Below are 72089 nucleotides of genomic sequence, written 5' to 3' on the forward strand. Positions count from 1 at the left end.
TAAGCCTTAAAACACTATGTAAATGCCAATTATTATTTTAATATAATATATTATAATCACTATATTATATTATATTGCTATTATACTTATATCACATTATAGTACATATTATATTACATTACAATACATATTATACTACATTATATTATGTCACCAGATCTCCAGTCTGATAATGACTTTATTACCTTAGCCGTATCTTGTACTCCTATTGAGCTCAAGCAATGTTTATAGAGAAACATAGGTGTGCTGTTAAATATTTAACCACTGGCTTATGGGGTTGGGGAAGTATGTACCAATACTTTTAAGTTTAAGTTTTATCTGCATTGTTAACATTTTATCCATTATATTCTTTTAGTCTGGACAATGAACAAAATAATGAAAATCTAATTTTGTAGTATTTGCTGGGTCAATACAATGAAATTTTCTTCATAATGAAATAGGTGAATAAGATGGCTAAAAGGGTTTGTAGAGTTGTTGGTATATACTCAGAGGAACTCACTCTATAGGCCTGAGTAGGCCCGAGAGTCACCTCTTAGGCCAAAATGTTCTCTGACTCTTCTATAAAATCTGTAACTTACATTTTATTTATAGTTAAGTAAAGAGAAATAATGGAGGACCCAGGAAAATGAGTCCCTAAATCTTAAAATCTAGATTCTCCACCCAACTTCTCCACATTCCTCACAGAAACCTCTTCAAGTCTTCAAGCTTCTTAAACCCTACTTTCTCTAACTAAAATTCCCCTTCTATATAATCTACCATTACCTACTGGCCCTCAAAATAAATTGTAGACACAGTAAAAGTTCATCAGAGTAGGTTGGTTGAACTCTCCATGAGCTCACCCTCTTAGGCAGAAGCCAAGATGGCTGCAGGCCTCTTCTCCAATGACAGAGTTTATTAGGGTTCTGGTTTGTACACACACATTCAGTCAGGAATTCTCTCTGGAATCAAGAGCTTGCAGAATCTCTGGGAGATGGCAACTGAAGACAGAGATAGACAGGATCTCAGGAATCTCTCAATAGCTGAAACACAGGAACCTCCGGGTTTCAGGAAAAGGTAAGTCACCTCCTTCAGGCATAGATCAAACTGCCAATAGGAAATGAACTCTCCGCTCTCCTGACTGGATAGGAACCATGGACACTCAACTGTCTCAAGTACTCAGTTTTGTCCCTTCCCCATATTTTGGAACTGCTCTTTCAGTTCTGTGTGTGTGACCAGACCCTCCTTTGCAAAACTTTTGCTTTGCTATTTCCTGTTTGCAAAGTCTTCCTTTCAATATTTTTTTTTCTCTCTCTCAATAGAAAACATCTCAGGAAAGTACCTGTTCCATTATCAAGCATTATTGCTAATCGATTTGGCAATGGTAGATTTTTCCTGGATAGGTACCTCCCTCTCTCTTCATCCCTCCCCCACTATCCAAGGAAGCTACAAATGGTTTAATGATAAGACTATAGTCCAGGCTGGAGGCAGCTACAGTTTATCTCATGGCATTCTCAAAGTATAGAATTTATTTTTTCCTTCTTGAAGAGATTTCACTTTGTACATTATTATAGTCCATCCTTCTTCTGAGCATTTTCCCCCATGGAATATGAATACAATATATTAAATGCTTTGCATCAATTTCTGCACTCAAATCTCCTTTCTAATTTTCTCATACTTTTCTCTTCAATATAAAACGTGTTCTGATTTCCTTGAGCTGTTTTGTGCTGTGCTTGTTTTGGATATTTTTTATTTTATAATAATAAGGAAGGGGAGAGGGCCTCATTTATGTCTCTGCTATGGTAATATCTTGGTTAGAGTGCCCTTTGTCACAAGGTATCCTCTTTTGAAGGTTGATCTTTAGATCGGTTTCCTAGTACCTAAATTACAACAAAATATATTCACTATAAAGTCTAAGACTTAGAGTGGACTAAGATACTAGTATTATAGTTGGACTAGGAGTTAGGGATAGGACATATATAGAGATGGCATGCTATTTTTCAGGATGGCTGGAGTTCTATCTTTATTGTGAGTAGGAGGACAGCCATGGTTCCTATCTTGAACAGGGGTACACGGCTTAGAATTATATCTCTCTTTTACATATCAGATATTTAAAGTCTAAGGGTGGGATTATTTTTTTCCAAAGAGGTAGAGAAGGGGCTCTGGATGACATTACTTTTCTTGGCTACTTTAGGAAGTATAGAGGACCAGCTCTATATGGCAGGGGTCCTGAGTGGCGTTTTACGGCGTCGGATTGCTAAGACAGGAAAAAGAAACTGAGAACAGCCGAACTAGAGGTTGGCCCATGCTGATCCCACGCTATGGGATTTTTGACTTTATTTTATACTGGTTTCAAACAAAGAACACAAAGAAAGAATCACAGCTGTGAAGGAGGTTATAAATCATACACAATTCATCAAAGCCTAAAAAATAGAGATATGGGTGCAAAAACAAGGGCCAAGTTCCAACAACCAATTAGTAGGGGATAATTCCGGAAGCAGAAATAAATTTCATGGAGATGTTTACTAATTGCGTTCTGCCTTGATTTACAGATCTGCACCTGGTCAGATAGTCTGGACTAAATTGTCCGGCTCCAGTCTTTATCTAAGTAATATATTTTTTAGGTTTCAGGCTTCTTAATTATCAAGGAGAGAAATTGTCAAGGAGAGGAATTGTTAACTCAGTAGCTGCTGGTCTGGTTAAGGACTCAAAGCTTTCCAATAAGAATGTTGAGAGAATGTGGGGATCTAAAAATGAGTCAAAAGAGGAGCCTCAGATTTTTACCTTAGATGGTCCATTCTATCTGCATCTGACATGCAGTGCAGAAAAATCATACACGCAGTTTTACTTGCCGATGATTTTGTAATGGGATCCAGATAAAACATCTATTACAGACTCTGTTTCTCTAAATGACTCCTAATAGCCTCTTGGAGGGGTCAAGTTGTTTTTGGATTAATCTACCTGCTGGTACCAGAGCTTTTCAGGGCTCAGGTGACCAGGACCAAACACAAAGACTGCCTCAGCCTGGATTGGTCACGTAGGGAATCCAGATAACAGGCCCTAAATTTGACCCTATTTCTCCAATTGGCTCTTTACATATAACGGCTTTCAACAAGGAAGGGAGTAGTTTTGCTCTATTTGGGAAGTTGCCTAACAGAGTGTAAAAGCTTAATCTCAACTGCTTTAGCTTCCTTTCCCTAGCATGTACTTATTATAAAATCTATAAGCATGGATACTAAGCAAATATAGTTAATCTAATCAAGCTAGTAAGATAGTACTAGTAAAGAAAGGGAAATCATACAGATTTGTTGGGTTGATAGAATACTCAAGAATTAGGGAACTCTGTGATCTGGGAGTAAGATGATTTTTTTAGCTTAATTAGGCAGAAAAACAACCTCACCCAATGAGTCTACTCTATTCTTTGTGACTATATGAGCTAAGAATCCAGAGACATGTGGAAGTGCTGGCTTTTCCCCATGTTCCTAAGACTCTAAAAGTTCTCTCACTTGCCATTCAAGGTCTGTCTTGCTTTGTCCTTTCCTCCTCACCCCACTCTCAGCCAATCAGGAGTCATGCCTCCTTGCTTGTACATAGCATCACCAACTGTGTCCTTCAGGGGCAATCAAATCCACCAGAGCATATGGTTATATAGCACATTATTTATTTGATGCATTATGATTTTGACAGATTCAAAAACATTAGTCCTGAATTAATAGTACAAAAAGTTAGAATATATGAAAGATAAGTATTGTTCTTTTCATTCAGTCTGTGTGGGAAACCAATAAGAGAAACAGTCTCAGATAAAAATCTGAGACTCTTCTTTTGACTCCTTTTCTGATCCACACCTTTCCTTAATGAAAAGTTTTAAGCTCCTAGCAATCCAGCAGTTAAGAGGTTAACATTCTCTCCTTTGGTTAAAAATACAACTGTTTTTGTTTCAAAAGTAGTTCAGACACTCAAGGTCATAAATTCCTCCAGGAGGGGCATTTCACCCTGGAGAAAATATTCTCTGTTACAGCTTTCTGATAAGGACCCAGCTGAAGTTCGACCTTAGCCTTATTCTATTTGGAAGCTATTGAGAATCTTTGTGTTTTGATATGACATAATTTGTGTTTCTGCACAAATGTGAAATTTTTTGTGAAGTGTGAAGTGTGAGAAGTGAGTCTTGAAGTATGTATATTAAACTCCATGCTGCAGGAGACAAAGCAGCAACAGCATCACGAGCTGACAGAAAGACACGTCCACTTCCTTCTTATCAACTAAACCATCATTATCATCATTATCGTAATTATCATCATTATCAAATTATCTGGAGATGATAAAAAGATCTTGAGAAGTCTGGAAGGGATCTTCTCACTAAAATCAATACAGGTGTTCTCAGATTTCAGTATTCGTCATGAAAAGGGTATTCAGGATGTTGACTCCACCTGCCAAAATAATTCCCCCCAAAGAAAATACTTTTAGAATGGAAATTGTACTAATGTAGTATCCTATGGTAACTATTATCTATTACTCTTTTCTCTTATACAGACTACTCTCTCTTTGCCACCTACTTACTTTCCTCATGATCCATTCATCTTTTCACTTACTTACCCATGGCCACCCATGAGCTCATGTGCCACCTTAGCCTTGAATTCTAACTATAGGATCTTGGTCAATGCTGAAAATAAAGGCATTGATATACAATACTGGTAGTTGGAAATAGCCACATAAATGAACAAATCTGTCTGCCTATTTTCCTTCTCCCAAATCCTCCAAAGTTCTCAGGTACTAAGGTTTTACCTATCTAGCATTTTATCTTCCAGTCAGGCCCAGAATTTTTCTAATCTATTAGATTCCATCAGTCTTGTGTTAGACATCTGCAATTCTCTGAGCAAACTTTTCTTTTCCTATGATCTCCTATACTTTCATTCCTATTCATTATGTTCCCTATTCCTTCCTCTTATTTACTTTTATGAATTCCCTCGAGATTTAGGTATTTCCAGAGTGCATATCCCCCAGCCTAGATCATCACATCCTTTGCTTTCTCTCTTTCCATAGATTCAAAGAAAATTTCTGGGGAAAGAGTATTGGGGTGTTAGCTATTGTATTAAATTTATTTATTTAATAACAAATAGGTGCTATTTTATAATTTTAAAAAATTAATCTTGTCTTGCTTCCTTATTGTTTACACAATGGCTATTTCATTTCTTAATTTCTTTAGGTAAAGTAGGAGGTGAAACCATTTGTTGAAAGTTGTACAGGTGTGGAATTGAAACTTCAGAGAATGGAAAAGATCTGCATCCACTTCTTTAGGCAACTTCATAGTGCATCATCAATGGATGAATAAATCCTAACGGCAATAAGGGCTTAGTTGAACTTGAACAAGATAAATTTATCTTAGGCCCAGTGAGTATAATTTTGTTATTATCACCACCAACACTAGGCAGCCTAGGTATGGAAACAGAGAAAGTAGATAATAGGGATCATGTAGTTTTGGGGACTGGTAAAGTAGCAATGTTGGAAAGCTGAACCAGAAAAAAGAATGTTAGAACATAAACATTTCATTGCAGAAATGTCCAGCCATTGAGTTCAGTCCATATAGAATGGAAAAATCAGAATGGAGGGGTGATGAATGAGGAAAGAAGGAAAGAATGTAATTCCTCCTGTAGTCAAAGGACTGACAAAAGAATTGACTCTTTTTAACTTTCTTAAGGTTATAATAGATTGATTAATTGGGTTATTCAAATGCTTTCCTATAAAAGGAGAAGGTAATATAGATAATCACAAGATCATAGATTTGGAACTGGAAAGAACTTCAGAAGCTATCTAGTCTAACCACATTTTTACAGTTGAGGAAACTGAAGCCAAGAAAAGTCAGATGTGAACTTAAGGCACACAAGAAGCAAGGTAAAGAGGTGAACTTAAGTCGTGTGGCTCTAGAGTTAATAGGCTTTCCACTGTACCATACTACTTCCATCATGAGGCAATAAGGACTCTAAGGATTCATGATAATTTACAAGTTCTTAATTATGACCACATGCCTCTAATCTCCATATTTGATCTATTCAAAAATACTTCTGGAAAATGGTGTTTTCTGAATCTGAAAGCTATGTAATATAATGGCCAAACATTTTCAAAGAAGAGATGAGAAAACTATCCTCATTGCAGAAGTAGGGACTACAGGTGTAGAAAATAGCACATACTGGTAACTAATATATTGATTAGTTTTGCTGACTTGCTCCCTTTCTTTTCCTTCATTTGCTTGTTTGTTGTTACTGTTGTTTTTAGTGTGTTACAAATGATAGAGTTTTGTAGGTAGAGCAGAATAGAAGTACAAATTTGAAAATAAAGTTGATATAAAAACAAGTGATATAAATGGAAAATTTTAAAAAGAAAATATTTTCTATCTGCTTTAGATGCACAGTATAGTTAGAGTATGGAATTTAGCTGAAGAATTAGAGCTATTTTTCAATTGAATAAGCAATTTAACCACTTTGGTCTCAGACCAAAAAAAAGGGGAGAAAAAACCCAAAACAACAAAACAGAAATCATGAAAATTAAAAGGTGACCAATAAAATTGAAAGGAAAATCCTTACTGAATTAATGAATAAAACTAGTAATTGTTTTTTTGGGCAATAAAATAGAAAAAATCAATAAGTGAGTTTGATTTAAAAGATGAAACAGGATAACCCTAATCACTAGTATCAAAAATCTAAAAAGAATTAGCAATTGAAAAAGAAAAATGTTATTAGAAACTATTTTGCCCAACTATATGACAATTTAAAGGACAACATAAATGAAATACATTAATACTTACAAAACTATAAAATATCTAGATTAACAATACAGAAATTTAGAGAACTTTGTCTTGGAGAAAGAAATTGAATAAGACATAAATGAACTCCCACAGGGGAAAGGGGTACCCAGGACTAAATAGATTCAAGCGTATTCTATCAAATATTCAAAGAAGAATAAATCCAATATTATATAAATCACTTTCAGAATTATCAGAAGAATAGATCCTACAAAATTCCTTCCATGATATAAATATTGTGTTAATATCAACAATAGGAAGAGTAAAAAAAAAAAAAAAGAAAAAATTGACCAATATCCCTAATGAAAATTGAATCAAAAGTTGAATATAAAATCATAGTAAAAATGCTATAACAACATGTCACCATGATTAAATAGTATGATCAGATAGGATTTATACCAGTAATTCAGAATTATTTTAACATTAGTAAAATTATCATCTTAAGCATATTATTATCAAAACAATAAAAACCACATGGTCATATATTTATGTGTATATGTATATATACATATGTAAGTGGGAAAAACTTCTGATATATTACCACATCCATTCCTATTAAGACATAAGAAAATAAGAATAAGTGTACTTTTCTTTAATATGATACATAATACATATCTAAAATGAAGAATCAGCATTATATATAATGAAGGTAAACTAGAGTCCTTTTCAATAAAATCAGAGGTGAAACAAGGATATCTATTCTTACCACTTCTATTTGATATGATAGTAGATATATGCCTATAGCAAATAGACAAGAAAAAAGATATTGATGGGATAAGCAAAAGTAAAGAAAAAAACAAAATGTTAACTTTTTTTAAGATAATATATATACACATATATATATATATATACATATATATATGATGGTATAAAGAAGATGAGTCAACTAAAAATTGAAATAATAACTTCAATATAGTTTTAAGATATAAAATAAATCCACATAAAGCATCAGAATTTTTCTAGGATGCTAAAAAATCCAGCAATAAAAGACAGAGAAATTCCAATTAAAGTTATTACAAAATATAGAAAGGAAGTACACTTTTCAAGTCATATGTAAGAACTACTCACTATTTGGTAAAAATTTCTGGGACAATTGGAAAGCAATTTGGCAGAAACTAGTTATATCTTATATCTTTCACAAAAATAAAATTAAAATGGATACATGACTTAGAAATAAAGGGAAATTTCATAAAAAGATTAGAAGAATAGGAAACATTTTACCTATCAGATTTGTGGATAGAAAAAGAATTTATTAATAAATAAGAGATCATCATGGATAATTTTGCTTACATTAAGTTTAAAAAGTTTTGGACATAATAAAATGAATGTAGTTAAGGTTAGAAAGAAAACAAAATTGGGAAGAAATTTTATAAATTGTTTCATGGATAGAGGTTTCATATCTAAAACATAGAAAACATCACATTTTTTAAGCTGAGCCATTCCACAGTTGACAAAAGCCAAAAGGTATTAACAGAGTTTTTGGATAAAGAAATCAAAGTCATATATCAGCATATGAAGAGATATTCTAAATCATTATTGATTAAAGAAATACAAATCAAAACAATCCTGAGATATCATCTTATATCTATCAGATTGGCTAAAATAATAAAGGGGCAAAATAACAAATTTTGTGGAATTTAGTGGAAAAATTTAGTGGAAATTTAGTAGAAAATGGGGATACTAACTAATATATTGCTGGTAGAACTGTGAATTGATTCAACTATTTTGGACAGTGATGTGGAATTATACCCAGAGAGTTATACCCTTAGATCCAACAATATTGTTGTTGGATCTATTTCCCAAAAAGATCAGGGAAAAAGGTAAAGAACGTATATGTTCCAAAATATTTATAGGAGCTCTTTTACTGGTGGCACAGAACTGGAAATTGAGGGAAATATCCATCAGTTGCAGAATTACTGAACAAATTATGGTATGTGATCATGATGGAATACTGCTATGCTATAAGAAATGATGAGCAAATTAATTTTTTCAAAAGCTGGAAAAACCTACATGAAATTATTAAGAATCAAATGAGTAGAACCAAGAGAATATTATATGGAGCAATGGAATATTAATATTTGAAGAATAACTTGTGAATGTCCATCTTCAGAGAAAGAACTGATAAATAGAAATACAAAAGACATAATTTATTTATACTTTTTTTTGGTTGGATGATGCCTTCTGTGGTGTGGGGAGGAGAAAATTAATGTAATCAACAAACAAACAAATAAATGAATATTTTAAAGAGACCTCTATAATTACTGCTTATAAAAATAAAGCTACACACACACATATATACATATATATATATATTTGTAGAAAAAGGGCTCATGGGCAGGTTGTCAATATAAAAAGTAATAACACCTAAGTTTATTTATTCAATGTCACAATCATCAACCACCAAAGATTATTTTATAGAGCAAGAACAATAATAATGAAATTCATAAGGCAGTACAAAAAGGCAAGAATCTCAAGGGAAATTATGAAAAAAAGTGAGAATAAAGGGAGACTAGTAGGACCAGATCTAAATCTCTGCTACAAAGCAGCAATTCTCAAAATAATTTGGAATTGATTAAAAAAAGAGAGCTTGATCACTAGATCAGATTATATATTCAATATTCAAAAAAAAATACCTAAAAGCCTAGTGTTTGGTAAACACAAAGACTTCAGCTACTGAGATAGATAAAAACCAATGGGAAAATTGGACAGCAGTATGGGAGAAATTAAATTTAGAACAATACCTCATACTGTATACTACAATATGTCACCTAGATATAAGTCAGATTATAAACAAATGAGAGAAAGGGGGAAAATGCTTATCAAATGTGAATTCTAAGGAGATTATAATTATTTAGCTTCTAATCATTCTTGTTGATTAATGTGTTATGTTGTAACTGCTGATTTAATAGTGATAGTTCTAATTATTAGTTGATTGAAAAACTGTGAGTTACCATAAATCATAAGAATCAAATTATAATAGTGGATAATTATGTATATGTGTGTGTGTGCAGTCTTATAATTTTCATCTCCAACCCTTCTCTAACCCTGAGAGGTATGACAGGCTGTGATTTACAGCCTCTTTACAACATTCCCTTGACTCAAGGTATTCTGTCCCTAGCATCCTAGTACTTTTCTTTAGCATTCAGCAATATGCCACAGGGCAGAATAGACATGCCATAAAGTAGAAGATGCACTAAGAATATCATTATGTAGTTTTAATATGGCTTCATGTCTCCTTATATAGTATTATTAACTTTGTCAATGACTCTCCTGGCACCTTGGGAGGAGGTGAGGGCCTAAATCTCTGTCTCTCTGTCTCTCTCTCTCAGCAAACATGTAAAAGATGCCCTGTCTCTTCAACAAAAGAAAGCTTTACTTTTGCTATACTTTGCATTATCACATGTATTCCTTGCCTACAGTAGAAATATTTGTCAGTTGTAATGCTTAGGGTTTCAGTGTTTAATGTGTCTGTAGGCCCTGTCTCTTGTAATCTGCCTTTTTCATAATAAATTCAATTTGCTTGGAAGATGTGCTCCCGGACTTTTTACAGAACCAAGGAAAAATTCATGACTAAACAAAATACAGAGGAGCACAAATGCTAAAATTAAAAATTTTGGTTCTGTAAAATTAAAAAAATTTTGCATAAATAAATAGAATATGGCTAAGATTAAAAGGGAATCAGTTTACTGGAGGGGGTGAAACTTCTAGTAACTTCTTCTGATAAAGTTCTTATTCCCAGCACATATAAGATTGATTTAAATTTATAAAATTAAGAGCCATTCATGAAATGATGAATTGTCTAAGGTGATAGGCAAACTACACCCCTAGGGCCAGATGCGGCCCCTTGAAATGTTTTAACCCACCTGGAGACATTATTCCTAATCTGACGAATACAATGAGTAGGATACAATACAATGAAACTTTGAAAGAGTTACCTTAGAAAGAGACTGACAGATGATCATTTCCTTTCCTTTGGCCCCTTCTTTAAAAAATTTGCCCATCACTGGAGGATATGAGCAAGTAGTTCTCAAGGGAAGAAATATAAAGCTATCTATAGCCATGTAAAAATATTCCAAATAACTAATAATTAATAAAGGAACTCTGAGGTTGTACTTCATAGCTATCAGATTAGCAAAGATTACCAGAAAAAAAAATCACAAATTTTGGAAAGCCTCCATGAGAAAAGACACATTGTTGAGCTATTGCTATATCTATTGTGGAACCTAGAAAGAGTCAGAATTAAAAATCCAGACCCCTGTATGACATTATAGAGAAACAGGCTTGTCTGTAGGAATTCCTAACTTACAGACCTTTGGTTTCCAGACTTCTCCCCCTTATCTGAAGGACAGCCTACCTTGAAGACATCTTCCTATCCTGCTACCTACAGACACCCCCATATCCTGCCCCCTGCTGCCTACCACTCTATAAAAACCCAGCTCAGGCACAGCTCATGGTCACATATCAGCCTTTCAATGTGAGACCCTTAGTTTAAATTAAAACAATAAAGTCCCTTTGCATTTTGCATTGTTGGTTCAGAATCATTTTTCGGGATAATTCTCCGGGCACTTCACTATGAATGAGATCAGTCATTCTGGAAAGCAATTTGGAATTATGCATAAATAGTTATTAAACAATGCATACCCTTTGATCCAACTGTACTAGTCTTAGGCCTATACCCTCAAAGAGAACAAAGAAAAAGGAAAAATTCTTATATTTACAAAAATATTTCTAGCAGTTTTTTGTGATGGCAAAGAACTAGCAACATAGTGATTACCTATCAGTTAAGGAATGACTGAACACATTTTGGTAAAGAAATGTTATGGAATAATACTATTGTGTTGGAAGAAATAAAAAAAAAAGATGATTTCAAAGAGACATGGAAAGGCTTGAATGAAATTATATCCAATGAAGTGAGTATAACTAGAACAATTTATACTATAACATATATAAATGAATAATTTTCAAAAGGCTGAAGAACTCTAATCAAATAATCAATAAAAATTAGAGAATCGATATAGAATAATGTCCACTTTATGACAGAGTTAATGAAACAATTAAGAATGTTTTTCTTGAGTAGAATAGACATTTTCTTTATTTCCTTCCTGTCTTCTTTTCTTCTTTTTTTTCTCTTTTTTCCCTTTCTCTTCCTCTCTTTTCATCCCTCCAACCCTTCCTTCGTGTTTATAGTAGTGAGAAGGAAGAAGAAAGAAAAGAGTGCTTGATAACTAAAAAAAAAAGTTTAAAAATCCCATATTCTGCAAGAACCTTTTTCTAATCTCTCTTTTAAATTTTTTCCTAATTTCACTAAATGTGAATGCCTTCCTTCTATTAACTATTTCCAATTTATCCTCTATTTATATTGCTGTATATAATTATTTTCATGTTGTCTCCTTCAGACTGTGAGCTAGAACTTAGTTTTGTTGTTTAGTTGTTTTAGTCTGGGTTTTTGTGACTTTATTAGATTTTATTAGATTTTTCTTGGCAATAATATTGGAATGGTTTGTCATTTCCTTCTCTAGCTCATTTTACAGATGAGAAACTGAAACAAATAGGGGTAAGTGTATTGCTGAGGGTCACAAAGCTAGTAAGTCTTTGAGACCAGGTATAAACTTTTGAAAATGGGTCTTCCTGAGTCCAAGGCCAGTGGTCTACCTACTGCACTGCCCAGCTAAGTACCTGGAACTTACCTAATAAATGCTTGTTGACTTTATTTAGACTCATATTTATTGATATTAAAATAAAGGTTATTCTTAAAAGAGACTGTAGAGATTATATATTTCATTTTACAGATGAGGAAAGGTAAAATACCTAATTTATGGCAGAGCCAAGATTAGAGTTCACATCTTCTGAATCTTAAGCCACTGCTCTTTCTCCTACATCACTGCTGCCTACCCAAGTAGTTCTCTCACGTAGGTGATATTTGTATGGTTTATGATAGAGCACTTAGTTTTGAGGGATGAGTCTCCTAATTCCAATGGCACTGATAGAAAAACCCTAAGAACTTACATTAATAAATTCACAAAACGAATGTTTTTATTTAAGCCTTCAATGCTCTTCATTTCTTCATCAGTGAGGGAGAAGTCAAAGATCTGATATAAGGGAAATAGAAAAGAGTAAGATAATTCCAGGAGTATCATAATACACGTGGAAGCTTTTAAGTAAAATGACAATTGACAGTACAAAACAATGATTGGCTAATCCCATAAATTCCTACATATTCTAAGGTTCCCTGAAGAGTAAAGTATAACCAGCAAGGTTACTTTCCAGGAAATGAATGTTTTGAGGTTGTCTCCTTGCCTTTTCTGTGCTCCCCCTTCAGCCTTTTTGGGAAGAGGAAGAGTATGAGAATTCAAATTATTGTACATTGTAACAATCAGCTCTCCCCTCCCTTCACCAATGACAAACTGTTAAATTTATTTGCATCATTAACATTTTCTCCATCACCTTCTTATGTCTAGACAATTAAGAAACGTCCAAATTGAGTTCTGATTTATAGCATTTGCTTATGTCCCACTGAAAATTTAACAATTAGCTCTTGAAAACCAAAATGAGATGGCTTTAGCACTCCCCTGGAATCTACCTACATCTCAGTTAAGCATTTGATTGACTCAGTCTTCAAAACTGGTGAAAACACAGAATGGGTCACCATCATCATGGTATGTGTTCTGTAGCTTTGATATTTAAAGGCAAAAAGTTTCCTAATATTTTCAAGAGGGAAGAACAGACAAATCTACAAATGATCCTTCTATTTCCCTTTCAATTAAAAAATCTAGTTGTTCTTTGACTAAGGTCTTCTATTTGGATCAGAGGCTTTTAATATTTTTTGAATTTCATATGATGAAAACAAGCTAAGGAAATAAAATTTCAAATGTGAATGCCCTCAATTAAACAATCCAAGAATTTAACTTACAAATAATAGCAACTAAAATAGTTATTTATTAATTTAAATTATTTAAATTCTGGTCATAGACATTATCCAGTGTTTGGTCTTTGCCGAGCTTTGAACACAACAAGGATGATTTAATAACTCATAGTTTAGTGATTCATTATTCCTATTATGAAGTCATAGCACAGTCATTTAATCTGGCTAATTTTTTCATTAAAAAAAGCTTACCTTCTGTCCTAGAAATGCTACTAAGTATTGATTCCAAAGCAAAAGAGGGGTAACGGCTAGGCAGTGGGGTTAAGTGACTTGCCCAGGATCACACTGCTAGAAGTAGCTGAGGTCAGATTTAAACTCAGGTCCTCTGGACTCTGGGTCTGGCTCTCTATCTGCTGAGCCACCTTGTTGCTGCTAATTCATTCATTTTGGTTTTTACTGTACAAAAAGAAGCTGACATTATAGGACTGGTTATCAGCTGCTTACTTCAAAATAAATATAGATGGTTGAAATCTGAATCACCTCCAAACAATATCTATCTTTGCTTTCAATAAAATCTTTTTAAAAGTAGAGACATTAACAATGTGAAAAGTTGACCAGTAAAAGCTTTGATATTCTTCCCCATTCTCATTAAAAAAAAAGTCCTCACTTTCTAGCTTAGTATCATTTTTAAGACAGAAAAGTAGCAAAGGCCAGGCAATTGGAATTAACACACCTATGAAGTATCTGAGGCCAGATTTGAACACAGGTCCTTCTAAATCCAGGCCTGGCACTCTATCCACTGTGTTTTCTAGCAGTCTTGCATTCTCATTTAACAAGTGAAAATTATCCCATTCTCACTTGTCAAACAGTGGTAAAATATGTCATAAGAAAAAAGCAGGAAAAATAATGGAACTGGATAATTCACAAGCTAGAAATTCAATCCCTGAATAATTAGTCACTGGCTATAATTGAATCAGATTAAATCTAGAAAGAGAATGGTGATTCTAGTCACTAAGAAAACAAATGAAGAAGCTAATTCACCTCATTGCCATTGTTATTTGCAGCCTCTATATAAGACTTTGTGTCCATTATATTGACAGTTTTTTTTTTCATTCCACAAATCAATCTCTTACCTGGAAGTTTTCTTTTATTCTATCAGCATTAAAACTATTGGGAATGACAACTATCCCTCGTTGGATATTGAAACGTAAAGAGATTTGTGCTGGTGTCTTACTGTACTTTTGGCCCAAGGAGATTAGCAAAGGGTCTTGCAGCAAGGGAGGACAATGTAGATTCACCCTTAAATAGAAACAGAACATGAATGATATTTGGATCAGATCATGAAAAACGAGGGGAGAGCTTATCTACCACTTTGACCCTTTCCTAGTTGTTCATATACAAAGATACTTCACAGTAATAAAACCAGATTCTGCTGAATGCATATAGGTCCATGAGAAATGCTCACTAATTCACTAATTGCTTCTTTGTGAAAGAGGTCGAGTTCACAGAATGAGTTGGGTCTTCTCTAGCTTGTTTTCTATATTCAGAGGATGTGATATAGCTTTCATCACTAACATAAATGAGGTGAAGGCACACAGCTTTTAGAAATTTTGGATGCAGTGCTGAAATGTTTAGTTATTTGCCTTAGCTCATTAACTGTTATTTAGATTTCTGTTATTAAAATTAATGAGGTTCCCAAAGAATTTATTTGTAAAGTACTTATCATAGTGCCTGGCATTTAAAATATACTCATTCTTCCTTTTTTTTATAGTGGGCTCAATGATGAGTTTTGAGATAAGAAGACTTGTACTCATATCTTAACTCTGATACTAACTGTATGAGAGCTTTTCTGTGCCTCAGATAACTACTTAGGATGGAGCTCCTAAATCACAGATAGATTGCCATCTGTATTAGTAAAGGGATTTCCTACACACTGGAAAGTTCTTTACCCTGAGGAGATCTAAGATGTTAATATAGTCTCAAGTTGAATATATCTATTTTTTAAAATGGTTACCTCCTGTCTTAGAATCTAGACAGCTCCTTAAAATTTTTTTTTATTATATACTTGGTAACCATCATCAACTACAACAAAAAATTTTTTAATGTAAAACATATGTATAAAACCATAAATTCCACATTGTTTACAATTTGTTTAAAGATTTGTAAATTACATATGCATGCTAATATAAACATCCTCTGTTCATTTCTCTAATCAATAATGATTTAAAGCAATCTTTCATATAGTTATATATAGTTTTGATTTCTTCATCCAAAAACTATCTGTTTTTATCTTTTGATCATTTATCAATTGGGAAATGCTCATATTCTTCTATATTTAACAAATTTCTCTATGTATTTTAGATTTGAGACCTCTATTCAAGAAATTGTCTATAAAAATTTCACCCAACAATGCTTTCTTTCTAATTTTTGCCACATTAGTTTTATTTGTACAAAACCTTTTCAATTTGATACATTTAAAATCCCATTTTACATTTCATAATGATTTTTATCTCATCTTTAAATAAATTATTCTCTTATTCATAAATCTAATGATAGGAAATATGTTTTTTGTTCATTTAATTTGTTTGTAATATCTCCTTTCACGTATAGGTCAAGTATCCATTTTGATCTTATCTTGGTAAATGGTGTAAGATATTGGTTTATATCTAGTTTCTGCCAAATTACTTGCTTTCCCATTTTCCCAACAATTTTTGTGAAATTGTGAATCCTTATTAAAAAAACTTGGATCTTTAACTTTGTCAAACACAAGGTTACTAAAATCTTTTACATTGTATATTGTATGTCTATTCTGTTCCACTGATTTTCATTTCTATTTATAGGCCAGTACCAGATAGTTTCCACACTTATTGCTTTATAATATAGTTAGGAATCTGGAACTTCTAGACCTCCTTTGTTAAGATTTCCTCTCTTATTTTCTTTGATATTCTTGATCTTTTGTTTTTTCAAATGAATTTTATAATTTTTTTTAATTCAATAAATTATTTTTTTGGTAATTGAATTGGGATGGCATTGAATAGGTAGATTAGTTTAGGTAGGACTGTTAATTTATACAGGCTCTTCAACCCACAAAAAATTAATATTTCTCCAATTATTTATATTTGATAATCTGTATAAAAAGTGTTTTATAATTATGTTCATATAGTTTCTGAATTTATTTTGGAAGATATCCTCCTAGGTATTTTATTTTATCTCTGATTAGTTTAAATGGGTTATCTTTTACTATCTCTTTTTTAAAACATTTATTAATATTTATTTTTTAGAAAAGTTAACATGATTACATGATTCATGCTCTTACTTTCCCCTTCACCCCGCCCCGAGTCCCCCCCGCCCTCATGGCTGATGTGTATTTCCACTGGTTTTAACATGTGTCATTGATCAAGACCTATTTCCAAATTGTTGATAGTTGCATTGGTGTGGTCGTTTCGAGTCTACATCACCCATCATTGTCCATCTCAACCCATGTGTTCAAGCAGTTGCTTTTCTTCTGTGTTTCCACTCCTGCAGTTCTTCCTCTGAATGTGGGTAGTGTTCTTTTCCATAAATCCCTCATTTGTCCTGGGTCATTGCATTGCTGCTAGTACAGAAGTTTATTACATTCTATTTTACCACAGTGTATTGGTCTCTGTGTACAATGTTCTTCTAGCTCTACTCCTTTAACTCTGCATCTATTCCTGGAGGTCTTTCCAGTTCACATGGTATTCCTGCAGTCTATTATTCCTTTGAGCACAATAGTATTCCATCACCCACATATTCCACAATTTGTTCAGCCATTCCCCAATTGAAGGACATACCCTCCTTTTCCAGTTTTTTGCCACCACAAAAAGCACGGCTATAAATATTTTCATACAAGTCTGTTTATCTATGATCTCTTTGGGGGTACAAACCTAACAATGGTATAGCTGGATCAAAGGGCAGGCATTCTTTTATAGCCCTTTGAGCATAGTTCCAAATTGCCAACCAGAATGGTTGGATCAGTTCACAACTCAACCAGCAATGCATTAATGTCCCAATTTGGCCACATCCCCTCCAACATTCATTACTCTCCCCATCTATCATTTTAGTCAATCTGCTAGGTGTGAGGTGATACCTCAGTGTTGTTTTGATTTGCATTTCTCTAATTATTAGAGATTTAGAACACTTTCTCATGTGCTTATTGATAGTTTTGATTTCTTTATCTGAAAATTGCCTATTCATGTCTCTTGCCCATTTATCAATTGGGGAATAACTTGATTTTTTTTTATACAATTGATTTAACTCCTTGTATATTTGAGTAATTAGACCCTTGTCAGAGTTTTTTGTTATAAAGATTTTTGCCCAATTTGTTGTTTCCCTTCTGATTTTGGCTACATTGTTTTTATTTGTACAAAAGCTTTTTAGTTTAATATAATCAAAATCATTTATTTTACATTTTGTAATTTTCTCTAACTCTTACTTGGTTTTAAAGTCTTTCCTTTCCCAGAGATCTGGCAAGTATACTATTCTGTGAAATACATGAAATAGTAGAGTTTTAGTTATATTTTATAAATATATTTTATTATAATTATTATAATGAAAACATTAGGAAAACCATCCACATACTTGACCATATCAACAATCTAACAAACAAAAATCACATGATTATCTCAATAGATGCTGAAAAAGCCTTTGACAAAATACAGCATCCATTCATATTGAAAACACTGAAAAGTATAGGAATAGAAGGACCTTTCCTAAAAATAATAAACAGTATATACCTAATACCATCAACAAGCATCATATGCAATGGGGATAAATTAAAAGCCTTCCCAATAAGATCAGGAGTAAAATAAGGATGCCCATTATCACCTCTATTATTATTCAACATAGTACTAGAAACACTAGCAGTAGCAATTAGAGAAGCAAAAGAAATTGAAGGTATTAAAATAGGCAATGAGGAGACTAAGCTATCACTCTTTGCAGATGATATGATGGTCTACTTAAAAAATCCCAGAGAATCAACTAAGAAGCTTGTAGAAATAATCAACAACTTTAGCAAAGTTGCAGGATACAAAATAAATGCACATAAATCATCAGCATTTCTATATATTTCCATCACAGCGCAGCAGCAAGAGGTAGAAAGAGAAACACCTTTTAAAATCACCCTAGACAATATAAAATACTTGGGAATCTATCTACCAAAACAAACAAAAAGCAATTATACGAAAACAACTACAAAACACTTTCTGAACAAATAAAACTAGATCTAAACAATTGGAAAACCATTGATTGCTCATGGGTAGGACGAGCTAACATAATAAAAATGACCATTCTACCCAAATTAATTTACCTATTTAGTGCCATAACTATCAAACTACCAAAAAACTTCTTTACTGAATTAGGAAAAACTATAATGAATTTCATTTGGAATAACAAAAGATCAAGAATATCAAGGGAAATGATGAAAAAAAATGTGAAGGAAGGGGGCCTAGCAGTACCAGATATTAAACTATACTATAAAGCAGCAGTCATCAAAACAATATGGTACCGGCTAAGAGACAGAAGGGAGGATTAGTGTAATAGACTTGGGGTAAATGACATCAGCACGATAGTGTATGATAAACACAAAGAGCCCAACTTTTGGGACATGAATCCACTATTTGACAAAAACTGCTGGGAAATTTGGAAAACAATATGGGAGAGATTAGGTTTAGATCAATATCTCACACCTTAAACCAAGCTAAATTCAGAATGGGTGAATTACTTGAATATAAAGAGGGAAACTATAAATAAGTTAAGTGAACACAGAAGAGTATACCTGTCAGATCTCTGGAAAAGGAAAGACTTTAAAACTAAGCAAGAGTTAGAGAAAATTACAAAATGTAAATTAAATGGTTTTGATTATATTAAACTAAAAAGCTTTTGTACAAACAAAAACAATGTAGTCAAAATCAGAAGGGAAACAACAAATTGGGAAAAAATCTTTATAACAAAAAACTCTGACAAGGGTCTAATTACTCAAATATACAAGGAGTTAAATCAATTGTATAAAAAAATCAAGTCATTCCCCAATTGATAAATGGGCAAGAGACATGAATAGGCAATTTTCAGGTAAAGAAATCAAAACTATCAATAAGCACATGAGAAAGTGTTCTAAATCTCTAATAACTAGAGAAATGCAAATCAAAACAACTCTGAGGTATCACCTCACACCTAGCAGAGTGGCTAAAATGAAAGATGGGGAGAGTAATGAATGCTGGAGGGGATGTGGCCAAATTGGGACATTAATGCATTGCTGGTTGAGTTGTGAACTGATTCAACCATTCTGGCTGGCAATTTGGAACTACGCTCAAAGGGCTATAAAAAATGCATGCCCTTTGATCCAGCTATACCATTGTTAGGTTGGTACCCCAAAGAGATCATAGATAAATAGACTTGTACAAAAATATTTATAGCCGCACTTTTTGTGGTGGCAAAATACTGGGAAAGGAGGGTATGTCCTTCAATTGGGGAATGGCTGAACAAATTGCGGTATATACTGGTGATGGAATACTATTGTCCTCAAAGGAATAATAAACTAGAGGAATTCCAGGTGAACTGGAAAGACCTCCAGGAACTGATGCAGAGCAAAAGGAGCAGAGCCAGAAGGACATTGTACACAGAGACCAATACACTGTGTTAAAATCGAATGCAATGGACTTCTATACCAGCAGCAATGCAATGACACAGGACAGTTCTGAGGGATTTATGGTAAAGAACGCTACCCACATTCAGAGGAAGGACTGCAGGAGAGGAAACATATAAGAAAAACAATTGCTTGAATGCATGGGTTGGGGTGGACATGATTGGGGATGTAGACTCGAAACTACCACACCAATGCAACTATCAAAAATTTGGAAATAGGTCTTGATCAATGACACATGTTAAAACCAGTGGAAATGTGCATCGGCCATGGATGGGGGGAGTGAGGGGGGCGAAGGGGAAAGTAGAACCATGTAACCATGTTAAAAATGAATATTAATAAATGTTTTTAAAAAGAGAGACCATGTTAGTTTAGAGGAGAATGTATTTCTGGTTTGTGAGGATATTATATTCTTCTGTACATGACATATAAGCTCAGATAATCTTTGTAAAAGCTAATTGATGTTAATTAGTTATATGATGCTTGGCTATTAGTTACTGCCATAATAAATGAAAATAACACTGAAAGAAAAAGATTTTATTTATCTCCTTAACTTCTTTTTTTCCCCTTAGATTTATTCAGGTCTGAGAGAAAAAGATTTAACTCCTGTATTATTACAGCTTTATTATCTATTTTCACATGTAATCCTTTTAACCTTCCTTTAAAAACTGGGATTTTTAAAAACATTTGATGCATATATGTTTAGTATTGTTAATGCTTCATTATCTTTTGATGACTTTTAACCTAATGTAGTTTCCCTCTTTATCTCTCTTAATTAGATATATTTCAGCTTTAACCTTGTCTGAGATCATTGTTGCTAACCCCTCTTCCCTTTTCTTGGTCAGCTAAAGCATGATATATACTATTCTATCCCTCTATTTTTATTCTTTGTGTTTCTTTCATTTTTAAATGTGTTTCTTTTAAACCACATATTATTCATTTTGGTTTTTAATCCTTTATGCTCTGTTTCCCTTTTATGGGTGAATTCATCCCATTTACATTCAAAGTTGTAATAATTAGTTGTATATTTCCCTCTGTTCTATTCTTCTCCACTGCTTTTCCTTCCTTGTCTCTCCTTTTATCTTATTCTTTATCAGACATCTAGTTTTCCTCTAACCACTACCTCCCTAATCCTTATCCCTTCTCAAGTTCCACCTTTATTTTCCTTTCCTGCCCTTCAAAGACTCATTTCCTTTTCTCTTCCCCTTATGTTCCTAGTTGTTAATCTATTTACCTCCTATGAGTGCCTCCCTTATTTCTTTCTTCCTCTTATTTATTCACATAAACAACTTCTATAATTCCCTTCCTTGTCTTATCCCCCTACCCTGATTTTTTCTAAATCTATATGCCCTTATAAGATCCCCTCTTTTAATCTTTATACTTCACTCTCTTCTCTCCTTGGAAATCAAGAAAACTCAAAACAAAAAACTCAGATAAAAGTCTAATCACTCAAATATACAAGGAGCTAAATCAATTGTACAAAAAACCAAGCTATCTCCCAATCAATAAATGATCAAGGGATGTGAATAGGCAATTCTCAGATAAAGAAATAAAAACTATCAATAAACACATGAAAAAGTGTTCTAAATCTCTAATAATTAGAGAAATGCAAATCAAAACAACTCTGAGGTATTACCTCACACCTAGCAGATTGGCTAAAATGACAACAAGGGAGAGCAATGAATGTGGGAGGGGATGTGGCAAAATTGGGACATTAATGCATTGCTGGTGGAGTTGTGAACTGATCCAACCATTCTGGATGGCAATTTGGAATTATGTCCACAGGGCTTTAAAAGACTATCTGCCTTTTGATCCAGCCGTAGCACTGCTTGGATTATATCCCAAAGAGATAATATGGAAAAAGACTTGTGTAAAAATATCTATAGCCATGCTCTTTGTGATGGCAAAAAATTGGAAAATGAGAGAATGCCCTTCATTTGGGGAATGGCTGAACAAATTGTGGTATCTGTTGGTGATGGAATACTATTGTGCTCAAAGGAATAAAGAACTGGAGGAATTCCATGTGAACTAGAATGACCTCCAGGAATTGAAGCAGAGTGAAAGGAGCAGATCCAGGAGAACATTGTACACAGAGACTGATACACTGTGGTACAATCGAACATAATGGACTTCTCTACTAGCAGCAATGCAAGGATCCAGAGCAAGGCTGAGGGTCTTATAAGAAAGAAAACTAGCCATATTCAGAGGAAGAACTGTGGGAGGAGAAAGACAGAAGAAAAACAACTGCTTGAACACATGGGCTGTTGGGGATATTATTGGGGATGTAAACACTAAATGATAACTCTAGTCCAACTATCAATAATATGGAATTAAATCTTGATCAATGATACATGTAAAACCCAGTGGAATTGTGTGTCAGCTAAGGGAGGTTTAAGGGCTTGGGGGAGAGGGAAAGAATATGAAATTAACTATGAGAAAATATTCTAATAAAATTTTAAAAAAAGAAATCAAGAAAAAAATATCCTTCTCTATACATGTATTATTCACTCTTTTACCCAGACCCAGTGAGAATAAGGTACTAGCATTACTAGCTCTCATTTTTCTCCTTCCCTTCATTTTACTACTTCTTCCCTTCATGCCTTTTATATGTAATGGTTGTTCCAATTTATCCCTCCCAATCTAATTTTATTTTATTTTTAATGTATTCAATTATATTAAGTTTAATCTCGAAGCTTCTATCTATAAATGTTCCTTCAAATCACCCACTTAATAACATTATTCCTAAGGTTTAATTATACAATTTTCCCATATGAGAAGTAAACATTTTGACCTTATTAAATCCTTTATTATTGGTCATTACTGGGGGGAAGAGCACAGCATGCAGTCTCTGGGAGGGGTGGGCACATCTTTTAGTTTGGAGGGGGGAAGGGCCTGGCACTCCATCTATAAAAGTTTTGCCATCACTGCCCTACATCTTTCCCTACTCAGGCAGATCTTTGCAACTACCTCTCCTGGCACTGGACTCCTCCCCCTTGTTGCATCACTCTGCTCTGGTCTCATTTGTCTTTTGAGTTGAACCTTTGTCAATCATACTGACAACCCTAACCCTAATTTCTCATTCCATATGAGATCTGAAGAATGTTACTTACCATGATGGGTCTCTATTGGTCCCTAAAGGGCTATATGCCACAATGACAATGTCATGGTTTTGACAAAATTTCAAGAGCTTTGTTTGGATGAAATATGGATGGCACTCAACCTATATGGATTAAATATAAAGATGAATGGACGATTAAAATAAAAAATACTGAAGTAATTAATATTCTACATTGGCTGAAAAGATAAGAAGGGACTGTTGACTATACTGGTAATCTGAATGGCCCCTGAAGCAATTTTTGGTTGTCTTCTCTTTACCTCTTTCCAATATATATGATTCTTTACATTCTGAAAAGTTGCTAGGGAGGAGAAGCTATCATTACTCCTATCTTGTAATTAAGAGATACTTAGGCTTAGAGAAGCCTTGGACTTAAGAACCATTCCCCTCCTCCTTTCTCCCCCTTCCCTACCAGTGAATTCTCATAGATTCCAGTTCATAGATTCATAGATTTTTCTATTAGATCTTATTTAGGTATTGGCTTCTTCCTACCAAAAACATTTTGCTGTTGCTATAATATATAGTAGGAAGCTGTACCTGGTTGGAAACTGGTTTATACTTGAGTCCTGGTTTATTCAGGATAAGCTCAAGCTGTCTTCGATTGAAATTAGACACCCCAAGGGACTTCACTAAGCCTTTGTCTTTGCATGCTTCCAGAGCCTGTACCAAAAACATGACAGTATCATAGTTTTAAATTGGAACAAACCTTATCTTTCATGGTCCAAACCTTTCCTTTTACAAATGGGGAACTGGATGCCCAAAGACATAGCTTTAGCCAGTGATTTTTTTTTACCTGTGGCAAATGGTGGTGGAAAAAAGAGCTAGATAAAAGGTAGTATTGACTCATATAGAATATTGCTGAAAACAGAGAAAGAGACTATGGGAAGAAGATACCACGGCTATCATTGCTACCAGAGAGGTAGAATTATTAGGGGAGAAAATGTCTTTAAGATAATGTTGTTGTGAAGCACCTAGAGAACACATTGGATAGAATGCCAGGATATAATCAGGAGGACCTGTGATACTACAATTCTTCAATAATGATGATATCAACCTACACTAAAGAAGAAAATCAAGCAAGGAAAAGGGCTTTGGACAACCATGAAAAGGACTAAGACTTACCTCCCATGTACTACACAAATTTACCTCATCGAACAACCATTCACCATTTTCATCTTTAGGATAAATCTTATCTCCAGCCTGTAGGGGGAAAGAGAAATTAAGTTCTTTATTATTTACTTCATGGTGCTAGAATCAAACATTTCAAATTAATATATATATATATATATATTATATTATATATTTATTTATATATGTAACATATATATAAGTATATATATCATACATATTTATTTATATAATATATAAGATAAATAAGAATTTAGAATTGGAAACAAGATAAACGAGGCTTAGATAAACTTAACACACCAAAATCAGTGTCCTGGTAGCTTCTCTGTTTTTTCTTCAATCTAGCAAATGATCTTTAAAGACATCTTCAAAGTTTTGATCTTATTACTCTACCCCTCCTCATTCCCAAGAAATTTCAGTAGCTCCCTAAAACCTTGAGAAAAAATACAAAGTCTACTCCATGACTACCACTTACCTCCCCACTTCTGTCTTTCGAATCCAGTCTGTCTGTTGTTTTTTTTAATGTGGCCTGTGATTTCTTCACTAAAAAGATATTCCAATGAATAACTCCTTCTACCAAAGCAGATTGGCATCAGCTTTGCAATTTATAGACTCAGAGAGCTGTTTATATACACTAATTACACACACTAAGCTCTCCTAATCAGTATCCATTATAGGGAGTATTTAAACCTGGGTCATCCTAACTTTAAGCCCAGCTCTCTACAAGGTTGCCTCTCTCTAATGTATCTTTTCAGCCTCATTTAACATATTTGCCTTTCACACACTTTAACTTCTAATCAAAATGGACTGGTTGTTCTAACTTAACATGACATATACTATTTTTGTTTAATGTTCATGTTTACCATGGCTAGAATAGACTTTACTTCTTCCTTATCTCTTTAGTAGATAAGGATAGCTTTGGACAATCCAATATGATAAAGTAGGAGAAAGATATGCAGCTCAGCTACCCATTTATCTACTCCAACAATGGCCTAAAAAGGGTGCCAGATGGAGAAATCAAAAGAGAAACGACAACTGGACAACTGGTTATCTTACTAACCCAAGATCATAAATTTGAATCATTGGACTATCTGAAAGTCCTTTCTCAGGTAAAGAGAGGAGAAAGGAGGGAGAAGAGAAGACAAGAAAGGAGGAGAAGAAAGAAAGAGAAAGACTGGTGTCATATTTCATGAAATTATGAGAGGAAACTGTACAGATAAGATGGCAAAAAAAAATCTACCAATTACCTCTTTTAAAAAAAAATAAACTATTATCTTCAGTCTTGGAATCAATACTGTGTATTGGTTCCAAGGCAGAAGAGTGGTAAGGGCTGGGCAATGTGGGTTAAGTGACTTGCCCAGGGTCACACAGCTGGGAAATGTCTGAGGCCAGATTTGAACCTAGGACTTCCCATCTCTAGGCCTGGCTTTCAATCCACTGAGCTACCCAGCTGCCCCCTACCAATTACCTCTTGAAAGAAAGATTAAAGTGAAAATGACAGGGAATATCATACCCAAAATCTAGAGCTTCCAGGTCAAAGGAAAAAAAATGAAAAACAGTCAAAACAAGAAAGTAAAATACCAAAGAATCACAGTCAGTATCACAGAGGATTTAGCATTTACCACGCTAAAGGAGTAGAGGAGGGATATGCAAGACAATTTATTCCAAGTTAAAATATATAGCCTTACATTCAGACAACTTACTTGAAAACTGCGTATAACCCTATGGGGGAAATGAAATAGAGGACTTTCAAGCATCATTGTGGAAAAGAGTAGAACTGAATAGAGAAACTTTGAAATACAAATATGGGAGTAAAAAAAAGCATAAAAAGAAAGCATAATTGGAGGAATTGAAAAAGGTTTAATAAGGATGAAGTATTTGTATTCTAATGCCTAGGGAGGCTATCCAGGGGGCAGTCCGAGGACATCTGCCCTGCCCCATTTATCTCCTTTCTCTATTGCTGCTTTTTTCCCCCTAACTACTCTGGGCATCAGAGTGTTGATTCTATCCTTGTGACGACAAAGTCCTCCTAATGATTTCCTTCATACACAATGCAGAATGTTGAACACATGGTTCACTTTTCACAATGGAAGGAAGTTATTTAAAATAAAGAGCCAGAAGAATGAAGCCAAGAGTGGTAGGACCCAGTATGGTAGAGTTCTCCTCCACAGACTCCTCTAAACAGATTAAGAAAATGTACCAGGCCAAATCCTGAGGGGGAAATTCAGGAAAAGTCACATTGACTCTTTTTTTTAATTTATTTTTTTAAACCCTTAACTTCTGTGTATTAACTTATAGGTGGAAGAGTGGTAAGGGTGAGCAATGGGGGTCAAGTGACTTGCCCAGGGTCACACAGCTGGGAAGTGTCTGAGGCTGGATTTGAACCTAGGACCTCCCGTCTCTAGGCCTGGCTCTCAATCCACTGAACTACCCAGCTGCCCCCCCACCCCCACATTGACTCATTTGACCAACCTTTTATATAACAAAATTTCCTTGCATTGAAACTATGTGTTCAATATTTTTACATTTATCTATGTGGCTATTTAGGCAATCAGATGCTTTCTAGCTCATAGTGTTGTTCCTATTTTTCTCCAGTTTTGGATTTGTCTAAAGATGATCTGAGTTTTACCTGGCTAAAATTTCTCCACTTAATGCTTTTCCACTAACAATTCTCTAAACCTGTAAATGCAGCAGCTCAAAAACATGACCCATCCCTAATCTCTCAGTCTTGTCTGATAGTTTGAGAAAATGTTCATAGACATCCTGGCACTTTTCCTACAAGTCCCCCTTTTCTGACTTCTGCAATATTTGAGAGCTAGCTATGTCCTATATAAATTTCTGCCTTGAGATGATATTCACTATTTGGCTCTTTAAAAAAAACAAAAAAACTTATCACTTGGTCCCCCTTTCAAAAGTATGTTTTACGAGCTGGGTAGCTCAGTGGATTGAGAGCCAGGTCTAGAGACGGGAGGTCCTAGGTTCAAAACCAACCTCAGACACTTCCCAGCTGTGTGACCCTGGGCAAGTCACTTGACCCCCATTGCCTACCCTTACCACTCTTCCACCTATAAGTCAATACGCAGAAGTTAAGGGTTTAAAATTAAAAAAAAATGTATGTTTCACTCCTGACTACTGCATCTGTTAATTTACCTTTACTTTTACTACTTCTCCCCCCTTTTTCTGCCCCATCCTTTTCTATTTCCTTGTTGGGTAAGATAGATTTTTATGCCCATTTGAGTGTGTTTGGGTGTATTCTTTTCCTCTTTGAACTAATTCTAATGAGACTTAAATGATACTCTCCAACACCATCGCCATTTCCCCCCTCTACTTTAAAAAATTACAATATATTATTTCCCCCAATTACATGTAAAAATAATTTTTAATACTTGATTTTTTAAAATTTTGAGTCTTAAATTCTCTGTCCCTACATTCCATGCCCTTGCTGAAATGGTAAGCAATCTTGATTTTATATGTGCAATCATATAAGACATTTCCCCATATGAATCTTTTTATGGAAGAATACTTGAAGTGAAAAAATTAAGAAAGAATGAAATAAAGTATAATTTGGTCCAGATTTAGACTCCATCAAGTTCTTTCTCTGAAAGCAGATGACATTTTCCATCAAGTATTTTGGGATTGTTCTTGGATTTTTGTACTGCTAAGAATAGCTGTTATGAACAGTAACTCATCATACACTATTTCTGTTGCTGTGTACAGTGTTCTCCTGGTTCTGCTTACTTCACTTTGTGTCAGTTCTTTACAACTTATTCAGCAATTCCCCAATTAATGGGTATACCCCCACTTTCTAGTACTTTGTCCCAAGAACTGCTTTAAATATTTTTATACATATTAGTGATTTTCCTTTTTTGTTTTTTATTTCTTTGGGATAATGACCTAGTAATGAGTATGAAGTGTTTTTTAGTCCTTTAGGCATATATCAAAATTGCTCTCCAGAATAGTTGAATAAGTTCACAGTTCCCCCTACATTGCAGTAGTGTCTCCATTTCCCCATATCCCCTCCAAGTTCTGTCATTTTCCTTCTCTGTTTTATTTACTAATAATATTCCTATATAAATCTACTTATTTTCTATTAAACTCTGATGTCTGAAAGTTATAAGGCAGTCTAGGTCTAAAACTAAGCTAATTTACTTTCAAGCTGTAAGGAATCTAACTGGGTTGGGATCTTTTGTCTTTTGTTCAAAGATTAAAAAAATTTTAAATCTATAAACAAGAACATCCTCCCTAAGGCATTTGAAACTACTATTTCCCTAGCTTAGTGAGGATGTAGGGGTCTACCCATCTGAAGAGAAGCCAACCCCGCCTCTCCTCTGTGATGAAATAATGGGGGAGGGGGGAACTGATATCTCTAAGTCCTCTTCCTTTTATAAAATATCTACCAATAGGGACTTCTGGGGGTGCCCCAAATGCTGTACTTTCAGGCCAATCAGAAAAAAAGACACATTTCCCTATAAAAGAGTGTCAGGCCTCATTGAGTACATTTCCACAGAGAGGCTATGTGTGATCAATCAATCCTTTATTAATAGACTGAATGCCCCTATTAATAAATGATGTTATAGTTGGATAAATGGCCTCAGATTATTCCTTGATTAAAATTCTGGGTGCTATGATAAATGTACACACAAATGCATATATGTGAATCATCTCCATTGTTATGATCATTAAACCCTTGGGAATTGATGAGGTCTTTTAGAAAGAGTGGAGAAAAGAAAAAGGATCAGGACAGAAACTTGGAGAACATCCACATTTAGAAGGCATGATATGTGTGATGAGCCAGAAAAGTGGACTGAGGAAAAGTGGTGAGACTAATAGGAACAGTAGAAGAAGAGAGTGCTATCATGAAAACTTGAGAGGAAAGAGCATCCATGATTAACAATCTAAAATACTGCTAAAAACTCAAGAAAGAATATCATATCTTTCAACAAAGAGAAAATTAGTCACTTCGGAGAAAACAATTTCAGTTGAATGATGTGGTTGGAAGCCAAACTGCAAAGAGTTGAGAAGTGAGAAGGAAAATAAGTGAAGGCTATGTAGATCAATAGCTTTTTCTAAGTGTTTGACAGAGAAAAAGAACATGATAGCCTGAGGTGATGATAGGGTCAAGTGAAAGTTTAAAAAAAATTTTTAAGACATGGGTATAGTTGAAATCAGTCATGAAAAAAATTATTTGGGGAGATAGTGAAGATTAAAGAGAGGGGGTAATGATTGAGGGGGACATCAGTCAGAGAAGATGGGAGGTGATGGGATCAAGGGCATAAGTAGAGGGATTGACTTTTTTAAAGAGAAAAGCTGCCTCATCAGAGACTGGAGGAAGAGAGCAGACATTAGAAGATGATGTTAGGGGGCAGTTGGGTAGTTCAGTGGATTGAGAGCCAGGCCTAGAGACAGGAGGTCCTAGGTTCAAATCCAGCCTCAGACACTTCCCAGCTATGTGACCCTGGCAAGTCACTTGACCCCCATTGCCTACCCTTACCACTCTTCCACCTAGGAGCCAAAATACAGAAGTTAAGGGTTTTAAAAAAATGAAAAAAAAAAGAATAAAAAAAAGAAGATGATGTTGATAGGGTTTTGAGATGAAGGGAAGAGGAGAGCACAAATGGATTCTATTTTCCTTAGATAAGAAAATGTTCTTTTGAGAGGGTAGAGGAATAGGTTTTGGAACTTTCAGAAAAGAAATGTTGGAATAGCTTCTGTGGGAAGTGAAATAGGAAATCAATTAGTATAGAATAAGAAAGAGCGCCCAACTGAGGTTAAACATAAATTTAGAGAGTTCCCAATCATCACAGGTATATGATCCCCTTCAACTCCATTTAACAGTTCATAATTAAGAGGAAAATTATGGGAGAAATCCAGGGTTGGGTTTTTGACAAGTCTTGAATGTTGACAGGATGGGGGATGGGGGATGGTAATGAAATAAAAAAATAGAGCATAGTGTACAGTTGAATTGGTTAATATTAGAATCCAGCCTGGAAAAGGAAGAAAGTTAAATCAATAGGAATAATGACCTGAGAAAAGTACTGAGGGCTGTAGGGATTAAAGGGCCATAATAAGGATGAATAGTAGGTTTAGGAATAGGGAGGCATAAGGAGAAATGGTGTGATAACAGGTTGGGGTTTTGGTGCCTTAAAGTATTAAATATTTCGAATATTAAATATTTCAAAACCATCCCATATATTTTAGAGTTTCTAAACAGAGCTTTAGGCTGTGGGTAGATTAGGAGGTCTTTGGGTGTTTCCATTTACCTTAAAAGCCATTGGCATTTCAATGATGTAAAGATCAATATAATCTAGCTGAAGACAGTTAAGTGTCTTCTCCAGAGCTGGTTGTACCAACTCTGGTTTCAGGAAAGTAGACCACAACTGAAAGGGAATGAAAGAAAATTATGAAACAAAGTTATCTGGTATAAAAAATATTCATGTTTTGTAGAACCTGGTGAGGTTAGGAAAAGATAAAATAAAATGTTATCCATTTGGCAGACAGCAAATGGATTTAGAAGACACACATGGGTCACTGAAGAATGGTTTGACAATATTGATCCTTGCCCAATCCTGAATGTATCAATGTCTCTATTGTGCTGGTAAATTTTTTTATTTTCCACAGTGTGGCTGGTGAACAAAATAGTTTGATTCAATTCAACAATTTCCTAGTATGTGTAAGAGGTGGTACTAACTGCTGGGGTTTCAAAGATGAAAACAGTCCCCATCCTTAAGAGGCTTACATTCATTTGGAGGGTAAGTAGAATATAGTACACAGATAAAATATAAGCAAAATAATTTGGGTGGGGAAAGCACTAAAAACTAGGGGGATCAGGAAGGTTCCTGGGTAGTAAATGGTACCTGAGCTATACATTGAAAAAACTTATGGATTTTGAGGAGTGTAATTGAGGAGGAAGAATATTCTGGATATGAGAGAGTTAGAAGATGATATGTCTTGTACACGTATGTCAAGGGACAAGCCAAATCCAACTTTTATGAATATGAGTAAAAGACATATTAACTAATCTCAACTGGCCAGACTACTACATCGAAATGCCTTTTTTCTTTTCTGATTGATTCTTATGCTCTTCATAGTAGTGGAGTGTTCTAAACCAGAGGTGTCAGATTTGAAATGAGGCCAGTGAGGTTGAACTAAATTAAAATGTAAGTGGGAAATGTTTAACAAAATAAATAAAAATACAACATAGATAATATTAATTCATGGATTTCTAAGTCAGCTGAAGTTTGACACATTGTTCTAAATCTCTCCTCTTCCCTCAGATTTCTTAAACTACTTTTTCCCTACCACACCAGCAGAAGATTGAGCCTACTGCTTGTCTGAGAAAATAGAGGTCATCTATTTTTCTCCTCCCTCTTCCCTATTTGGTACCTCAAAACCTTGCTTCATTATCTTATATTTTTTCCTTTTATTCCAGTCTCTAAGGAAAGAGATTGAGGAGATTAGAACATAAAGTGGCAGTAGCAATTGAGTGAACTACATTGACTATCTTGTGACTCAATTCTAGAGTTAGCTCGGTTCTCTTTCTTTTCAATTATGGAAATAGTCCAATTTCTGTCTTGTGAAAAAACTATTCAGTTATGGGAATTGTGAGAAAACTTTATGGCATTGTGTGAACTTAGCACTGTGTGGATGGGAAACAGGACCACCTCTACTTGCTCCTTAGAGACCCATAACTAAGGACCTAAACTATACTGATCATAAGGTTTGAAGACTGATGTAAGAGGTTTTCTCACAATTATACATCTGAAGAAATCCATGTCTTATCTGAAAAATGGCCCCATATCGATCAGTGAGTTATTATTGTTTTACATGTTACATTGTATAAAGACACTTGGGAGGAATGGAGTACCTCTTTTTCTGAATTCAAGGAATTGGACCTGTTCATTCTCCCCTCCCAACTTGGAAAGCCGCTAATCTTTTCTCCACTTAGTAATCAGGATACTTAAAGTTGTATCCTAGTTAAATGTTTCCCTTTAAGTTAATTGATCTTATTTGATTAATTTTTAAATGTGTAAAAACCTGTCTTCTCCTATATTCAGAATCCAGTTTTTGGAGTGCCAGAGCTGAAGAAGCTCACTGGTATTATTTGTTGGCCAGTTAGCATGTATTGCTTAATAAATTGATATGCTATGATAATACAGATCTAATCACCTGCCAGCACTGGGATGGGGAAGGAAAGGGAGGGAGGTAAGTTCAATCATATACTTTACAAAAACTTGTTTAGAAATTTGTTATTATGTGTAATTGGTGAAATATATATCCGTTTTAGAAAATTATTTGATGTGCTAGAAAGTGCCAGTTTTTGCTTCCTTAGTCATTTTATCTGTCACCCACAACACCAAGATCATCTTCTCCATTGTGCTCTTGGTCCCATCCCTTCCTTTCTCCTACTGAATTTTGTACCCTGCATCATTCTCTCTTATCTTCAATCTTCTCTTATCCCATGACCTTTTCCAGATGTCTACAATCATACTAGACCTCCCCAATCATTAAAAACAAAACAAACAAAAAAATCCTTCACTTGACCTTGTCATAACCTTATGCCAGCCCCACAGCAGAGATTTGTGGGACCACCCTTTTGGCCATCTGGTAAAACCTTTGAGTTCAAATCTGGCCTCAGACATTTACTAGCTATTTGACCTTGGGCAAATCACATAACCACTATTTGTTTCAGTTTTCTCATCTGTAAAATGAGGATAATAATATCACTTATCTCCAGGAGTTGTTATGAGGATGAAATGAAATATTTATAAAAAGCATTTAGCACAGTATTAGCCACATAGTGGGTGCTATATAAATGCTAGTTATTATAACTACTTAAGGACTGTCTCAGAATAACTTTTTTTAAATTCACAATAAAAGAAAATGCTGAATTTCAACTAGATACTAGATATTAGATACTAAAAAACAAATATGTATTTTTTCCCTCATCCAATTTATGGACCCTTTGGAATTTATCCTCAGACTGTTTGAAGTTCTGTGGAAACGAAGGTAAGAATGATAGCTTTTTCTTCTTAATTTCTTGTAATCTGATTTTTGACACCACCATTTGACTGAAGCTTCTTCTTCTTCTAAGATTACCAGTAGCCTTTTGCTGCTAAATCCAATGTTTTTTATTAGTCCTTATTCTCATTGGCTCCCCTGCAGCTTTTATACTTTTGCCTATAACTTGGCTTTCTTAACATTCACTTTTCTCTCCCAGCTCTCTTCTTACCAGTCTCCTCCTTTGTAGTGGACATCCCCTAAGGCTGTACTCTGGGTCATCTCATCTTCCCTTTTTACACTCTCACCCTTTATCTGATCAGTTTCTTGAGTTCAGCTACCTCTAAGTAGATGACTCCCAAACCTTTGTAACAAAATCTCATGGCTCATTAGTGTCTGTTACCTATTTCTGCCAGGTTGTCCTTTTGGAATCTCAGGTTCAACATGGCCAAAACAGAACTCATTATATTTTCCCATAAATTCATGCTTACTTCAATTTTTTTTCTGTTAGCTAAAGTTTTGTGATCTCTTTTGCAATCTTTACGTAATGTCAAATTGGGACATTACTAACTGTATAAGGAAGGTCATGATCTGAGGCCATCTCTAGATGTTATGAAAGAAGACTTCAGTCCAGGGAACAAAAACTACTGTAGTCTTCTTTGCTTATACTTCACAAAATTGTGATGGCATAAAAAATTACTTAGCCATTTGTATACACTTCAGGTTAGGATGATGATTTGTTCTTACAAAAATGGCTTCTCCTTAACCCTCTTGCTCCTCATCAATGTAGATTTAGGAGAATATAGTGACAATGTGATTCATCATAAAGCATTAGTTGTCTTTACCCAAAGCAGAGGAATTTACTGTAAAGAAAAAGTAAGACTTAGGGCTATAACACATCAATTCTAAAAAAAACACTGGAAATGACAGTCTGGCATCTCAAAAATATGGTAATACAAAAATCAACTTGGTTTTGTTTGCTACAAAAGGAAGGCAAGAAATTTTTCTGAAGAATTGATTGCTTCACTGGAGCAAAGGATAGGGGGATGATCCAACAGGTGAAGACTTGATTAGAGAAGATTAGGAATATTCACAAATGCATTCATTTCAGAAGATCAAGAAATGGAACTTTGAGTTCTCTAGTCCAATCCCTTCATTTTTTAGGTGAGAAAATTGTAGTCCCTGAAAGATTAAATGGGTTACTCAGCATATCATTTTTAATATCTATTAAGCCAGAATGCAAATCCAAGTCTTTTTAAATCCAAATATAGCCAGAGCCTGTGTGTGTGTGTGTGTGTGTGTGTATGTGTGTGCGTGTGTGTGTAGGGTCACTGGGGAATAACAATAATATGAAAAAAGCTTCAGTATGTCATTAAAATGTTTTGTTTAAAGAGAAACTTTAATGATTCTTTTGGATAAGGTGAAAAATGTCCCATTCTTCTCTCCACAATTTCTACTACCCATGCTACCCTCTATTCACCCTTTTCCTTCTCTATTCCACCTACAACTTATCTAGTTCATACATTTATGATTTCAAATTACATATTTTTAAAAACCAGTGATCTGTGAAGACCTAGATTTTCCTTTGTATTCAGAGGGATTGATATTCCCCATTCTAATAATACCCTGTGAGGAAAGGGAGATTAAGAGAAAGGAAAAACTGCCCTCTCTCAATTAGGCCCAAACTCCCACATAAAAGAAAAATTGACATTGTGGGGAAATTATAACTCTTTTCCCTTCTCAATGAGACTTACATCTATAACTGAATGGGACTACTCTATCATATCTCTCTCCTCTAGAAATTTCCTTTTCTAGGTCTATGATAGCCCAAATCATGGTGTAGATTTCTTGTAATGGTTTAGCATGACACCTTACACAGATTAAGTTTTCAATGCCATATATTGTTAATAGTAACTATTTCCAAATTTTCTCAGTCCTACCTTATGCTATTACTATAAAAGGAAGACAGAGTAAATTCTCACTTTGCCACAGTAGAAGATGTCTTCTCGTTTCATTTTTCCTTCAGCAATTTTCTGTTGGATTGCCTTTCCCACTTCATGTTCATTATTGTAAATGTAGGCTCCATCAAAATGGCGGTACCCAACATCAATAGCAGTCTTCACAGACTCCAAGCATAAATCTTTAAAGCTCTGTAATAACAAGATTAAAAAAAAAGGTGAATTGGACTTGACTCTGTTTTGGTTATTCCTAAAAACATTTCTTTCTTTATATCAAATAAAATTGCTAATTGGTCATTTCATTTCCTCCTTGCTCTTTTCTGCCAATTTGTGTCCATTACTGTCTTCAAAAGCTGGTCCAAGCTACCCCATTTAGGAAGTCCTTTTTGAACTTTATTACTACCAGAGAATGTGAGAGCCTCTTCACGTGGCCAAGAAGATGCTTGGAGGTCCCAGAAAAACAAAGCCATGGAATCAATCAACTCCATAGTTGGTTCAAGTAGGGTCATACCACCAAGACTAGCTGTATGACTACAGGCTAATCCTTGAAACTGTCCACTTGTCAGTTCCCTCCTCTGTATGATAGGGATAATAATATCTATCATGTCTACTTCTCAAAGAAATTAAGTATCTGAAGAAATACATCTGAAGTGATTACAAACTTTTAAAAGTTATACAAAGAACATAGATTAGTATACCTCTCAGATCTGTTCAAAAGGAAAGAAAAAGAGAGAGATAGTGAACATTGCAAAATGTAAAATAAATGACTTTGATTATATAAAATTAAAGTTTTTGTACAAACAAAACCAATGCAACCAAAATTAGAAGGAAAGCAACAAACTGGTAGAACATTTTTATAACAAAACTCTCTGACAAAGGTTTGAATTTCCAAATATATGAGGAACTAAGTCAAATTTACAAAAAATCAAGCCATTCCCTAATCAGCAAATGGTCAAGGGACATGAATAGGCAGTTTCCACATGATGAAATCAAAACTGTCAAAAAGCATATAAAAAAGTGTTCTAAATCCTTCCTGATTAGAGAAATGCAGGCATTAAAATGACTCTGAGGTGCCACCTCATACGTAGCAGATTGGCCAATATGATAGCAAAGAAAAGTGATAAATGTTGGAGGGGATGTGGCAAAATTGGGACTCTAATACACTGCTGGTGGAGTTGTGAATTGGTCCCTTTTGGAGGGCAATTTGGAACTATGCCCAAAGAGCTCTAAAAGACTGTCTGCCCTTTGATCCAGCCATAGGATTGCTAGGTTTGTACCCCAAAGAGATAATAAGGAAAAAGACTTGTACAAAAATATTTATAGCTGCGCTCTTTGTTGTGGCAAAAAATTAGAAAACAAGGGAATGTCCTTCGATTGGGGGATGGTTGAATAAACTGTAGTATCTGTTGGTGATGGAATATTATTGTGCTTAAAGGAATAAAGAAATGGAGGGATTCCATGTGAACTGGAACAACCTCCAAGAACTGATTCAGAGTGAAAGGAGCAGAACCAGGAGAACCTTATACACAGAGACAGATACACTGTGGTACCATCAGTGTAATAGACTTTTCTACCAGCAGCAATGCAATGATCCAGGACAATCCAGAGGAACTTGTGAGAAAAAACGCTGTCCACATTCAGAGAAAGAACTGTGGAACCAAAAATGCATTAGAAAAATATATGCTCAATCAAATAGTGCGATAGGGATTGTAATGCAAGATGGCTAACAGAAACTTTTTGCTTCTGTAATTTCTAACAGTCACAAAAAGTCATTTAGAAGTCTTAAAATCTTCAGAAAGTCACTTAGAACTTAAAGCTATAAATACAGGTGAAGTTCCAACTGATGAAGCTTTTGCCTTCTGGCTTTTGCTGTGGCTGGAGGCTTTTGCTTTGGCTTAACCTGTTAGCTGTGGCCTTTCAGGTTAGCTTTGCTTTAGCCTTGGCCTGTGCTTATCTTGTCTTGGGGAAATTTAAACTTATCTCATTTCTCTGGACCTCTACCTGATCTCTCCATCTACATTCCCTTCCCTTACCCTGAATTTCCTTTGGGCCCTGGGTGGAAGGGAGGGCTTGGTAATTGAACATTGTGGGTTTTAGTTTCTATAGACAAGTAGAGTATCCTCAAATAAGTTACCCCTAGTTTTAGTGACTAGTTTAGGACTTTACTTAAAAGGCAGTCAAATCTCCCCACTGGGAGAGCAGGCTCTCTCAGTCTAAACCTCTCTGCGACCCATCCACCACCATTACCCCTCTCCCTAGCAGCAGTTAGAAAATCCTGAACCTTTTTCCCCTCTGACTAACCTGAGATTAGTAAATCCCCTTTTTACCTACTCAAAGCCTCTGGTTAATCATTGTGTCGAAAATTGAGACAAGGGCTAAAGAGGGAAGGAATCATTTACTTTTTTATTTCTTGAGAGAACTGGGGGCATCCATCTTGGCAGGAAGTACCTATCCAAGACTTCCTCCACCCATCAGTTTGACGGGCAGGGAGGGGCCCTCTTGACTCCTCCCTCAAGAGACTTTAGAAACTAACAAGAGAAACCCTCCAGCTAAAACCTAAACATTTCTTACTGGCCCTAGTTTCCTCCCTGTATTCTCTGTCTCAAGGCTCTGGGAATAAACCTGTTTGAGCTGCCCTCTCCTACATACCCCATTTCCTTTATCTCCTATATACCTTCCCTTACCTTCATTCCTCCTCCAATCACCTTTTAATCACCTAATATCCCCTTTATCCTTCCTCACACCCAAATTACCTCGTTGACCCACTCGGGTTACTTTACTTACTTTTTATAAGAGGATCTGATTAGGGTTTTGATGTTAAAGGATCTGTACTGCAAATATGAATAATATGGAAATATGTTTTGAACAATGATACATGTATAGCCCAGTGGAACTGCTTGTTGGCTTTGGGAGTGGGGAGGAGAGAGCTGGGGGTGGGGGGTGGGGGTGGGATTATGAATCATGTAACAATGGGAAAATATTCTAAATAAAAATTTAAAAATTTAAAAAAGAAAAAAGTTATATGAAGGCAAAATATTTGAATAATTATTCATATTAACATTAATTGATAATGTATAATAAAAATCCATAGTCTCAAAATGCCAGTCTTAAAACAGGAAACTCATTCACTGTCGTGACAGTCAGAAGTAGCCAACTCAGAGCTACTACTACTAGTAATGAGGAGTTATTCAGTATCAAAGATCTTTTCATCTCATTTCCTGGCCTCCTGGAAATGATTATTATAGGAAAGGGACTGCACTATTCTACTATTAGTATTAAATTGTATAGGACTTTGGACCCCTCTGAGTTTTGCTTCATAATGTTTGAGTTTCCTTCTTCAATTTGCCCTTCATATGAGGTTGTATATCTCTCTTTGGACTAGTCTTAGACATTAGCACAAGGGACACTTGCCTGATCTAGACTTTGGGTTCCTATGAAAGTGGGGATCCTCAGAAGAGTCAGAGGTCTCTTCTAAAGGCCATAGATTTTGCTAACTAGGTTTTACTTGACATTTACATTATGAGATTTGCACTCAGGAAAAATGGTAATATCCTCTCAATTATTTTCTTATTCCCTTGATCTATTTTTCCTCAGCATGCTGTTAATATGAAGGACTCTTTGACAGTATAGAAGAGATAATCCAGGGAATCCCCCTAAGCAAGGGGAAAAAAGTTCTAAGGAGATGGAAAGAAACTAAAAACAGTGTCAGGAAGCTGGGAAATGGGAAAATGGATTATAGTGAAAGCAAAAAGGAAAAGAGAAAAAAAAAGATGAACTACCAAACCAGAGGTAAACAACATTGAAAGTTGATTCCAAGTCTTATTTGACCTCTGATATTCACATTTTCTTTGGTTCATGTAGCAAACCACACTCTAGATTTTCCAAACTCTGTATCAAAGGTAAGAGACATAACTCTTGAGAAGGAAGTGTGAAGCAATAGGCAATGACTATTGGTTTATTTTCAATTATGACTCTCATGCAAATATGGCCACATTTCCCAACAAAACAAAGTTTAAAAAAAATCAACAAAAATGAGAACACCAAGGTGAACTCATTCCATTTATCAATATATCTGACAGTGATTATTTAATAGAGTATGAGCATAAAAGGTCAGATTTGAAGCATCACTTAACAATTATTAACAATAGTGCAATTTGCTAGTTATAGTTTAACAAAGGCTCATGCCCCAAATAAGTTGGGTTGTTTGCTGCTTTCTGTATTTGAATTTTAATTGGTTAAAGAAGTAAAATTTTTGTGAAAAAAGTAAAATAATCTTTGTTTAGAATTCCTCCTCCTCCTCCTTCTCCTTCTTTTTCTTCTTTTTTTCTTCTTCTTCTTCTTTTTCTTCTCTTTCTTTCTTCTTCTCTTCCTTTTTCTTATTCTTCCTTTTTCTTCTTCCTCCCTTTTTTATTTCTCCTCCTCTTTATTTTTTCAACTCCTAGGCTACCTTCCTCTTCCCCAACTTTCTTCAGTCCTATTTTCTAAGGGTTGGTCTAATTGTTTCCTCTCTTACTAATCTGGGAAAAACTACAATTCCCAGCACCTTTTTGACCAGCCATTAAATACCCTGCCAAAAATTGATAAACTCATAATGTTATTACTGTATAAATTGTTCTTTGGGTTCTGTTCACTTCAATCTACATCAGTTCAGGAAATTGACTTTTCCAGAGTTCCACAGCTAGTAAGTGATTAAGGCTAGATTTGAACTAAAATCTCCTTGACTCTAAACTTGGTTCACTACCCCTTGTGCCACCCAACTGCCTATGAAAAAATAAAATTTACACAAATGTAAACTATATGTAGATGAATTTTTTGTATATAGTAACTCTTGGAGACACCCTGCCGAAGTATGGAAAATTGTAATCTGTTGGCACAGAGAAGTCCTATATTGATGAATAATGAATTTTCTGAAGATTTGACATTTTAAGTCTATCATACATGCTAAGTATATAGATAGTACAATATCTGGCACATAGTATATAATTCCTAAGTGTTTATTGACTTATTGAAATGGCTTTCATGTACCAAATCCTCAAAGCATTTGTACTTAGAACTTAAAAAAAAACCCTTCAAATTATGGAATGCAAACATTCATAGGCCACCCAAGTATCAAATTAGAAAGGACCTTGGAGATCATTTAACCTATCCCCTCATTTGGATAAAACAGAAAACTAAACCATGGTTCAGAGAGGTTGATACATACATAAGTTCACATGGAAGGACCAGGTATTCTGGTGTTCTTTTTAAGGATAGTTCCTCTGCCTGGCCTCCCAAAAGACTCATTCCATTTCAACAATGCTTAACTCATTGCAATCCCCCAAAAGCAGTTTCTAACCATCAACAGAGGTATGGGGAGAAGTATTTGATAGCAAGGGACCATGAAATCATACTATTTAGGCTGTTCCCTCAAATAAAATGTGTTGAACATTGAGCAGTGCAATGACCTGGGATAATCCTGAAAGACTTAATGATGGGGAATACTATCCACCTCCAGAGAAAGAACTTGTTGGATTATCTTTCACATCAGGATATCTTTGGTTTTATTTTGGGATTTTGGTTATGTATGAGTGTGCTCTTACAACAATGATCAATATGGAAGTGTTTTTTGCACGGCAATAAAAAAAAACCTAACAACTTTGTTTGAATCCTTATGATAATTAAGGGAATCTTTGGGCAAGTAATTGACTCAGTGGATAGAATCAGGCCTGCAGACAGGAAGTCCTGGGTTAAAATCTGGCCTCAGATACATCGTAGTTGTGTGACCCTGGGCAAGTAATTTAATCCTGATTACCTGAGCCTTACCACTCTTCTAAACAATACTTAGTATTGCTTTTGAGACATTAGGTAGGGTGCTTTTTTTTTTTTTTAATGTCTTTGAGTTGTCTTTGGCTTCTACCTTAGGCTTCCCAGGGCCACTCTAGTAAGGGAGAGAGAGTTGGGGGCTTCCTGGATTGTGATTTCTGAGGGTCTGGTCTTGGGAGTTGTTAGGGATAGAGGAATTTGTAGCCTGTCATTGCCTCCCTCCATGATGGGAGCTGGAGATACTGCAGCACAAGTCTGCTTGTTGGTACTCTGATATTCTTCCCCTTTCTACTTTTCAACCTTCCCAACATGGGCAAGTCTGGGGCTCTTTCTCCCAGTATAAATTCTGTCTCCAAACTTGCAGATGTTTCCAATTTTCTAGTGGTCATTATGATTTGATGTAGTTTAAAGGAGGGGGAGGGGGCAGAAAAACCTTGTTTTCTCACATCCTTGAATGTACCATTCACTTTTAATTCTATTTCTACCTTTTTAAACCTATGTGGTTTTAGTAAATAGAGCACTAAGTCTGGATTCAGGAAGACTTGAATTCTAATCTAGCCTCAAACACCTACTAGATTTGTGACCCTGGGAAAGTCACTTAAATTCTGTTTGCCTGTTTCCTCATCTATAAACTAGAGTTAATAACATCTCCTTCCCAGGGTGGTTATGAAAATCAAATATGATAATATTTGTAAGAAACTCAGCACAGTGCTTGGCAACTTAGCAACAAGTGCTAGTTTTCTTTCTTCCTAAGTCTCAAAGAACTGAACAGTCACAGACAGAGTTTAGATATACCCTTTTCCAGATATGCTCATGTATAAGCATGCCTGTAATCATCTTATGCACTAATATATTCATAGAGAATAGAGAGAAATATTCACAGTCACATTGGCACAGACAGTCACTTAGATACTCTTGAACATAGCCACAAGTGCATTCTCCTCCATATGTTCAGGCAGGACCTGAATTGAAGTTTTCCTGAATGAATGGGAGGCTTCTATCCACTAGGTGAGGCTAGAGGCTAATTCTCAATGCCCCAGGCATCATTCAAAGATTGTGGTATAGCTTAGTTGCCTGCCCTTTTCAATAGAGGTTATTTCCACTGAGATCACAGTTATGAACAACAACCCCTCCCCCCCCCTCCAAATGCTTATCTGTATTAACAACAGCCAGTATTTATGAATGTAACCACACTGCCAAAGACTTCTGGCATGGGACTTTTTCTTTTTCTTTTTCTTTTTTTTTTACAAAACCCTTACCTTCTGTGTATTGGCTCCAAGGCAGAAGAGTTGTAAGGGTAGGCAATGGGGTCAAATGACTTGCCCAGGGTCACACAGCTTGGAAGTGGCTGAGGCCAGGTTTGAACCCAGGACCTCCTGTCTCTAGGCCTGGCTCTCATTCCACTGAGCTACCCAGCTGTCCCCACTTTTTCCTTTTTGATGGAGATCAATGCCTTGTGCCTGCATGAAAGGTAGGATAGATTTGGCCAAAATAGGAGAGTCTGTCTATTCTGACTCCCTTTGAATTTTCTTCAAGCATTCTTCAGTCTCTTGGGACTCTGCAGGTACTTTGAGAGTTTCTGGCTTCCAGTTTTGAGAGAAAATATGATGCCAACTTCACTTCAGGTTGCTGAAGGAAAAGATTCTGGGGAGGAACTGACATGAATGGAGCTAGTAGTCTCCATCCTGTCCTTCTCCCACCATACTAAAGACTTTGGGGAACTTCTCTTTGAGTGAGATCTAGAGCTCTCTTTTGTTTGAGCTGAGTTGTCTCACTTCCAATAGGAGAGCTCCTTCATTCTCTATTGTCTGGTATATATCTTCTTATGTTTACTTTCTCTGAATTCCCTTTTGCTACCAAATTGGATAAATATATTTCTTTGATATTTGTTTGATAATTAGAATGTGGCGTTCATTGTGGAACTGGTATTTGGTAGGAAAGGATTCAAGTTTGGGGCCCTGCTTCCTATCAATTAATGAGATAATGAATAGAATTTAGATTGAACATGAAAACTTTATCTCCTAGATAAATAATATTTAAGAGAGTAGATAGATATAATTCTAACGTCATACTCTGCTGTTAAAAGGATAGAGTAGCCAAACCAATTGGCCCAACTTCCTGCTTCCCCTTGTCAACTTAGAATCTAGAAACCCCAAGTTTGTAGCAATGTGAAATCTGAAGACCCCCAAATTTAGTCAGCTTGAAAGCTGGAGACACCAAGTTTGTCCCTATTCCTGTGAGATTTCGCCTGAGGGAAGTTTCAGATTTAGCTATTTCAGATTAAATAATAGACTTTAAGGTATTTAATGACCCTAGTTAGGTGGAGCTAATAGATATAAATCAAATGCTAAATACCCTTTTAGTCTTACGGGAACTATCCTTTTAGTGTCTACTATAAGTAGTCCATTCCCTAACACCCTAGCCCAGTGATGGCAAATCCATGATGCTGACACACATAGCCATTTTTTATGACACGTGGCCACATATGGTTGCATACAGAGAAGTATGGGGCCACATGCCAAGGATGAAACATTTGCTGTAGTGTAGTGTAGACACTCTGTGCACTATAGATGACAATTATACTATTTTAATTTACCTATTTTGGTTTATTAAATACAGATATATATTACAATTATACATTTTTGTCATTTAAACTATAAATATCAAGAAATTATGTTTTTTTTTTCTCAAAGTGACACACTACCTGAGTTATGCCTGGTTTTTTGGCTAATTTTGACAGACCAAGCTCAAAAGGTTGCCCATCACTGCCCTAGTCTCAGGCTATCGTTCCTTTCCCAAGCCTGCCTGTATCTTCTTAGTGTAGTTTGGACACTCCCATTTCCTTGTAGTCATGGTAATGTCAATCAATTATATTTCCCTGTCCCTCAGTTCCCCAAAAGGTATATAAGTTCCCCAAATTCTTTTGTTCCCTGGAGCTGTCATCTATTGCAGTGGCACCCCCAGGGATATGGTATCCAGAGTAGCCAGAGCCTTCTGTTCTGTGTGATTTTGAGCATGTGACTCTGTGTGGAAGCCTAAAGATTGTACCATATTCCTCTCCTGATTAGAGACTTGATTTTTCTGACTATTTAATAGTTCTGTGTTTTTCTTCAGGTTAACACCTTCTTGGCAGGAATCAAAGCCTCATTTTGATAAGGATGGGTGAGAAGAGGCTAGAGATGTCTCTTCTGCCCCCTTTCAAAGCTACATATAATACTCCCATGCTACTTGTGGGGAACAGCTCTTGCCACATACATCAGTTTACAGCTTTCCAAGGGATATATATATATACATATATATGTATATATGTATATATATATATACATATGTAATTTCATTTGATCTTCTCAAGAATCATTATCATATGGATCACGATCACATTCACCCTGAACAGTCATATGTATACATGCATTCTCCAGCACTTAATGAATGAATGAATAAGCCTCTATTATGCTTACTGAGTGCAAAGCATCATGGATAGGAGAAAACAGAAATATCTCCTGCTCACAAAGAACTTATTTTGAAATGGGGTAGTCAACACATATGGAAGGTTTCAGCTACATTAGATGCAAAGGTCCTTAGAGTATAACAGTAAAATCAAGTGGAATGCGTCTTTCATGTCATTTCCACTGATAAAATCATATCCATTCTCATATTGAGTCCTTTGATAATGCCAAGGATATTAGTTGTGAGGACTTTCTTTTCAGGTTTTGTATAGCTGTGGCTGTTGAGGAGGAAAGGCTATCATAGACAAACCAATCGGCCCCATTTGTAGAAACAGTTGCTAGAATGCACCAGGACCTTTTCACTGAATGATGGCCACAATAGCTTGGCTGGAAGCAGGACCAGTGGTCTGGGAGGAACAGGTAGTCCCTGACTTCTTTCAAATTCCAGCAATAATTCTAACCTCTACAGGAAATTTTTTCTAATCCCTATTTATTCTAATGCATTCTTTCTGTTGCTTATAGACTATTTATTCTAAATATAGATCATTTGTACAAAGCTGTTTTCATGTTGTCTCTTCCATTAGATGGTAAATGCCTGGATAGCTTATTGACTGACTGTTCTTCCCAAGACTTTTGGGCTTATGGTCCTAGGCTACCTTCATTAGGGGTCTGAGAAATAGAAGTTGAGATGTGGCAGTAATTTGACTTGCCTGACACATGCTTCTTTCTGCCTTGTAGTACCTTGAAGGGTCCTGAAGCTAGATGGTGCAGTGGATAAAGATCTAAGCCTAGAGTCAAGGAAGACTCATCTTCCAGAGTACCAATCTAGCTGTAGACATTTAACAGCTGTGTGATCTGGGCAAGTCATTTAACCCTGTTGGTCTTGGTTTCCTTATCCATAAAATGAGTTAGGGAGGGAAATGGCAAAACTCTCCAGTATCTTTGTCAATAAAACTCCAAAAAGGGTCACAAAGAATAGGATGCAATCGAAGAACGACAAAAAAAAAAAAAGTAGTCTCATTGATAAGTTAGGCTGGCTTGCTGTCCCTTAAGAGGCTAGGCTAGCAGAGAAGCAGTTACACACTGAAAAATTCTCATATGTAGAGCCAGTTATATATGAGCTCTCTCTCTGTCTCCGTTTCCATCTCCATCTCTATGTCTCTCTCTCTCTCTCTCTCTCTCTCTCTCTCTCTCTCTCTCTCTCTCTCTCTCTCTCTCTCTCTCTCTCTCTTTTTCCCTCCCTCTCCTTCTCTCTCTCTCTTCTCTCCTCCCCCCATATTCAGTTTCATATACTCTCTTCAGATTCATTAGTTTCGAAAGTTCAAACACATAGAAACCAATAGTGACTTCCTAGATATACCATAACCACATTCCAGATTATTGAATAATAAATGAAAGAGGAGGCCTATACAGATAATTAAACATATTTCAATTACTTACTCATTCTAATTTAAAAGATAATTCACATAAGACAACAATGACCTCGACTACTTGTGTTGCTGGAGAAAGAACAGAATTTGGAATCAAAAGTACTAAGTTAGAATACTATCCAAGTGTGATTGGAAAGGCAATTAACCTCTCTCTTAATTTCTTCACTTGTAAAATGAAGGAGTTCAACTAGATGACCTAAGTTTCCTTCCACTCTAAGTCTATGACATATGGCTCACAAATCCAAATGATATTTTTATATTGATATACTGCAGTGCTTCTCAATTGTTTTGACCTTTGGATCTCTTTACTTAAAAATCATGGAAGATACCAAAGAGCTTTTATTTATATGTGTTATAATTATCAATATTAGCCATAGTAGATCTTAAAACTGATAAAACTTAAAAATATTTAGTTATTAATTTATTTAAAATAATAAACCATTACATGCTAATATAAATAACATTTTGTAATAAAAATACCTGTTTCTCAAAAACAAAAAATTAGAAAGAATAGCATTGTTATTATGTCATTATTATTATCTTTGCAAACTCTTTAAGGTCTGGCTTAATAGAAGACACAGATTCTTATTACTATTTTTGCATTTGATTTCTTGCAATATATTATTTTGTATGTATATATACATACATAGATATGTAGTTGGAAAAGGAAGAACTTTCTTAATAGGTAAATATTATCATATTATTTTTATGAAAGTAGTTTTGATCTTAAGGAATTCCTTGAAGAAGTCTTGGGGATCCACACACTTTGAGATCTGCTATTGAGTAGTAGATAACCAAAAAAAGTCAGTAGAAATGTATAAGTATGTAAAAGAATACCTTTGATACTTTCCCCTCATCTTAAACCCTTACCTTCTGCCTAGAGTATCAGTTCCAAGGCAGAAGAGTAGTAAGGGATGGGGAACTGCGGTTAAGTGAATTATCCAGGATCACACAGTTAGGAAGCATCAGAGAACAGATTTGACTCTAGGTCCTCCCAACTCCAGGCTTGGAACTCTTTCCATGGAGCACTGTGCTGCCTTGATATTCTTTAGATTAAATACTCAGCCATTTGTTTAGTACCCACAAGGTAAAATAATGGTCCTTTGAAATCAGGTATATACATGACTCTAATCCAGTTCCCTAAAAATGAGGCTTAAACAAATATGCCTCAAAACAAAGTTGCTATAATAATGAAAATGGAAGGAAAAAAAGTATCTTACTCTTTTTGAAAAGGTGCCAAGTCCAATGATAGGAATGCTACTTCCATCATTCAGAGGTATTCGGTGATCACTGGCAGTGAGATTCATGGTGCAGAAGGTAAGAGCTAGGGTTTTGATTTCCAAGTTGTTGCCAGCAACTCCGTGCTATTTGTAAAACTGTCACAGTAGGCCAGGGAAGAGGAGGGACAACTAGAGTCAGGTGGAAAGTTAAATAATAATTTATAACCTTTTCTATGCCAAGGAAAAATAAATTATAGTCCTTCACCTTTTCCTGATAGTTTTTCCCAAGGACATGCTATTAAAAGTAAAGAAAACATATTTTATCCTTAAAAATGATTGCCTTAATAGAAGGACCTCATGGTTAACTTGGGTCAGTCACACTTACTCCCTTTTTCTCATTCCATAGGCTACAAAATCCCCCTTAGCTCCTAAAAGGATGGAATGTGGTGGTCAGCAAAACAGATCACAGAATCCTAAAGAGATAATAAAAAAAAGAGGAAAAGACTCACTTGTACACAAATATTTATAGTAGCTTTTTTGTTAGTGACAAAGAATTCAAAATTGATGGGATATCCTTCAATGGGGGAATGGTTGGATAAATTATGGTACATGTTGTGCTATAAAAAATGCTAAGCAAGATGATTTCAGGAAACGCTGGAAAGAAACCAATGCAGAATGAAATAAGCAAACTTGGGAGAACATTTCACACAGTAGCAATATTGGACAATGCTTATCTGTGAAACCTTGACTACTCTCAGCAATACAATGATCTTTCTAGAACAATCCTGAAACACTTATGACAGGGAATGTTATTACCACCAGAAAGGGAATTGAATTGTGGTAGTCAGCTTTCACATCAGTGTATTTTTCATTTTATTTTGGAGTTTTGGTTATGTATGGCTTTGCTCTTACAACAATATCCAATATGGAAGTGTGTTTTGCATGACAATAAACATTTAAAAATAGAAAATAGTAAGAAATGCTGCCTAAAACTTACTGTATTTTTAATCAGTTTTTAAAATTCTGAACTTAAGCATGAAAAAAGCATTTCCATCTGCACAACAAAAGACAAAAAGTATAAAAGTAAATTTCCATTTCAAGGCAATTGCTTAAAAAAAATAAAGCAATAAGTATACAATAAACATTTATTAAGTACTTACCATGGGATGGTACTGTTCAAAGCAGTGGTGAAATGGAATACTTCATAACATGAGTCCAGACACCCAGAAATTTGGTAATTGGAATCATTATTTATTGATTAAAAAAAGAAAAGAAAAAGAAATCTACCAGCTGGGACAACCTTCTTTAGTGGAAGCTGTGTAGACTAACATTACAATACAGCTTATTATAAGATACAAGGCTATTCCCTTTCACATCCATAGATTCTTATTTTCAAGACAAAACTCATCACAAAACATCGGTAGTGATGAGTGGGTGACATTTAGGATATTTACTCTTCACATATACCTAAACACTTAAACTCAGTTAGCTACATGTTTACTCTACATTCTATCCTGATCTATTTGTTTGTACCTAAACACTCATCCCCAGTTAACTATGAGTGTTTACCTTGTATTCCTGACCCATTTGTTTGTACTGGTGTACTTTTGATATCTGCAGGGAGAATTTAGGACTCTGACCCTTCACTTGCCTAGGTTGTTTGCCCACCTAGAGGGCCTAGATCAGTTTCTTAAATAATGCAGGAATGGATTAATCTACTTTGATTCTACTTTATTCTTTAGCCTATTTAGTCTACTTCATTCTCTCCTCTTCTTGTTCATAAGTCAAACCTTTGACTCATCAGATAAGGAAGGGTAAAGTGACCGCAGAGCCAAAAGTTTAACAGCCTGAAAAGGCTGCTGGATATAAGATGTGAAACAGTTGATCAGGCAGGGCCCTATTAGAAGGCCTATTATTACTAATAAGAGGGGTCAGAGAAAAGACTAGAATAACAAGTGGTGGGCTGAGCTTTAGTCTATTCTTTCTCTTGTGTCTTCCCTTGGAGCAGAGCTAGGGATTCCTGTATAATCCCAGAATGATTGGCATAAAAACAGCAAGATTCTCCCAATGCCACCTAGAGTCCACCCTGCTTAAAGAAAAGGAGGTCCAGTCCTCACCTATTTTGGAGAAACATTTCTGCCAGAGAGGACAGTGATTTTTCCAAGAAATTAACAGTTTTCTAATTCACTAAGGTCTAAATCAGTGATTCCCAAAGTGGGCACTAGCACCCCCTTGTGGGTGTTGCAATGATCCAGGGGAGCAGTGATGGCCACAGGTGCATTTATCTTTCCTATTAATTGCTATTAAAATTTAAAAAAAAATTAATTTCCAGGGGGCTAAGTAATATTTTTTCTGGAAAGGGGGAGGTAGGCCCAAAAAGTTTGGGAACCACTGGTCTAAATCAATCTGATGAGAGAGACTGGAAATTCTGGTTTCCCTGAACCAGTACAGCAGTGCTTAGGGCTGCAGGTCCTCCTATAGCCAGCCGTACCAAAATTGGGATAAGAATGGGCACTCTATGATACCAGACAAGGTCTGCCAGGTGTTCATCAGTATGCATCCCTTTAAAATGTTCTTTACCTCCCTCTCCTGAATAATAGTAAACCTGGGGAATAATATGAACCAGGATGCAAATTACAGGGTTATCTACAGCATCCTTTGTTCTTAAGGTATGAGGAGATAGAGTGAGGCTCAAGGCCCTGGTACAGGCAAACCATGTACCAGGAGGGACTTTCCAGTACCAAATACCAGAAGGTTCAGAGGTAGGTGCAGTGATAATGCTGACATAGTGAGGAGCAAGAAACAAACCACTGATTCCAGAAAAAAAGTGCCATTAACCTCCCCAGGGTAAGAATCAGATCACATCCCTATTTACATTGGGCTTTGGCCTCATCCGCTGTGATTGAGGGGATATACAGAACTTTTGGAGGGTTTTGGTTCCTCATAATCCCTGGGGCCCCAATACCAATAGAATAAGGAGGTTGAGAGTTCAAGCAGAGCAAACAGTCAGCTGTTGTCTGGGGGTTGCTGGCATTTAAGAAGGCAAAGACTGAGAAGGGATTGCTCTCTCTGTGACTGCGTTCAGGTGCCCAGGAGTGGAATTGTCAGGATAGGAGCATTAAGTTTGGATCCAGCAACAATGTCTTTGTTTGATCCAACAGGCCAGGGCAGTCATTTCTCCTCCACCAACCTACATCAACTGGGTTCCTTGCTGGGGTTTTGGCTTTCATGAGACCTGTTCTGAGGACAGAGGGGCCAGGCCTGTTCTCAGAGGGAAGTAAGCAGGCGATTGTGAGCACAGGGCAAAGGGTAGAGGCTCAGAGATGGGGCAGTAGCACTGGTAATGTAGCACCCTTCCGGGATTGAGCAGTTTTGTCCTGCAAGAAAAGCTTTATCAGGGTGCCCTGCTGATAGACAAGCATATACATGAAATTTAATCAAAATTAATTCCTGATTTGCGCCACCAACCAGCCTCCATATGAGCCTACAGGATCCCCCCAGCCCATTCCCAAGAGGCTCATTGTCCCACCTCAATTCCCCCTCTACTAGTAACTGAGATAAACCTTTGACTTGGTGTCAGGTAAAGGTACATAGTGGGAGCAAAGGAATTTTCCTGCCTATGGTTTGCCTGAAAAACTTTTTTCCTATGGGGGTACAATGTTCTATGCTGTCTCCAGGGTACAATGTCCCATGCCATCTCCCCCCTCTTCCAAATATCTAAGGGAAGAGGGCCTATGGTTTCAATCTTTTGTAGCTTCTTCATAGCTGATAAGGGGCACAGAATCCCTGAGAGAAGGAGAAGGAGCTGTGGACACAGGGTCTTCAGGGTGTGTCTGCAGTGAATGCCAGGGTCCTGAAGGCTTGGAGACTTGAAGAATGTGTATTCAGAGACTGTTTCCCTGGACTGGCAGACAGGTCACAAGGGGGAGCTTCAGTCCCTAAGGCAGAAATATAGAACTCAGGACTGGGGCAAAAAACTAGAACACCGGATATAAAGAGAGAAAATTAGTACAATAGACATTAACATTTGGGTATCTTAGCCAACAGATTTTATCTCCAGAAATCATCCTCTGACAGGAATTGATCCTTTTAGGAAATTTGATTCCTAAGTTGTTTGCAGAGATGGTATGTGATGTTTCTGTTACAAAATATCCTTTTGCAAAACTCACATTAATATGGCACATATAAATACTTGAATAACAATATTTTACAGATGAATTTCTTTATCCCAGATTTGGGAGGAAATCCAGAAAGCTTTGGGTTATATTTCCAAGCTCAAGATCCAAACTTCAGTTGTGGTAAATTAAGGCTGCAAGATACAAGTCATTTATTACTGAACTTCACCTACTTCTCAAAGTATGTTCCCTAACAATTTGATAATTATCAATTATTAACCTAATAGGATGTTTGGGGAGATGGAAACATTAATTTTACAATTTGTATTGTGCTGATTATGGGAACTTGTCACAAAAGAGAAGGCAGATAGGGAAAACATTTCCTCACGTCCCAAGGGACACATAGTGAGGGGGCTCCATGTACAGGCCAAAGCTGTCACTGGCTCATGCCATCGTTGTGTCACTCAAGGATTAGTAGCCTAGATGGTCAGAAGAAGTCTAGTCTAGGTTGAACCCCAGAATTGCCTCTCTAACCATCACAGAACATTCTCTGTCTTTTACATAATACATCACCATTGGATCCCAGAAGCCTTCTCCTTCCTTAAAAACAAGTCTTACCCATTACATTTCAGAGAAATTCTGCTAAGCAGCAGTCTAGAAACAATTTCCATACCCTCAAACAAGCCTTTCACATCCCTACAAGGTTGATCACTCAGTTATTCTTATATATTTTGACAATAATTAACATATCACACTTTAATCACAAAACCTGAATTAAGGAACAGGAGTTCTGGATTAAATAGCTCCATAGTAAATATAAGTCTGGGCTGTATTATCTCCTGGACCTAGGCCATCTGAAGGACTAAGTCAAGGCTATAAAAGAATCACTTCAGAGTAACTGTCCAGAGAAATTCCAGAATCATTTGTGATTTTTCCAACACCATATACATTAATTTTAGAAATTATCCCTAGGTCAAGGATCCAATTATAAGAGTAGAACATCTATCTATTTTCTTTCACCTATCTATCTGTTCTCTTTCACCTCTGCTTATCTCTCCTTCTCCTTCTCTCTTCTTCCCTCAAAACCCTCTGCTTAAAAAGCAGAACACAACTTCAATTCGCCCATCACAAATCTGTATACTCAAGACATTAGATCAAGTCTCTCTTCTGTATTCAAAACAACATACCTCTTCAATTTCTCTGATTCTCTGTTACCATCATAAAAATAAACATACCATTTGGTAACCCTTCAAATGCTAATCCATAACTCCCAAGAATTGAGACACTGTATCTTTAGCATAGTACTTATCAATTATAATTTCAGTTCATAGTACAAATCTGTAAAGTGAGGTAACCACTGAGGATTGAACAAAATCTATGGTATAGTCAGGTTTACAATGAGCTTTTGCTTACATTCAAACAATACTTAAAGCACATGTTTTAGCAACAATTCACATAAAAGTCATATTTAAAAAGAATATTATAAAGCATGTAGTATTACAGGGTCTATTTCCAATTACAAGATTTGAAACCTTTTAAGCACTGTAAACCTTAAAGAAAGCCTTTTGACAAGCAGGCTGCTTATCTATTTTCAAGATCAGGAAGTCAAATGTAATAATAAAGTTAGTCAACATTAATACACTGAGATGAAAACCATTTATGATAATTTTAAACAAAAAAAACATTTTTTGTCAGTTTAAACACTTAAACCTATTTTTTTAAACCTCATCTTTAAGCTCTATCACAGAGTGGCTGTCAACTCTTTGAGAACACACTTATGTACTGTATCGCTATTTCAGTCCCTAAGCATCAATGTGAAACAATTATAAGTACTTCTTTCTCCTTCCTGTGTACAAATAAGGGATGAATAGCTTGTGAGCAATTTATCCTAAGGCTACTTGCCTTAGTTTAGGTTTTTATTACTTAACAACCTTGTCTCTTATTCCTCTTTAACAAGTAAGATCACCACAATTTAAAATTTTGCATGTATCAAAATCTTCATAATAAATTATTCTCATTAGATTTTAGTTTGAACTCCACAACTTCCAAATGACTTTGATTAAGTCCTTTAGCAATCTTTCAGTATGTAAACAATTTCAAAGCCATTTACTCTTATTCCTTTCAAACCTCTATTTATAAAAGAATAGAACCTTCAGTTTAGTTTCCTTTTATCTCAAAACATTGCTACATAACTGATTAAATCCCATCAATATTATCTGATTTACCATTTGTTGTATCTATTTTGCACTAGAATTTACACCTATTATTTCTTTATCCATTATTATTTCCTCTGGCTTCTCCTCCTTTACCATAATTGCAAAAAGAGGAAAGTACTGTATTTAATTGCAAGTAATCCTCATGTGAAACCCTATTAGATTCCTGGGCTGGTCAAATTTTCCTTGTTAATTTCATACAGCTTGCATATCATATATCCTTACCTATTCAGGTGGAAAACTTCATTCTCTTTATAGTCTAAATGCATACATATTTGGTATTCATTCATCATTACTTTCTAGCAATTTGTGTCTGAATACATGTTAATCTCTAGATCACATAATTCCTTCTTATAGATTGTACACATTTTTAAAAACAATTCATACAACTCTAGTCAAATACAACACTGTTTAGAAATTCCATCTTTTGCAAAAAACCAAATTCTTAGTACCTGTATTATTAAATCACATGTACAGGTTAACCACTTTAAAAACTTCTTGTGTGTCATATGATTACTTGTTGCTAGTTCTGATAGCATATACATTAACAGAACATCTCATTTAAAAAATCTCAAGTTTAAATTCTAGAATAAGTTCTCAACAACAACATTATAACTTTCTGAATCACTTTTACATCTACAAAGTAGCCAATACAATTTCTGTCCTTATAGAATAAACATTCCCTCTCTGTGTCAGACTGGCTATTATTCATATTGTGATATTGGAAATTTGGGGTTCTTTGGGGTTCCTTGAGCCATTTCGAGGTCCCTGGTCTAAACTTCCTGTGGATATTTTAGATCTCTTACAAACTAAATTTCCCATGATTTAACGGGCTTCCTGCCCTTACATGGTGAAGTAAGACAATGTAAACAGAAGCTTAAATAGGGAGATTGGGATTGGTACCTTCTCTTTCCTAGGAAGCAGTGAGAGTGAAGGCATGGCAGGCATTTTGAATTGGATCTGTAATGAATAAAAGGGAGACACTAAAATTGGGGGGGGGGTGCTCTCATTCCCTTGTGAGTGACGGAGGAGTAAAAGGTGATTGAGGTAATAGGAGAGGAATGAAAGGGATGGCTGAGTTTAGGGAGGAATGGACAAGGTCGTATTAGGATGGTAAGGGTACAGGGTGAGGAATTCAGGCGAGGCAGCTAACACAGACTAGACACCCAATCTAGAGACAGAGGATACTGAGGGGAAATAGGCTGAAACCTTCCAGGCAAGAAAGGTACTGCTACAGACACAAGGAATAGGGCCAGTCAGAAGTGGTTTAAATCTGAGTAGAGGGCTTTCTTGTCAGTTTCTCAAGTCTTCAAAGGAGGAATCGCAAGACTCCTCCCTGTCAGTGAAACTAAAGGGATTCAGGAGGAAGCTTTGGGCAACTACTTCCTCCCAAGATGGATGCCTCCAGTTTCCCTCAGGAAATAAAGAGAATAAATCCTTCCCCTTCAAACCTTGCCTAATTCTTCAACACAATGATTCTCCAGAGGGTTTGTTTAGGTAACAAAGAGATTTATTAATGTTCAGGATTGTTCAGGAAGGAGAGAGGGGTTTGGGGTTTCTGACAGCTGCTAGGGAGAAACTCAAGATGGGGAAGGGTCACAGGAATGGATTAGACTGAGAGAAGAACCTGCTTCTCTCAGCCAGGGAAGATTTGGCTGCTCTTAAAGTAGAGGGAATACAAAAGGGATAGTTTGAATTCAAGGATGTCTTACTTGCCTATTGGGGAAAACTAAACCCACAAAGTCTATTCACTAAAAACCCCAAAGCCACCCTGCCTCCCAGAGCCCCAGGAAAAACAGGAAAGGAAACAGGGAAATAACATGGAGAACGTCAGGGAGAGGTCCAGAGAAATTAGCTAGGTTCAAATTGCCCAGAGACAAAGCACAGGCCAAAGCAAGACCAAAAGTCAAAGGAGAGCTCTAGTTGGTCCTTCCCCTCTGTTCAAGGCTCAGGAGCCAACTGACTTCTCTCAGAATTCTAAGGCTTGTAACTGCCAGAAGTTTTCAATTGGCCCCCTGCAAGAGCAAAAGCCTCTCTTGCATCTTTTGCATAATAGATCTTAGCAGGCATGTGGCCTTCTTAATTACCAATATGGTTTTAAATAAACCATTAATATTTTTGAACATATCCATCGATATCAATTTTATTCGTAACAGGTTTGGCAACCACTTTTGAAAAGTACCTCTCAAATTTTCTGATTACCTACCAAGCCATGCAACTCTGAAAGGATTTAAAATCCTCTCCAGAGCTATGGACATACTTCTGCCATTTTTGCACTTTTCTTTTTTGCCACTTTGCTTAGTTCTTTTGAGCAATTTTTTGAAAGGGGAAATTTATTTTTCTTTACCCCGCTATTTTCCTTTGAGGAACTTTTCAGGGAAAGGGGAACGTGGCTCTGCTCACCATATTTTTGCTGATAGCAAAAGTTTATTTTTGCCTGCCAATTATTATCTTTCTGATTACCTCAGAAACTGCTTCAGTCAGTTTGGGCCTTGCCTGCTAGACCCTCCCTGGGTCCTTAGCTGTTTCCCACCACCCAGTGCTTTTCCCAACTCCTGCTAAGCTGTTCCAATCCCCTGGGATGCCTGATGCTCCTCCTGAAGGCCAGTGCCCTGCCTACTGGTGTTGATGCCTCCGCTGCTGACTCCTGAGCCTCCTGCCCCCACCCCAGCTGCCACTGCTTAAGATTTGGGAAGTATACAAAGAAAAAAAAAACCCTTCTTATTTCACACACCTGGGACTTTCCCAGGGGTGTTTCCTCATAAACATTAATGACTTTTAAATTGGAGAGAGCTTCTCTATCCCCCTTTCTCCTCCCATGAGCCCTCTAGGTGGGATCTCCAAGCTGTAGCTTTCTAGCCCCTACCCCAAATGGCTTCCACGTGGGCCCTAGATTTTACTCTTTAAACAGGAAGTAGAATGGCAAGCCTGGGTAGCATGACCTATTTCAAACTATTCCTTGTGATTATCTTGCTCAAAACTCAGGGGAGAAATTCACCACCCATACACATGCTAGGCCTGCCCAAGACTCTGAACTATATACCCTTATGGAGTCATCCACACTGTGCTCAGTGCAGAGCTCAGTTAGAAGGAACTTGAATTGGACCAGAGGTGGATTTTAAAACCTCAGACTGCATGGTTTTTTTTAAGTCTCTGTATCTTGTATTTTGCTGTTGTTTTGTGAATTAATTTTGTTGGTTTACGTTGATTTTTATGTTACACTGGATCATTTAAGTTAATGAAGTTTTGGCTGCTAGATTAATTCTGTTTATGATTTTATTGTAACTCCCAAATAGTGAACAAATCTATTAGAATTGGTAAAAAGGTTTTTTGACTGCATTGCTTGTAATCTGTTCCTTATATTATTGCATTTCCTGATTTCTTTAAGATTTCAAATTTTTTTAGTTTACCTGTATTAATCTAATTCTGTTATCTGTAACATTTACAAACATCTTAAACATTTTTTAAGTTGTAAAAAGCCTGTAAGCCTTATGTATACTGGATTTGTCATTTCAACTATAGGATCACATGCCTTAAGTTTTTATTCAATCTTGACATTGCTTATACAACCTTAGAGATTTTGATGCCTTGAGAATTTAAATTATAATTTTATAAAGGGTCTTTAGAATTGACTTTAGATGCCTAGTACCCTTCTGTATAAATTATAAGCTTTTATATATTTATTATAAAGAATGTTTTCTTAAAGGGTTAGAGGAAACAATTGGAGGTTTCCTGCCCAAGTTTTTTGTATATTACACAGGAAGCCAGAAGAGCTCCTGTATGCTTGATGTTTTGTCTCTATGTTTTAGCTTGCTTTCCTATCAGAAGGATCTAGAATTCCTGAGGATAATTTAGACCCAGAAGGTTTTTTTTAATTAGATTATTTTAGGCTCTGCCCCACAATTGCCATGGAGGCAATAATAGAGTTGGTTAAGAAAATATCTTAGCCACAGTTGAAATGATTTACTATACTTGTTGAATTTGTGACAAGTATACAATTTTTAAACATCATAGCAAGTGGTTATAATAATGGGTTTGTTTGCTATTGTCTTTAAATGTGTTACTGGAAATTATGGTACTTTATTTGAATGTGCATTATGAATCTGATATTTTGTAAAAGCCATTTACACTCATAGTTCATGCAAAAGCTTTACAGGAAATGGATCTCATTTTTGAGTGAAAAACCTTTCCCTAATTTTACTATATATATATGTACTATACATATATATATTATTTTTAAAACATTCTTTTATTTTCTTTCCTTGTAAGTGCAATACAATTTGTTTTTTTCTTTTTCTCTCTCTCATTTTTATACTTGAAAACATTGTATTTTTCCCTGATTTTTAAAAATGTTCTTATTGCTTTTCCTTTTAATTTTCTTAATAGAGTAATTTACTCTTTTCCTTTTTTCTTATTTTTCTACTGAAAGTACATGTAATCAGTGATAATCCTTTTTTTATTTTACAGGAATATAAGTTTAATATATATATATATATATATATATATTTACTATAATATTAATGCATACCCAAAAAGTCTTAGACTATGGTAACTTGCCAATTATTGGTAAATATTATGGGACTGTGATTAATATCTCTCTGTCTGATTCCAGGAGAAGGGAGCAAAAGAGCCACAAGGTCATGGAGACCAACTGAGAATCTGAAAAGTGCCAAGGAGCAAAAGGTCATGCAGACCATGGATTGAGGAAGTTCTATGCCAACACTGAAGGGCTTGAAACTAGTGTTTCTGATTTGGGGTTGCAGTTTTTCTAACATATGTTAGAGGCCAGACTTCCCCAGAGCTTCATTCCTAGGCAAACACCCAAGATTGGCTATCATTATGGGTCATCCCTGAGAAGGTACAGGCAAATCAGACCAGAGAAAGACACTTCCCTTGCACACATATTTGGTCCTGTTATTTCTCTTATATATAGAATAGCAATTTGCTGTAGTCCTAGCTCCTGAATGGGTAATTTCAAACTGCTTAAATCACTTTAATTAGGCCTTGATTCAAGGACCTGTTATAATTTATTTTTCCTTACATTTTTGCACGTAAGACTTTGACATTTTACATTTCATTCACAAGTTAATTTTTTCTCTTTTATTTGGATTTTATTATTATTTTTTCTTCTTTTGCCAATTGGCTGATCTGGATGTTGGCCTTAACCCTCTTCAGGGGAGAATGTGTTATTGATTCTCCTCAGGGGTGTGTGTAAGTTTTATAATTATAATGTCTGTATTATAATCTATAATGTAAAATTTTAACTCTTTTGAGAGTAATTTCAGGTGGGAATATATAATTCTCCTCAGACAGGAATGTATGTTTTATAATATATAATGTAAAGTTTAAATTCTTTGAGGATAATTTTAGGATAAGAAATTTGCCATCTCCCCAAAATCCAGACAACAAACCTGTTTGGAGAAGGCACCATGAAGATGCCTGAAGAACCTTCACTGAACTGTGAAGATCCAAATTGAACTTTGGGGTGCAGTTGAATGAACTATGGGGAGTTGAATACATTTGTTTTAAATGTACACTCTTATGCCAAAGGGGACTGCCCCTAATTGTTTTTTTGTCAATGCAGCTAGCAATCATTGGTTCATTGTTTTGTCCTCTTTTCTTTTATCCCAAAATTTCTGTAATTTAAAAGTTAGTTATGTTTACAAGATCCATTGAGAAGACCAGTCTTTTCTCTGGATCTCAAGGGGGAATGTGATATTGGAAATTTGCGGTTCTTTGGGGTTCCTTGAACTTTTTTGAGGTCCCTGGTCTAAACTTCTTGTGGACGTCTTAGATTTCTTACAAACTACATTTCCCATGATTCAATGGGCTTCCTGCCCTTACATGGTAAAGTAAGACAATGTAAACAGAAGCTTAAATAGGGAGATTGGGATTGGTACCTTCTTTTTCCTAGGAAGCAGTGAGAGTGAAGGTATGGCAGGCATTTTGAATTGGATCTTAGCAGATACGTGGCCTTCTTAATTACCAATATGGCTTTAAATAAACCATCAATATTTTGAATATACCCATCTATATCAATTTTATTCATAACAATATTTAGATAATTCTCAAATTCCCTGAAACCAAGGCCTAACAAATTTCTAACCAAGAGTTTTTGTGCTCAATAAAATCTGGCTAATATTTCACATTTAACTGACAGTCACCACAATAAATGAAATTACATTGTACCATATCAAAATTATTAGCAATCCTCCAAAGATGCATATATCAACTCTTAAATTTAAATCTTAAGTGAAAAATTGCCTCTAACTGTGGAGTAAAAATATTCCTTTTCTGCTCCAAATTTTTCTCTTTTTTGCTCCGTTGGCCCATCCAAAGGAAGAAAGAGGAAAAATCATTGAATATATATTTGCTTTTGTCCTCTGCTCAGGATTTTTGACTGTGGGAAGTTTAATCTTCCAACTCCCCTTTTTTTCTTTTTGTAAGTGTCCAATTTAAGAATACATAGAGATGAGACTATGACAAGGACAAAAATAAACAGAAACATACAACTTTGTGACAAGCATGCTTTAAAAGGAAAAAAAATCAGTGCTTTAGGATCCATTCTTAAAAAGAAATATTTGCAATGAGAAAATTCATTAAAACAGTTTCAGCATACTGCCCCTTTAGCTGAAGAAGCTATATTGAGCTAAGCTACTGCAATCAGCCATCTGATTGGCTGAGTTGACTTCCTTGTCCCCATAACTTTCCCTGAGCCGTACACACGGATAGATCTCATGTAATAATAGAGCCAGTAACAATGTTATGATAGAAGGGAGAAAGAGAGAGTCTATGAGGTTTGAGCCTCTCTTCTAGCTCTCCACTCCTATCAATTATATACTGGGAGACTTCAAGGGGGTGTCAACCTGAAACTGGGTGACCTGGATGGTTGTGCCACCCCACAGGAGTTGGGAATGAGATTTCCCTATAAGAGGAAGTATGGGGGACCCCAATCTAATTCAGAATGAGGGTGGGGTTCATGCAAGCCTCCCCCAAAGTCAGCCAATTTCACAGTGAGTGGTCTGGCTCCAAGATGGAGGCAGCCAGACCAAGCTGTGATTCCCCTCCCCCTTGTCTCTCAGGCACTCTGGAATGCTATCTGACTAATGAATGTCTTTTATTAATATCAATATAGGGATTGGGGAAAGGGGTGAAGGACAGAAGGATTTGGGGGTGCCCTTTTCTCTATTTCTATGGAATCCATCACTCAGGTGGGAACCTTTGGGGTTCCTGCTCCCAAGCATCTCCCCTTGCCACTTTTCCTTCAGTTTCTATTTCTATTTCCTATTTCTATCCTTTTCTATAATTGCAAAATCAAACCAGAAAGAGTCTCTCAGTAAGGCTGGGTAATGGGGGAAGGAGCCTAAGAGATTGCTCCCAAAATGGAGTCCCAAAACTTAGCTGACTTGATGGTTGAAGTTTTGATGGGTGAGAGGCGATGGGATGCCTTTCACCAGGGAATCAGGGTTTCAATGTCCAAAGAAAGATCCTCAGGAAGTCCTCAGAACTGGATTCGAGCTGAGATGTTCTCCTCCTCCCTCTCTCAGTCCTCTGCCGGAAGTCCTTCCTTCTCCTTCCTCTCCCGGAGAATTACCCAGAATCCTCTCTGGTCCCAACTGTCACCAATGGCCTTCTTCTGGCTCTTTTTGTTCCATCCCCCATCCTTACACTAATCTGTCTCTCTTTTTGGCTGTGATTTCTAACAAAATGCCCTTGTAGCATCTAGATAAAACTGCTATCTGTTCCTAGTAGGGACTGGAAGTGAGCTCTTCATAAGGCTGACTGGGTTTCTTAAGGAAAGAACTTTTAAATCCCCTCCCCACTTCCTACTCAGATTTTAAGCCTGCTGCCAGATCAGACCTCTCTGGTGCTAAAGTTTGGGAGGTTTGAAATGTAGGTGGAGGGAATAGCCACTATGAAAGAAATTCCCCCTTGTGAAGCTGCATCTTAAGCTGTTTTTGCCCCTTCCTTTGTTTAATCTTACAGCTAGTCACACTCTCCCTCACACATTCATACACCTTGGAACCCAAAGGTTCCTCAGAAGTCACTGAAAGATGCCTCTTTAGTGACCTGGCTGTGGGATTAAAAAGCTGCGTCCAGCCATCCCAACAGCTTCCATTGGATCTAGATTTTCAGAATTGAACAGAACTCCAGAGTCAAACAGGACTCCAGGGCAAAACAGAACTCTAGGACAAAAACAGCACTCCAGGGTAAAACAAGAGCCTGGAGCAAAACAGACTCCTAGAGCAAAACAGAAATAACTAATCAGAACAGAACAGAATAGATGGTTCCAAAACCAGCTTAGAATTTGTCTGAGATCTCAATCACTAGAACCAAGGGTAGGCTCTGGAGAAGGCACCATTCACTTTCTCGGATTTCTGATCCAATCCATTGCAGGAGCTGGAAACTGCATACTCTCTGAGTCCACTCTCATAAAACACCCCAGAAGAGGATAAGGATTCGAGACTCCTTAACAGGTTCCAACTTAGCAAAAGCTGCTCACATATCACTTGAGTTACAACCCCAACCATTTAGCTATGTGTCAGCAAGCCCAGAGATCTCTCCCCCACTCAAGCACACACACACACACACACACACACACACACACACACACACACGGTCTTTCACAACAGCCCTCTCCAAAGTCCTTACCTCCTGGTCCTGGGCCTCAAGATCTCACTGAGGCCTCCAAATGAAGTGGGGTACTTCATAAAATGAGTCCAGATATCCAGAAATTCAATGATTGGAACCATTATTTATTGATTAAAAAAGAAAAGAAAAAGAAATTTACCTTAATCTATCTTAAAGGAGGAAGGTGCTAGCTATAGAGAGATTGGTATGGGCTGTACCAGGGCTGAGCTTAAAACTGATTGTGAATGTAACAAGATACAAACCAGGTAAACAGAGTGCTAAGTGAAACTCTAACTGCTAGACACTAGGTTCCTTTAAGGTGTCTAATCTCCAGCCCCTTTCCTGCTGAGGGAGTAGCCTCATATTGGTGTGTAGTAGGTTGACAGGAAGTGAATATTGGACTTCCTGTCCTATGTCAATGGAATTTATCCCTGCTGAAACTGATCAGAACCTTTACTCTAGGCTGTCCCTGCTTGGTCTTAGATGATAGGCAATAACCACAAAGTTCTCAGGTTAAGACTAAGGGGTTTATTGATAACAGGAGTATAGGAGATAAGGGAGTGGAAAGAGGGTTAGGAAGTACTGAGAACTAAGGGTGAAAGATTTATCTGACTCAAGTTGCTATTAGGTCTTGTATGGATGCTCTTCTGCTGACCCAGGGCATATAGCCCTGGGTCAGAGTGGTATGGTTTCTTGATAATAAATAAAGTTAATCTTTGACTAAAGGTTTTCCAGTAGTGCTGATAGTATTGATAAGTTGTTCTGCAGAATTAGTTTAACCCTATTCTAGGCCTAACAAGTACTCATGTTCCTGCTCCTACCACCTGGGTGCTAGGGGGTATGGGGTAAGTGAGAGGTGAGGGGAGAAGTCAGGAAAGAACAGAACCCAGCCCTGGGTCTCCAGGGCTTTACATACCCTTGGCCCAACTGGTAGTTGATGCTTGCCCTGTGGCTCATGCCATGGTCAACATTCCCACCAGGGCAACTGACAGGTTGCCCCAAGCAAACATGACAATGTTAATAATCCTATATTATTACACTGGGACAGCAGCTGGGACAACCTTCCCTAGTGGAAGCTGTGTAGACTAACATTACAATACAGCTTATATAGGATACAAGATACAAGGCCATTCCCTTTTACATCCAGGTTCTTATTTTTTAAGACAAAACTCACCACAAAACATTGGTAGTGATGAGTGGGTGACATTTAGGATATTTACTCTTCACATATACCTAAACACTCAACCTTAGTTAGCTATATGTTTACATTCTGTCCTAATCTATTTGTTTGTACCTAAACACTCATCCCCAGTTAACTATGAGAGTTTACCTTGTATTCCATCCTGACCCATTTGTTTGTACTAGTGTTTTGATATCTGCAGGGGGAATTTAGGACTCTGACCCTTCACTTGCTTAGGTTGTTTGCCCACTTGGAGGGCCTAGATCAGTTTCTTAAATAATGCAGGAATAAATCAATCTACTTCAATTCTACTTTATTCTTTAACCTATTTAGTCTATATCAGTGGGGACAAAAAGAAAAACACAATAATTTCCCTGGCTTCAAGGATCACAAATTCAAATAGCCAATAAACATAGGCAGTAATATTAATTTAGCACCTATTATGTGTCAACCACTGTGTTAAACATGAAAAAATAAAGAGAAATATTGTCCCTAACCTTACAATCTAATGAAGGAAGACAATACCCAAAAGAGAGCTGAAAACAGGAGCAAGGGTAGTTAATGTAGAGGAATGATGAAAAAATCAGACAATGAAGTGACAAAATTGACGTTTAAACTGAACTCCCTCCATAAACCAAGGTTTAAAGGTTTAAAGGCTCTGTTCTTCAATTAAAGAGACAAAGGATTGTGAAGTGGAATTGCTGATGAGGCTGAAGATCTTATTTCTGAAGAGGACCATGGAGGATGTGCAAACAATTGTAAAGGTGCAAATAAATATTTACATATTAATTATGCACAGTTTGAAAGGAAAATAATCTTTGAAGATAGGAACTAGTGTTTAAGGGGTAAGAGTAGAGGTGATATCTCCTATAGAAGGAAGTATTTTAATGGAGTATGGAGAGAAATCAGGGAAACTAGGAGATAAGGTGAGGAGGGAGAGCATTACAGGTATGGGGCATGTGTGGGGTAGAAATTGAGGAGGCCGTGGAAATTTCAAAGTTCACTCTCTTTTACCACTTATTAAAAATACATATGACCATGGATGTCATTCATTTAAAATACAAGACTTTATTAGGAGAGAGAGAGAGAGAGAGAGAGAGAGAGAGAGAGAGAGAGAGAGAGAGAGAGAGAGAGAGAGATATGGGAGTAGGGGCATTGTCTCAGGTTAAAGATCCAAGACAGATGCCCCAAGGGATTATAGAGAAAATATGGGGCACTGCCTCAAGTTGTGACCCAAGAGAAAAGCCCAATAATTCACAGAAAAAACCTCCTTTAGGAGAATCCCAACATAATCAAGTTGTCTAGAAGGGATTATGACATTTTAAGATAGTTAGAGACAGTGTTGAATAATTTTACAATTACTTTAAAAAGAACAAATTCAAGTTTGTTAATGTCTTCAAGAAATTGGACAATAGCTTCACAATGAATACATCCAAACAAATCAATATTTTAAAGAACTGACCAGGAAGTTGGAGACAGATACAAAGAAAGGAGTGGTTCAGGACTGGATGATCTAGGAGATGATCTAGGAGGAGAAGATCATTCAAGCCATTGAGCTTGACCTCCTGTCAAATGCTTCAATAATCCAAATACAAAGATACAATAGGAAAGTCCTCTTAAGACAAAAGGGTACTCAAGATTAGTACTTAAAATTTAGTCACCAGTCCTTCAGGATCTAAGACCATCAGCCTGGGACTACTGCCTGGAGCAATTCTCAGGCAGGCTTCCTTAAAGCTGCAAAGTTTGGTAAGAATTTGGGGTGGGGGGGAAGGGACACCAACTTTTAGATATTAACAATTTTTAATAACTTGAGAATAACACACTCATTTCTCACTTCACACAGGGGACAACCAGTGAAAAGATACTGAGAAGGAGATGAGTCATGTATGAGGAAGAACAAGGAGTACAGATTCCATAGAGTAAAGAGAACATGGTGGGATTAAAAACACTAGAAAATAGAAAGGGGTTAGGTTGTGAAAGGATTTAAGAGTCAAATATAGGATTTCATATTCAGTCCTAAAAGTAATAGAGGGACACTGCAGTTTATTGAATAGGAAGATGGCATGGAAGGAAGATCACTTTGGCAGTTAAGAATGTAGGAAGATGTATCTGATTGTGGAGAGACCTGAGTCAGAGACCAACCAGAAAGCTACTGCAAAAGACCAGTCATGAAGAGATGAGGGCCTGGGTGTATCAGAGCAGCAGCTATATAAATAGAGAAAAGAAGATATATCCAAGAGATATTGCGGAGGGAAAAAAGCCAAACAAAAAATGAAATTAGGCAATATAATGTTTAAGTAGGCTAAATGCCAATGTGGAGTTTGAGATAAGACAGAGAGGTCAAGGAAGTCCAGCATTGAGAAAAGGTCATTAAATAAAGAAATGGATCACTTTGATAAAAACATCTTGAATGATGATTTTCAGATTTCAGAGGGTTTTGGAGTGAGGGCAGAGGAAGTGTGAGCATCAGTTGTAGAGAGTTTTCTCTGGCCAGGAAGAGGCTGATTTTTGGGGAGACACACAGGTGGATGGTGTTGCCAAGAGCCTTACTCCCTCTCCTTTGGATTTATGTTTCTGAGACCTTACTGAATTCCCTACATACCCTGAAGGACAACAGCCATGAGATCCCCCTACAAACCCAGTAGACCTGTTTACCTTCCAGCTTTCCTTTACTCTTAAATACTATCGAAAGGGAGCTGGGGGTGGCTTCTGGATAGGATAAAGTATAGGTAGCTGGGTAAATTTATGTATAGATCAGTATAGAAATCTGTTAGACCTTGGTAGGAGGAAATTGAGTTCTACCCTAGTTAGTTTATCCCATTCCCTTCCCTTACCTGCCCCAGTTAAATAATGAAACCTGTTATTGTTACCTTGTCAGTCTCTCCTTGAATCCTTTCCCAGATCTATAGGATTTTAAGTTACTGGCCCAAGGACAATCAAGAACCTAGAAATTATCTAACACCCTTCTAATCATTATACCACCAACCTAATAATATTTATTTAACAATCCACTTTAGTTTTTCATCACTAAGTGTGATCCTTCTTATTCTATACTATCTAACTAAATTCCCCAAATATCTATCTTTCTATCATAAATCTAAAATATAAATTTTTATAAACAAAATAGAATAAACTGGATTTCTTCTCTCACCTCAGATGTAACACAGGACAGGTTGTCAGAAATTTTTTCCACAGACATTTTCATTCAGCAACAGCACCATCCTGCCACCTTTTGGTGAACACACGGGAAATGCAGCACCACTTTTCTCCTCTTGTCTGCTAAGATGTTTCAAGAAAAACCAGCAGATTTTCTTCAACTCACAGAGCAGGTTCCTTGAACCACCTTCCTTAGTCAGGAAAGTCCAAAGATTGAATTCTTGGTCCAACTGCCTTTCCCAAGTCTCCTTAGGATTATTCTCTTCCTATCATACCTCTTTGAAATTCCACTCTGTCTTAAAGAAATCCAACTCATTCAAACTCATTCCTTCATTCATCTATTACCTAACCTATCAATAATCCTTTATTGCTAACTTATTTAACAAATACTCATAACAGCTGCAAAGTCTCATTCATATGGACTGGAATTGTTGCCTATGACAAAACAGACGTTTCATGGAGCGGGTGACATACCCAACATCCATAAGGTCCAATTACCTTGTATTGGAAGAGACTATGTCCCACTTGACTATGGACTTTTACAATAGCATTATCCCTAATGTAATAATTAAAAATGGGTTTGACAAACATAAGAATTTAAAAAAATGTATTGTGGTTGCCGTTGATAAAAAATAATTAACTTCTAAAGTCAAAAATGACTGTTAGAGGCTTTTATTTACAAGGTAGAGATATTAAAGTGGGAAATATTGGAAAGAAGTAGAAAAAAATGTCACCTAACTACAAATACCCTAATTCCTAATCCTAGTGCTTCCAGACCTCAAATGCAAATCTGAAAGCAAATATCACCAGAATCCAAGGTCCTAATCAGTCCCGCCTGTGATTCTATTGGGAGACAAGCATGTTGAAATCTCCCAGATTTACAGGCTTATTCTCCCTAATGAATCATTATACCTAACTAGCTTATATTTCTAAAGATTCTTCTAGCTAGAGGTGCAAACAACATTGGACTTTCTAAAAGAAAGTTACAAAAGTCGGAGATAAGAGGGAAATAAAAGAGAAAGAGAGTAAGTCCAATGATTGGTAGATGCATTAACAAAAAAACAAATAGAGGGCAATCCCCTTTGGTATAAGAGTTTACATTTAGAGTAAATGTGTTCAACTCACTTTAGTTCAATTAATTATAGCCAAAGTACATTCTGGATCTTCTGATGCAGTGCGTGGTTTCCCCAGACTTCTTTATGGTGCCTTCTCCAAACAGTTCACTTTCTTGATTCAGGGAGTTTGTGAACTTTTTTGCCTGAAATTTCTCTCAAAAAAATTTTAAATCTTAGATTTTACAAAAATTATGCAATCCTCCCCTGAGGAGAATGTTGACTAACACCCGGATCAACTCAGGATACATTCCTGAGTTATGGGGTGTATGAATCAATTCTCAAAAGAAAAACAAAAAACATAAAACTATTTATCTAGATTCCTTTGGTCATACCTCTGGGATCCCCCATAATGAGGGGGATTCCCACCTTGAGTACTATGTGGATGAACTCCATTTCTAGTATTTCGATGTGGGTTATCATTTGCCTCATTTTGATTATTATTTCTAAAGTTTCTATTATTGTTATGATTTCCAAAGTTACTATTATTGCTAAAATTTATATTATTGTATACCTAATTCCACTAATTACATGACCCCCTTTTCCACATAATTGACACAATAGTCTTTGATCTGTGAATTCTTGCAAAGAGGCTATTAACCACTCCCTGATTTGCATTTATTCTTTCAACTTTTTCAGTTAATGCTTTTATTTCCATCCTTAATGTCTTCACTAACTCATTGTTCTCTTCATCTTTCCTTTCATGGCCACTACTCTTCTCAATTCTTTGAGATCAATATTAACCCATTTTGGGCAGTTGGTCTTAAAATAATCTTTGAACTTTACGACAGTTTTTTACAAACTATCTTCTTATTTGCCTGACATCCCTTTCTCTAGAAAGATTCAGGTCTATATATCTACCTCCCAACTCAATAAGTCTATCCATAAATAGGGCAGGATTTTCATCATGCTTTTGTTTGAGATTTTAAAATTTTGTCCACGTACCAGGCCTGTCAGAACAAACTTTCATTGCTTTTAGTAATGCCTCTCTAGCCTGGCATAGTTTTGAGTAATATTCCTCTTTATTTGAGTTCCATTTTGGGTCTTCCTGTGGCCAATAGGTTGTTCTCCTTCCTTTGGCCTGATTAACAAAAGAAATATTTTTTCTCTTTCTGTTAAAAGGGCTTGGAATATAAATTGCCTAGATTAACAGCAGAAGAAATAGAATACCTAAATAACACGATATCAGAAAAATAAATTGAATGAGCCATCAAAGAACTCCCTAAGAAAAAAATCACCATGGTCTGATGGATTCACAAGTGAATTCTAGCAAACATTAAAAGAGCAACTATTCCCAATACTATACAAATTATTTGATATAATAAGCAAAGAAGGAGTCCTACCAAATTCCTTTTATGACACAAATATGGTACTGATTCTAAAGCCAGGTAGATCAAAATCAGATAAAGGAAACTAGAGACCAATCTCCCTAATGAACATAGATGCAAAAATCTTAAATAGAATACTAGCAAAGAGACTCGAGCAAGTGATCAAGAGGGTTATCCATCATGATCAGGTGAGATTTATACCAGGAATGTTCAACATCAGGAAAACCATCCTTATAATTGACCATATCAACAATCTAACAAACAAAAATCACATGATTATCTCAATAGATGCTGAAAAAGCCTTTGACAAAATATAGCACCCATTCCTATTGAAAACCCTGGAAAGTATAGAAATAGAAGGACCTTTCCTAAAATTAATAAAGAGTATATACCTAAAACCATCAATAAGCATCATATGCAATGGGGATAAATTAGAAGCCTTCCCAATAAGATCAGGAGTGAAACAAGGATGTCCATTATTACCTCTATTATTTAATATTGTACTAGAAACACTAGAAGTAGCAATTAGAGAAGAAAAAGAAATTGAAGGTATCAAAATAGGCAAGGAGGAGACTAAGCTATCACTCTTTGCAGATGATATCACGGTCTACTTAAAAAATCCTAGACAAACAACTAAGAAGCTTGTAGAAATAATCAACAGCTTTAGCAAAGTTGCAGGATACAAAATAAATGCACATAAATCATCAGCATTTCTATATATTTCCAACACATTAGAGCAGCAAGAGGTAGAAAGAGAAACACCATTTAAAATCACCCTAGACAATATAAAATACTTGGGAATCTATCTACCAAAACAAACACAGAAATTATATGAACACAACTACAAAACACTTTCCAAACAATTAAAACTAGATTTAAAGAATTGGAAAAACATTGATTGCTCATGGGTAGGACAAGCTAATATAATAAAAATGACCATTCTACCCAAATTAATTTACCTACTTAGCACCATATGTATCAAACTACCAAAAAACTTTTTTACTGAATTAGAAAAAACTATAACAAAGTTCATATGGAATAACAAAAGATCAGGAATATCAAGAGAAATAATGAAAAAAAAAATGTGAAGGAAAGTGGCCTAGCAGTACCAGATATTAAACTATACTATAAAGTAGTGGCCATCAAAACGGTATGGTACTGGCTAAGGGACAGAAGGGAGGATCAGTGGAATAGACTTGGGGTAAGTGACATCAGCAAGACAATGTATGATATACCCAAAGAGCCCAACTTTTGGGCCAAAAATCCACTATTTGACAAAAACTGCTGGGAAATTTGGAAAAAAATATGGGAGGGATTAGGCTTAGATCAACATCTCACACCCTACACCAAGATAAATTCAGAATGAGTGAATGAGTTGAATATAAAGAGGGAAATTATAAACATGTTAAGTGAACACAGAATAGTATACTTGTCAGATCTCTGGGAAAGGAAAGATTTTAAAACCAAGCAAGAGTTAGAGAAAATTACAAAATGTAAAATAAATGATTTTGATTATAGTAAACTAAAAAGCTTTTGTACAAACAAATACAATGCAGCCACAATCAGAAGGGAAACAACAAACTGGGAAAAAATCTTTATAACGAAAAACTCTGACAGGGGTCTAATTACTCAAATATACAAGGAGCTAAATCAATTGTATAAAAAATCAAGCCATTCCCCAATTGATAAATGGGCAAGGGAAATGAATAGGCAATTTTCAGATAAAGAAATCAAAGGTATCAATAGCCACATGAGAAAGTGTTCTAAATCTCTAATTATTAGAGAAATGCAAATCAAAACAACTCTAAGGTATGTTATGGGGGTGATTTGAGGAAAGGTGTTTGGGATAAGGGAATTGAAAGGAGGATGTTGGAGACTTGGTAAATGGATAAATTAGGCTACAGGTAGGCTGGAATTAAAGGAGATTCAGGGTATAATAGGACTGAAGTCAGGAGTATAACACAGAAGGGAAACAGAGATCTTCTTGGGAGAAAGAAGTTAAACTAAACAGGCTAACACAGCAGGCTTACAGACTGGGACTTAGACTCAGACACAAGTTGAAGGAAATAGACTAGACTGAAATTAACAAACAGGCTTTATTTAATTTCACAGGAAGGGACCTATTTTGAAGTAACACCTTCCTTCAAGATGGATGCCCAGCTTCCCTCTGAACCCAGAGTATGTTTTCTCTTTCCCTCTTCTTCCCTCTTGTTATCTAACAGACAAATTACACTAAATAGGACTATTGAAACACAAAGGATTAATTTATTTGAAGGATGTTGTTAGGAAGGTGGATTAAAGGAAAGCCCTATCAGTTATCTCAGGAACCTCAGGTGGGGGAAGGGAAATAAAGATGGAATCTGAGTAAGGACCTGCCTTGCTCAGTTTTACAAAATCTATCTAAAGGGAATAAAGGTGATTTGATTAAATTATAAATAACGCTGTCAATTAAATAACTCTTCACAGATTTAACTCCTCTCTAATTTCTCTCCTTATAAACTCCACAGCCACTAAGGTAAGGGAGGGAAGGCAGGGTGGTATTAGGAAAGGAAGATATAAAGGGTCTATCTAAAATAATAATTTCTTAAGTAAATATATCAATGCTAGGCTAAATTTCAATATTGAAGCTAGATAATCTAAGAGCTTGCTCATTGACTTCCTCCCTTCACGGAAGATCCAGTCAACTGCCTCTCCTCAAGATTCTAAAACCTCTAACAGCTTTTTGGAACTCAGCCAAAGCTAGAAAAAAACTATAACCCCAAATTCTGTATACTACAGGTATCACCTCACACCGAACAGATTGGCTAAAATGATAGAAGGGGAGAGTAATGAATGTTGGAGGGAATGTGGCCAAATTGGGACATTAATGCTTTGCTGGTGGAGTTGTGAACTGATCCAACAATTCTGGATGGCAATTTGGAACTATACTCAAAGGGCTATAAAGGATTGCCTGCCCTTTGATCCAG

General features: G+C 36.1%; 1 protein-coding gene across 4 annotated transcripts; it reads right to left on the reverse strand.

Moving 5' to 3' along the window:
- Window positions 1–4347: 4347 nt before the first annotated feature.
- Window positions 4348–47475, reverse strand: AKR1D1 (aldo-keto reductase family 1 member D1). Of its 4 annotated transcripts, none has more exons than XM_044679965.1 (10): window positions 47389–47475; window positions 41536–41562; window positions 35515–35658; window positions 30796–30912; window positions 24530–24607; window positions 23945–24067; window positions 23403–23512; window positions 14768–14933; window positions 12779–12861; window positions 4348–4403 (listed from the first exon to the last, which is right to left on the reverse strand). In XM_044679965.1, the coding sequence occupies exons 1-10, from the start codon at window positions 47473–47475 to the stop codon at window positions 4361–4363; spliced, it is 978 nt and encodes a 325-aa protein (XP_044535900.1). In that variant the 3' UTR covers window positions 4348–4360. The 4 variants fall into 4 exon arrangements, with proteins under 4 accessions (XP_044535900.1, XP_044535899.1, XP_044535898.1 ...); XM_044679964.1 differs by lacking the exon at window positions 41536–41562 and adding an exon at window positions 41726–41733 and having other exon boundaries at window positions 35515–35680; XM_044679963.1 differs by lacking the exon at window positions 41536–41562 and having other exon boundaries at window positions 35515–35682.
- Window positions 47476–72089: the final 24614 nt, after the last annotated feature.

The sequence above is a fragment of the Gracilinanus agilis genome, chromosome 5 (assembly GCF_016433145.1).
Source record: "Gracilinanus agilis isolate LMUSP501 chromosome 5, AgileGrace, whole genome shotgun sequence".
Classification (NCBI taxonomy): Eukaryota; Metazoa; Chordata; class Mammalia; order Didelphimorphia; family Didelphidae; genus Gracilinanus; species Gracilinanus agilis.

Coding starts and splice junctions, on each gene's coding strand:
- AKR1D1 (XM_044679964.1), bottom strand. CDS start 47,475: ATGAATCTCACTGCCAGTGATCACCGAATACCTCTGAATGATGGAAGT. Junction 24,608..30,795: donor AAATGCCAATGGCTTTTAAG/GTAAATGGAAAC, acceptor TTCCCCCTACAG/GCTGGAGATAAGATTTATCC. Junction 14,934..23,402: donor ACCAATAGAGACCCATCATG/GTAAGTAACATT, acceptor TTTCTATTTAAG/GGTGAATCTACATTGTCCTC.